General features: G+C 47.8%; 1 protein-coding gene across 2 annotated transcripts; it reads right to left on the bottom strand.

Annotated features, from left to right (window-relative positions):
- Positions 1 to 36,590: 36,590 nt before the first annotated feature.
- On the bottom strand, positions 36,591 to 39,952 carry LOC123426005. 2 transcript variants are annotated; one of them, XM_045109783.1, is made up of 5 exons: positions 38,798 to 39,952; positions 38,561 to 38,728; positions 37,803 to 37,928; positions 37,518 to 37,585; positions 36,591 to 37,149 (listed from the first exon to the last, which is right to left on the bottom strand). In XM_045109783.1, the coding sequence occupies exons 2-5, from the start codon at positions 38,619 to 38,621 to the stop codon at positions 37,015 to 37,017; spliced, it is 390 nt and encodes a 129-aa protein (XP_044965718.1). In that variant the 5' UTR covers positions 38,622 to 38,728; positions 38,798 to 39,952; the 3' UTR covers positions 36,591 to 37,014. The 2 variants fall into 2 exon arrangements, with proteins under 2 accessions (XP_044965718.1, XP_044965719.1); XM_045109784.1 differs by having other exon boundaries at positions 36,591 to 36,975; positions 38,798 to 39,949.
- Between the last annotated feature and the right edge of the window lie 32,137 nt (positions 39,953 to 72,089).

The following is a 72,089-nucleotide window of genomic DNA, read 5'->3' as shown; positions in this document are numbered from 1 at the left end:
GGAACAAAACACCAGGCTAGAAAGGCCGAGCCTTCCACCTTTTACCAAGTATATAAGTGTATTAAATCAAATAGCATTAATATGGTGATATAACAAGGAACCCATGCTTTCGCATGGAAGCATCTGCACCTGCAACTAGCAACGCTAACACAGGGTTAAGCAAGCAGTAAAATAGCCAATCGGTGGTTTGCTAGGTTGAACAGGTTGAAGGTTATCATGGCATTGTTGAGAGGCTGATATTTAACATGTGGTAGGCAACGAGACATAAAAGATAGAAGCGATAAAACTAGCATGGCAATGATAGTAATGGTATCTGGGGAAATGGTCATCTTGCCTGAGATCCCGCTTGGAAGAAGAATGCCTCCGTGAAGCAGACGAACCGACGTAGTCGAACGGGTCCTCACATCCGACACGCTTGCGGAACTCTATCGAGATGAAGCAAACCGGAAACAAGCATCAACACACGAATACACCACATGATGCACAACACATATGATGCATGGACAGGCTGAATGCAAACAAGTCACGGCAAGACAATTCACACAATCAAACACTACACATTAAGTGAAGTTCAATATGCAACGAGTTGCATATTGACGAAACTCCACGTTTAATTATTTATTTCTATCCCGATTAGGTACAAGACAATATTAAATGTGGTTAAACATGGCAAGAGGTGAAGCGTAATTAAACTACCTATCTAGGCATTTTAAATGAGGTCGGAAATGACATATAGCATTTCCGAGATGACCTCACATGTTAAATTACAATTCTGTCCAGATCTGAACTAACACATTTAATTGGTTGTTAAACAGCAAAACAAATAGGTTCACGTGATTCTACACGTCATTTCAAGCAATCTACACATAAAGAACATCTCCAACGGAGCTACGGTTCAAAAGTTACAAGCACCGCAAGATATGATGGCATGAATGCAATATGTGTGCAACGGCGGTCACACACACTTCAAAACATACAACCAGCAAGAGAAAATGAAACTACACGATATTCTAAGCAAGTTTCATGTAGGACACGACCAAAACGGAGCTACGGATCAAAAGCTACGAGTCAAACAAGAAAACACTACGATCTGCCAAAATCAGCCACATAGCATTTTCTACGCCCCACAACTACGAGCTACACAACTCCGATAAACTCAAGCAGGGCATGGCACGAAAGAGGGAAAGAATAACTACTACAAACAACTAACAACAACTATCATGGCCTCACGGATCACTAGGGAAAGAAGTCACAAAATGGCATCCCACACACTATTTCAGACTTAGTGAAAATTACACCTCATGAAAGTGCAGTTTTCGATCTGAAGCTATATTGACAGCAGCAAGACCAAAAGCTACACGACTCCAAATGGGATGGAAATTCACAGCATGCTAGAGAAACATAAGGGCTACAACTAACTCCATTGGACCAACCTCAAAAGAGCTACAGATCAAAAGCTAGAAGCAAAACAAAACAGCAACAAAATATAACAGATTTCAGACTTAGAAATATTTCAGCTCCTCAAAATCAGCACTATTTCTAGCAACTTTAGTGCAAGCAAACTACACCTAAACATGCATTTCTATTGCAACCAAAAATACCAGGGGCTAGACAAAACATCCAAGATCAACTCTCTAGTTGACAACTCCTTCAAACGAAGCACGGAATAAATCCTACGAATTAAACAAAAAGGCATCACGGCAAAATATCGCACGAACTAACTTACTCAAAAGCTAAAACTAATTGCACAGAAAAATCCCATGGAGTTTTCTACCCCGAAAACATATAAAATATGTGGGGTTGCCACACAAAAATATCGCGACACTTAAATGCGAGGAAATAACCTATACACGGGAAAATAAACTAGCGGAAACCCTACATGCAAAAATACCAACGTCTACTCTAAAATACATGGAAAGGTGGTTCCTAATACATGAACATTTCTACTACGGCATACGAGCAATACAGACACACACGAAAATAAGTACGGGCACTATCCCATTGGATCAGCACGCAAATCTATGCATTTGTCACGACAAACAACGCCAAACAAATACGCAAGTTGCACCAACGTAATCTACGCGCAAAACTACATGAAAACCATATACTACATGTTCCGATCCGACTAACGGTAAAAAGATACGTACGTTTTATTATACTTTTATTTTTCTGGAATTAAATAAATTCCAAAATAAACCTATATTCCTAACGGGCCAACAGGGCGTAACTTAACTATACAGTGCGTGGGAGAAATTAGAGGGCTCGGGGGCTGCTCACCTTAGCAGGCCTCGGCCTGGTCGGAGCGCTCTGGGCCGAGGAAGGCCTCGGGTGGAGCTGGGCCACGGAGGCCAGCTGGGCCGAAGCGGAAGGGCGCTGGGCGCTGCGCGGCGGAGCGAGCGGCTGGGCCGGGAGCGGCCAAGCGGCCCACAGGCGAGCGGGACAAGGTCAACGCGGGACGGCGCTGTGCCTCGTCCTCCCGCGAACCAGAGCAGGGGGCGGCGCCGGCTCCTGCAATGGAGGAAAGGGGAACCGGTGGGGGCGGCCGGATCTGGTGGATCCGGGCACGGGAGCCCCATTCCCGGCGGTGGAGGCGCGAGACGGCCACCAAGCTCCATGGTGACGGGACCTGTGGGAGAGAGAGGTACCGAGGGTTAGGGAGAGAAGGAGAGAGGAGAGAGGAGCGGGGGGAAATGCTCCGGCCTGGGTCCGGCGAAGAATCTCCGTCGGCTGCTGCTGCTGCCTGGCCGGTGGTGCTCCGGCAACGGGAAGGAGCTGCGGCCTTGCTTGGGAGGAAGGAGCTCGGGCACGAGGAGAGGCACGGGAGGAGCTCCATGGAAGGCTCAGGAGTATTTTCAGCCGTTGGATCGGAGATCCAACGGTCTAGATCGATGGAGAGGTTAGATCAGATCAGAGAGGTGGAAAAGGTGGAGAGGCTAGGGTCACGGTTGCATGGAAAACGAGGCAAGGGGGATTGGCTGTCCAAAATGAGAGGATGAGGAGATTAAATAGGAAAGGGGGCTAGGGTTATCCGAATCCGACTCCATTTTCGACCACGTGATCGCGATCGAACGGCCACAGACGCGTGAATGTCTAGGTGGCTGTGTAGAGTGGTTAGGCGGAGGTGAGAGGGAAAACGGCACCTGGCAACGCGATATAAAATACCGAAAAACGTCCGACGTTAGACCGAATACGGTGCCACTACGGTCGACCATTCGGGTACGAGAAGGACTCCGATCGCGACGAAATTCGACAGGCGGCCTAGCTATATTAAAATAACACCGCACGACAAATTCCAGCTCAAACGGAGAAAGTTTTATAGACGCTTTAAAAACAGGGTTACGACGGTGCCGCGGGCGCGTGCGTGTGCGGTCGGGCTCAGAACGGACAACGCCAAGAACCGGCAACTACTAACGAATGCAAGTTTTGAAAACTGGCGGCAACGGAGATGCCGCTGCAATGCAGATGATGCGAATGATGCGATGATGATGCGACAAAAGAAAATAGACACACGACGAAAACGGAATAAAGGGGGAATCTTCTGGAACGTCGGCATCGGGCTGTCACAGGCCGGCTCAGTGAGTTGCGACGAGTTATAAAACTTTTTATGAAACCTTGTGGCAACGCCACAAAGATAGTCATAAAATTCTTCGGCTCGATGAGTTGCGACAGGATAGGACGAGCTTGCAAAACTCTAGTGCTACCCCAAGAAGGCTTTTGCAATAGCCCAAGTTATTTAGACCGGCTGATCAGGCGCGAGGCAGGCTTCAGTGAAGCAGGTTCAGTGAACCAATGCTTTGCTATTTTCCATGTGTTGGCTCTTGCCAGTACCTTTCATGTTTTAACCATGGCAATTTCAGGGTCCAAAAGCGGATTGACTCACCAAGAGTACATGGGACCATAGGGCGATTTGTCCAACACACAGTCCAGTATAACCATTTGTAATGCGTTAATTTTTCGCTAGCCAAGAGGGTATTTAGGTTGAACTCAGTGAGTGAAAGCCCCCAAGTGACCTATGATTAGGGAAAAGCTAGTCATAGGATTGCAGAAGCGTATACGCTCTTAACGCAAAACGACTTGGGAGCTAGTAGCCCCCAACTAAGTCGGCTTAATCCTCAAAACCATATAAGGCGCCCATGTTTGAACGGTGCAACATGGCAACTTTGGTCCTCTTTGGCTTACCAGTATCCAGTTTTGAAATAAGTGCAGCATGGCGACTTATGCTCTTTGATACTGATAGCGTCCATGCTTGGACGGCTTATGAATCATCCGCCAATAAGGTCGGGCACCCATGTTTGGGCAGTCGCATCATGGCGACTTGTCTTCTTAGGCAATCTTTAAATCATTTCGTCAATGAGGCATCAACCCCCGAGACCGGCTTAATTTCACTGTAATGACCCGGGGTTCTTGAATTGTTCATCCCAGTTGAGTCTGCCGAGCCATGTCCATGTAGCCCCTGAGTCTTAAGTCAACTCAAGGAGGCGGCTTGAGATTCTCCATACTTCATTGTGTCATAAACCGGCATAAGATTTGACAGTTGATGATGGATTTTTGACCCGTGCTTAATTCTCGGGTGGTCCGGCTCTCGTGGTTCGTCCGGGACCACTTTCCTTTTTCTTTGATGCTTGCTTTGAATTGTCGGCTCAATGATGGTCAGCTCAAATTGTAACTTCACGAGGGATGTTTCCTTGACAAACTCTCATATTACTTTTGTTATGCTGAAGTAGATAATATTGACCAATGTGTCTATCCATTGAGCAACCCGGAGCGAATAGGAGCTGGTCCGTTTTTTGATTATGTCGTGTAAGATATGAACGCCATTTTCCCTTTGCTCCAATGTTGTTGGGGGAGATGGGCCGTAGAGGAGACTTGCATGCGTCTGTTGGGCGGCTCATATAGGAGAGCACTGCACCGATATGGAGAACAGACGGCGGCTTGCGTGTGTCTGTTGGGCGGCTCATCCAAGCGAGCACTGCACCGATATATTGATGTCGTCCGGACCGCGAGGGTGGTGTTTTCGTCCGTCTGTTGGGTGGCTCGTACAGGCGAGCACTGCACTAGTGAGTTAATATAAACCGGATCATGGGAGAGGCGTCTTGCGTCCGTCTATTGGGCGGCTCGTACAGGCGAGCACTACACCGGTGATTTGATGTGGATTGCAAGAGTTGTATGGACCCGAGAATCGGTTGCGTCATTGTAATCCGTCTTTGATCACGCGGACGTGAGAGTTGGTCGTGATGTTGTAAGTCGCCTTGGTCGCGCGGATGTAAGAGTTGGCCGCATCATTGTAAGCTGTCTTGACCGCGTCATTGTAAGCCGGTGCAGACTGTGAGTCGCCCGCGTCATTGTAGACCGACGCGGACGGTGAGTCGTCCATGACATTGTAGGCCGACACGGATAGTGAGTCGTCCGTGGCTTTGATTGACACGAGCTTCGTACTCGATGCCACTTTTGTAATGAGTAATTGTCCTGCGCAAAAAATACTATACGCGAGAGTAATTGTTCTCGGATGAATTAATATGTATGTGAAAAAAATAGATAGGATGAATATCACCTGAGATTTTTGTCGGGTGAACGCGGATGTGTAGCCTCACCGATATGATCAATGTACTTTGCTTTTTGTCTTAGGTTTTGATAGGAGTAGTGATGGCACACAAGTTGCTGTAGTGTTGTCTGCTAATCTTTCAGGACTCCGTCTCATGCTATTAGCTGACAAATAAGCCCAATCCTTGAGTGAGGAAGGAATCTGAATCTGCTCCTCTTGTCTTCTGTGCTTAGAAACGATGGCTCCTCTAAGCTTTGGTTGACTCCGTGATTGGAAAAGCATTGCTGCATTTGCATTGTTTTGGCCAGCATAACACTGCTTTGGTTGACGTTCGAGGTTGCGTCTGCCAAGGAAACGAGCGACTCCCTAGCAAATCGCCTGCACGAGTCACAAAAGAGGGTCGCTCGAGTATCGTGCCCATAAAAGTTTCTTCAGCTTGATCTAATTTGTCCTGCCGTGGAATTTTTACATCTCGATCGACAAACTCGGAAAGGCAGATTTTTGCTGGTCTCCAATCACAACAGCGGAAATAACAAAACGACTCGGATCTCCTCTTCACAGTGGCGGCTGTCTCAGTTTGCATCGGCAGCAAGGAGGACTCGGACTCGTGTAACTTCGGCCCACCAGGGCAATCATCCTAGTGTCAGTTTCTCTTTAATTGGAAACATTGATTCACTAGATGCAACTTGCGTGCTTGCTTCTATGTGAGCATCGATCAAGTAAACTTATGAACTGATTCTTCTCTGCTCCTCCTTTATCTTTCTGCTAGCGACCTAGTGATTCTGCAGGGCTATGGCGGAGGCAGGCGCGGCATGGCGAAGGCAGGCGCGGCATGGCGAAGGCAGGCGCGGCCAAGGCGGAGAGGCGGCCACAACATAGCGGCGGGCATGACCAAGGCGAAGAGGCGGCCACGGCGCAGCGGTGGGGTGGTCGGCAGGGCCGCGTGCACGGGTGAGCAGAGGCGAGGAAGGCGCATGCCCATTTGGACACGACGAGGCGACCCGAGGTCGTGGCGGTGTTAGAGGCGAGCCATGGCGGCTGCCACATGCGTAGCGGGGCGAACCGACTCAAGGCACGGCTCCAACGGCGAGGCGAGCCAGGGCGGCGGCCGCACGTGCGATGCAATGAGCCGACTCAACACGAGGCCGCAGCAATGGAGACCGAGCCTGGGTCACTTCCGCATCCGGGTCATGGCCACCTGCCTCCCACTTCTTTTTCTGAATTTTTGGTGCTTCTCCACGCGATCTTGGCAGATGATGTAGAATATCGCTTGCTGCCGTACGGCGTGGTGTTTGGCGTGTAGTAAATTCTTTGTCGGACTCATCTTCAGCAAAAATCTATCTATTCTCGGATTGAAAGATCGTGCAGCGGTCTACACGATAAAACCCTAACTGTTCTGCTTCAAGATCGTCCCATGCGAGCTCTTCATCATCCAATCAATTATAAGCTTCTCGATCCCTAAAAGAGATCCCTTCAAGAACACAATTTCACCGTGCGATCGGCCCCACGGTGGGCGCCAACTGTCGTGGTTTTGTCAAGGCAGATGTCCTCGTGAGAGAACTTAGGTGTGAGGCCATCACAACCATGTGGCGGCTTGAAGGGGTTGGTCGGAATCGAGCGACGCGAGTTTACCCAGGTTTGGCCCCCCTCCCATGGAGGTAAAAACCTACGTCGTGCTTGTGTTTCATCGATGAAGATGATGATCTCGATTACAAGGGTGCAGACTCGGCACCTCTAATCTCATGGGTGTCTAATCTGTCTATCTCATGATTTGTCTTGTCTAGACCTAAGTTGTGAATCCTGTCCCTCTTGGGGTGCCTTACCCCTCCTTATATAGGTGGAAGGGATAGGTTTACATGTAGAGTCCTACTAGGAGTAGGAATAGGACTAGTCTCTATTGAATCTTAATCCGGGTCTTGTTTCCTTTGTGAGGGAGTCTCTCCTCTTCTTGGGCCTTCTCTTGTGAACCGGACCTCCTGGCCTCTCTAAGAGCCGCCTTATGCCAGGGTGTACGCCGGGCCCTGGGCCTTCGTCATTTATCTAAGTCGCCTATGGGGACAAGTATGAGTCGCCCGCCAGGTCACTGCTGAGTCGTCAAGTCCTTGGCGGGTCATACTCCAAGCCGGGTTACACTGCGGGGTATATCCCCGACAGCAGTCGTGCCACCCTAGCCCCGCCGCCGCTCGCCCTGAGCTCTGCCATGGCCGCCGCATCACCCCAAGCTTCGCCATGGCGCCGCTCTCCACAAACTGCCGCACTGATCTCCTGGCCCCAGCGTCACCGGGACCCTCCACCACTGGGAATGGGGTCACCCCGTTTGGATCTGGCGACATCCGCCGCCCCTCGGCCTCCCTCGCCGCCATCAGCCGCTGCCTGCCGGAGTTCAGCAGCTCCGCCGCCGCCCAGCCTCCTCATCCAGGCGGGATCATGGGAGGCTCGGCCTCGCCCCGCTCGCGCGTTGAACCCGTGCTGGGCAACATGGGCCAGTCGCCCGTGGGCCACGAGTAGCCTTCAGCCAGGCCCAACTTGACCCCAACCGGTCCAGCCGCACCTCCCCACCAACCAGGCACGAACCGGCCCAAGTGGCCAGGGTGAGCACCCCCTGCGCCTGTGCATTTTTTTATTTGATGTGCTAAGTTCTGTCAGGCCTAGTAGTAGATCCGGTCCGAATAGTTTTTTTGGTCCTGCGAATTGGTTATTTTCAGAAAATTGCATGATTTCAAAACCCGTGTAACTTTTAAACCGTGTGTCGGATCGTGATGATTTAGATATGTATCTTGTGTAGATTTTTGCGTAGATCACGAATTTACAACTTGCATAAATGTTTGAAGTAGTTTGACGTGCCGAATGCCTAGTTTTGCGTGTTGTCCCAATAGGGAAGTGCCCCGTATTTATTTTTCGTGCGTGTCCGGATTTCTCGAACTCCGTAGATAAAATGTTCATGTTTTAGGAACCCCTTTGCCATGTATTTTAGAGTAGACGATTGCATTTTTGCATGTAGGGTTTAGTCGCTAGTTATTATTCCGCGTTTAGGACTTAATCCCGCATATACATGTGGCGTAGTTTTTATTTTGCAACCCCACATGTTATATATGTTTTCGGGGCAGAAAAATCCATAGGATTTAACCGTGTTATTAGTTTTAGCTTTAGAGAAAGTTAGATCGCGTGATATATTGCATGTTGCCCTCTTGCTTATTTTGTTGGTTTTAATCCGTGCTTCATTTGAAGGAGTTGTCAACTAGAGAGTTGCTCTTGGTTGTTTAGTCTAGCCCCTGGTATTTTTGGTTGCAATAGAAATCCATGTTTAGGTGTGATTTTCTTGTTCTCAAGTTGCTAGAAAATAGTGCTGATTTGGAGATGCTGAAATATTTCTAAGTCTGAAATCTGTTATATTTTGTTGTTGTCTTTGCATGAGTTTATCTTGTGATCTGTAGCTCTTTTGAGCTTGGTGCAATGGAGTTAGTTGTAGACTTTGGGATTCTCTATCATGCTGTCAATTTGCATGTCATTTGGAGTCCTGTAGCTTATGGTTTTGCTGCTATCAATATGCCTTCAGATCGAAAACTGTAGTTTCATAAACTGTTATTTTCACTAAGTTTGAAATTGTGTGTGAGAAGCCATTTTGTGACTTCTTTTCCTAGTGATCCATGCTTTCATGCTAGTTGTTGTTAGTTGTATGTTGTAGTGCTTCTTGCCCTCTATCGTGTCATGCCTTGGTTGAGCATATTTGTTTTGTGTAGCTCGTAGATGCGGGGCATAGAAAATGCTATGTGGCTGATTTTGATAGATTGTAGTGATTTCTTGTTTAGCTCGTAGTTGTTGAACCGTAGCTCCGCTTTGATCGTGTCCTATATGAAACTTTCTTAGAATCTCGTGTAGATTCATTTTATCTTGCTGGTTGTGTGTTTTGAAGTGTTGTGGATGCCATTGGCACACATATTGCATTCATGCCATCATATCTTGCAGTGTCCGTATCTTTTGAACCGTAGCTCCGTTGGAGATGTTCTCTATGTGTAAATTGCTTGTAACGACGCATAGAATCATGTGAACCTAATTGTTTTGCTGTTTGACAAATAATTAAATGTGTTAGTTAAGATATGGACAGAATTGTAAATTAACATGTGAGGTCGTTTCGGAGGTGCTATATGTCATTTCCGACCTCATTTAAAATGCCTAGATAGGTAGTTTAATTATGCTTCACCTCTTGCCATGTGTAACCATATTTAATATTGTCGTGTACCTAATCGGGATAGAACTAAATAACTCGTATGTGGAGTTTCGTCAATATGCAACTCGTTGCATATTGAACTTCCCTTAATGTGTAGTATTTGGTTGTTGTGAATTGACATGCCACGTCTTGCATGTGTTCAGCTGATCATGCATCATATGTGGATTGCATCTTGTGTTGTGCATCGTGTGGTGAATATCGTGTGTTGATTCTTGTTTTCGGTTTCCTTCGTCTCGATAGAGTTCCGCAAGCGTGTCGGATTGTGAGGACCCGTTCGACTACATCGGCTCGTCTGCTTCACGGAGTCATTCTTCTTCCAACCGGGATCTCAGGCAAGTTGACCATTTCCCCAGATACCATTACTATCATTGCCATGCTAGTATTACCGTTTCTTTCGATTATGTCTCGTTGCCTACCACATGTTAAATATCAGCCTCTCAACAATGCCATGAAAACCTTCAACTTGTTCACCACCTAGCAAACCACTGATTGGCTATGTTACCGCTTGCTTAACCATATGTTAGCGTTGCTAGTTGCGTGTGTACTTGCTTCCATGTGATAACATGGGTTCCTTGTTATATCACCATATTAATGCTATTTAATTTAATGCACCTATATACTTGGTAAAATGTGGAAGGCTCGATCTTTCTAGCCTGGTGTTTTGTTGCACCTTTGCCCCCTTAGTTTCGGCTACCGGTGTTATGTTCCATAATTGAGCGCTCCTAACATGATCGGGGTTGTTATGGGGACCCCCTTGATAATTCGTTTTAGATTAAAGCTGGTCTGGCAAGCCCAACTTTGGTACTACATTTGCCTAAACACCTAATAAAATTGCATAGGGACTTTCCGGACCTCGAGGATAATTAAGCAACCCCCGGGCCTGTGCTCCTCATGAGTGTTGGTCCAAAATGGGCACGCTGCTGGGCTCCACGGGGCAACTCGAGGTTTGGTACCTGTAGGCTTTCCCATCCGTCGTGTCCTGAGAACGAGATACGCGGCTCCTATTGGGATCGTCGACACGTCGGGTAGCCTTGCTGGATTAGTTTTACCTTTGACGAAATATCTTGTGCATCGGGATTCCGATGATGCTTTGGGTAATCTCAGAGTTGAGGTTTTCCACTAAGTATTCCGATGAGATTGCGAGCTTCGTGATCGAGGATTTCTATGAGGCTTGTGGTAATTTGTGATGGACTAGTTGGGGCACCCCTGCAGGGTTAAATCTTTTCGGAAAGCCATACCCGCGGTTATGTGGCAACGTGGAAACTTTGGTTAACACTGGTTCTAGATAACTTGAAGTTAACTTAATTAAAACTTGCCAACTCAGTGCGTAACCATGACTGTCTCTTTCGTGAGTTCCTTCTCAGATCGAGGACATGGTGGGGTTATGTCTGACGTAAGTAGGTGTTCAGGATCATTCATTTGATCATCAGTAGTTCACGTCCGTTATGCGTAGATCGTCCCCCTCTTTATTCTTGTACTCGTAAGTTTAGCCACCAAATATATGCTTAGCCGCTGCTGCAACCTCACCACTTAACCTTACCTCACCCATTAAGCTTTGCTAGTCTTGATACCTTTGGAAATGAGATTGATGAGTCCCATGTGGCTCACATATTACTACAACACCAGTTGCAGGTACAGGTAAAGGGTACTTGACGCGAGCGCGTTGATTGTTCATTTGCAGTTGCTTCTTCTTCTTCTTCTTCGATCTAGGACGGGTTCCAGGCCGGCACCCTGGGATAGCAAGTATGGACGTCGTTCTTATTTTCTCGTTTGTTTTCGTCCGTAGTCGGACCCTGCTCTTCTTCATAATGATTATGTATTGTACTGATGTGACTCTGATGTAGCTTGTGGCGAGTGTAAGCCAATTCTATATATCTCTTCTTTTCACTACATGTACTTGTAACGATATCCATTCTTGTGAAACGACGAGATGCGCTTCTATCCCTGACGAGGCCCTCGTGCCAAATTGAGGATATGGTCGCATCTTGGGCGTGACAAGCTGGTATTAGAGCAGTACCGACCTAGGAGCCCCCTATATTGATCGAACTTGGCCGAGTCAAGTCTAGTGAAAAATTGCTTTGAGTCTAGTTATATATCGGACAATAGGATTCTTTTTTCTCCTCTTCTATGCCCTGGTGAGGAATCTTGACGTAATAATTTATTCTACTCCTCTTCTCACTCAATTTTTTTAGGATCACACGGATATTTTTAGAATCTATATGATGCCGATGTGACGGAGTTCTGTCTTGGTGCCTCCTGTCTGACTTGATTTCTTCCGGGGAGTTGAGCTCCAGGGGATTCTTGATCACATCGTTATCATTCAGATTTCTTTCTATCTCAGAATGAAGGATGTTCGTAATTGCTTCAATACTAGTAGTGGCGAGATAACCCCGACGTCCCAAGTATTGGTGCAGATTGCTCGGGAGTACTGCCATACTTTGTATCGTCGTGATCACGAGGGTCTGTAGTAGATGAAGGTCCGAGATTCTGGTTGTGTGTTGACGGATGTGATACATTGGACGGGTTAGTATAGAAGTTGTGTGAAATATTACTCCTTGTATCCGTGGACGAGATTGCATGACCAGAAATTTCGGGAGTTCTTAGGTGGGAATTCAAGTAGTTGCTTATAGGACAATCTTCCAATAAATGCATGATGTTAGGTTGGGGTTCGACATCTAATGGATTCGTTTGTTCACGGTCGACTTACAACGGTTCTCGTTGTGTCTTAAAGAGTCCTTGTGGCTTGCTACGACTTGGGGACGCTTCGTATGTCGTGTGCACTGCGTTGCACGGGATGGCTACTGTAAGGATCGAGCCCGTGCGATCCTGTCCACGAAAATATCGAACGGAAATCTCTCTCATGAGTTTGTTCTGGCTTGTTTCGTAAGCCTCATCCTTTGTTTTGTTGCAGTATGGTAATTCAGGTTGCTTCGATGTCAAATGGTGATTTCAGATCTTTCCTAATTAGTGTTCTCATATTTTTTTTATGAGAGTGCTAATCCTTTTGTTTACTCAACTTGTCATATCAATTCTTGTCAACCGGAGTTGTTGTGTCAATTCTTTTCAACCGGTGTGTTTCTCTCCAAGTGAATTCAATACTCTCCAATATTTGCAGATCATTCTCTCAATTCTTACCGGAGTTTGTCTTATCTGTCCCAAGTTGTCTTTGTTTTTTCCCGCCCTCCCACCCTTTTCTTCAGTGATTCAATTTTCATCCAAGTGTCTTTTAAATTGTTGCTTCCGTGATCTTTTCTTTTCTCTCTTATCCGGTGGTTCATTGTGAAGATTCTCAAGGGATCCATGTCATATTTTCTCATTCTGTCGTCTTTACCGGTGAATTCAATTCAGTCGTCCGTGTCATCATATCCTTTTCTTCCTTTAAATTCTTTCCCATGTAAAAATTCTTATCAGCCTATCTTGTTATTCATTCATCTCTTTTCTATCCGATGTGTTGAAGATATCTCAAAGTTTCTTGTTTCAATTCTTTAATTATTTCGAGGGCCTCACCTCATCTAGTTTTCATTTATACCGGTGCAGTGTCTCTCCTTCTAAGCAATCTGTTCAACGGTGATTTCTTTGAGTGGGCCCATAACCCATAGGTTTTTCCCAGGATCTTATATGTCTCTTCTAATTTCCCCGGAGGTCTCTCATTCTCTTCAACTATGACATAAGAATGATTTCATCAGTCATATCCCTTCCCCAAGACCTATTAGATTTAATTCTCATATTTGGCTCAACCTTTCATTCTTCATTATTCTGGAGTATCTCGGTTATTCTTGGTGGTGTTCTCCTCATGATTTTCAGCTTGGAAGACCGAAGGAGTATTTATCTCATATCTTGGTGCCATCATATTAATTGTTCCAATCGTGAGTAATCCCTTTCTTGCTATTCGGTGCATTTCAATGTTGTGTTCATTTCTCGATCCTCCGAAGGCCATCATTTCAGAAGATTCTTCGTTCTCAGCTTTCAACTTTCATCCTCAATTCTTCTCAATTGTTGCCTCTTCGTTCGTCTCTCAATTATTCTGGTTTCTTGTTCAAGTTTTTCTCTCAGGTGGCTCATGATCTCTTCATTCTCATGTATCTCCATTAATTCGTGGTGCTTCCATTCAATTGTGAATTCTTACCAGTGCTTCCTTCAATTATGCTTCATGTGGTGCATATCTATCTATCTCTTCAAGATTATTTCAAGAAGAATAAGTGGGACGCTAAATCCGTTGCTTGTCTTCAATTAAACTTGATGAAGGATAAGCATAACATAATTCTTATTCTTGTTCATAGTAATCTGAATTCTTCTTTCGGAGTGGCTCATGGTATCAATTCTTTTCGCAAGTGCTTATCTTTCTTTTCCGAAGTTCCAAGTTCTATCAAGTATCTCTTTGTGAGGCTCCATCTAAATCTTCGCAAGGTCATAATCTTATTCTTTCTACCTTCTTATCTTTGCATCATTCATTTGTATACGGAGATCCTTCATGGTGGTTCATCAAGGTTTCCATCCATTCTCAAGGTGTTCTTCAAGATTCTTGTGGTAGTAGTTGTCATTCTCTTATTCATTCCTTGATCCCAATGATCTAGTTTTATTCTCTTGTTCCGGAGGCATTGTGATGTTGCTCTTTTGGGTCAATCATGTTGTTCTATCAAGATCATGGTGTTCCATTGTTCTATTTAGTAGTTTGTTATGAATATTGTGTAATTCTCCTGCCTTATCGAATTTTTGTCCCCTTTTCCTACCGAAGTGCTCCTGAAATTTTCCGTGAATTCTTGCTTGTTTCTCATATCTTTCCTCTTCTCTTTGCGACCTTCAAGGATCGTTGGTTTCACTCGTTTGTCTAAGAACCGACTAAGTTTTACCTCTTGCTTTCTCATCCTATTCCCCTTTCATTCTTGGATCTCGGGTCGCGATCCTCTTGTAGTGTAGGAGAGTTGTGACAGCCCGAGACCGACGCCCCAGAAGATTCCCCCCTTTTATTTTGTTTTCGTCGTGTGTTTATTTTTATTTGTCGCATCATCATCGCATCATGCGCATCATCCGCATTGCATCGACATCATGTTGCCGCCAGTTTTCAAACTTGCATCCGTTGTTATTTGCCGGTTCTCGTCGTTATCCCTTCTGAGCCCTACCACACACGCACGCGCCCGCGACAATGTTTAAATCTTGCTTTTAAAAGTGTGTACAAAACTTTCTCTGATTGGGTTGGAATTTGACGTGCGGTCTTATTTTAACATAGCTAGGCCGCATGTCGAATTTCGTCGAAATCGGAGTCCGTCTGGTACCCGAACGGTCGACCGTAGCGGCACCATAGTCGATCTATCGCCGCGCGTCTTTCGGTGTTTGAAATCTCGTTGTCGGGCCGCCCGTTTTCCCTCTCGTCTCCGGATAACTACTCTACACAGCCATTTAGTCCGTCCCGCGTTCGGAATTATTCGAATCCGACCGCGCGGTTGAAACCGGAGCGGAATTTCGCTAAACCTAGCCCCCTTTGTCTATAAATAGACCCCCATGCTTTGTTTTAGACACCCACCCCCCTTTGCCTCGAAAACCGTGCCCTCACCTAACCCTATAGCAGCCTCCCACCTCCCCCTCTCCTCCCAGCCGCCGTGGGCCCGCGGAGCCCATCGTAGGCCCGCCCGGGCCCGAGCCACCGCCGCCCCGTTCTGTCCCAAGCCAATCCCGAGCCGCCCCGCTCCTCCCGTCGTGACCCCGAGCAGCGCCTCCGACCGGCAGCCGCAGCCGTCGTGCCACCCTAGCCCCGCCGCCGCTCGCCCCTCGCACCATCGCCGTACCCTGAGCTCTGCCATGGTCGCCGCATCACCCCGAGCTTCGCCATGGCGCCGCTCTCCACGAACTGCCGCACTGATCTCCTGGCCCCTGCGTCACCGGGACCCTTCACCACCGGGAATGGGGTCACCCCGTTCGGATCCGACGACATCCGCCGCCCCACTGCCTCCCTCGCCGTCATCAGCCGCTGCGTGCCGGAGTTCAGCAGCTCCGCCGCCGCCCAGCCTCCTCATTCAGGCGGGATCATGGGAGGCTCGGCCTCGCCCTGCTCGCGCGTTGACCCCGTGCTGGGCAATGTGGGTTAGTCGCCCGTGGGCCACGAGTAGCGTTCGGCCATGCCTAGCTCGACCCCAACCGGCCCAGCTGCACCTCCCCACCCACCAGGCACGAACCGACCCAAGTGGCCAGGGTGAGCACCCCCTGCGCCTGTGCATTTTTTTATTTGATGTGCTAAGTTGTGTGAGGCCTAGTAGTAGATCCGGTCCGAATAGTTTTTTTGGTCCTGCGAATTGGTTATCTTTGGAAAATTGCATGATTTCAAAACCCGCGTAACATTTAAACCGTGTGTCGGATCGTGATGATTTAGATATGTATCTTGTGTAGATTTTTGCGTAGATCACAAATTTACAACTTGCATAAATGTTTGAAGTAGTTTGACGTGCCAAATGCCTAGTTTTGCGTGTTGTCCCAATAGGGAAGTGCCCCGTATTTATTTTTCGTGCGTGTCCGGATTTCTCGAACTCCGTAGATAAAATGTTCATGTTTTAGGAACCCCTTTGCCATGTATTTTAGAGTAGACGGTTGCATTTGTTCATGTAGGGTTTAGTCGCTAGTTATTATTCCGCGTTTAGGACTTAATCCCGCATATACATGTGCCGTTGTTTTTATTTTGCAACCCCACATGTTATATATGTTTTCGGGGTAGAAAAATCCATAGGATTTAACCGTGTATTTATTTTTAGCTTTAGAGCAAGTTAGATCGCGTGATATATTGCATGTTGCCCTCTAGTTTATTTTGTGGGTTTTAATCCATGCTTCATTTGAAGGAGTTGTCAACTAAAGAGTTGCTCTTGGATGTTTAGTCTAGCCCCTCGTATTTTTGGTTGCAATAGAAATCCATGTTTAGGTGTGGTTTGCTTGTTCTCAAGTTGCTAGAAAATAGTGCTGATTTGGAGATGCTGAAATATTTCAAGTCTAAAATCTGTTATATTTTGTTACTGTCTTTGCACGAGTTTATCTTGTGATCTGTAGCTCTTTTGAGGTTGGTGCAATGGATTTAGTTGTAGACTTTGGATTCTCTAGCATGCTGTCGATTTTCATGCCATTTGGAGTCCTGTAGCTTACGGTTTTGCTGCTGTCAATATGCCTTCAGATCAAAAACTGCAGTTTCATAAACTGTTATTTTCACTAAGTCTGAAACTGTGTGTGAGAAGCCATTTTGTGACTTCTTTTCCTAGTGATCCATGCTTCCATGCTAGTTGTTGTTAGTTGTATGTTGTAGTGCTTCTTGTCCTCTATCGTGTCATGCCTTGGTTGAGCATAGTGGTTTTGTGTAGCTCGTAGATGTGGGGCGTAGAAAATGCTATGTGGCTGATTTTGGCAGATTGTAGTGATTTCTTGTTTAGCTCGTAGTTGTTGAACCGTAGCTCCGTTTTGATCGTGTTCTATATGAAAATTTCTTAGAATCTCGTGTAGATTCATTTTATTTTGCTGGTTATGTGTTTTGAAGTGTTGTGGATGCCATTTGCACACATATTGCATTCATCCCATCATATCTTGCGGTGTCCGTATCTTTTGAACCGTAGCTTCGTTGGAGATGTTCTCTACGTGTAAATTGCTTGTAACGACGCTTAAAATCATGTGAACCTATTTGTTTTGCTGTTTAACAACTAATTAAAAGTGTTAGTCCAGATCTGGACAGAATTGTAAATTAACATGTGAGGTCGTTTCGGAGGTGCTATATGTCATTTCCGACCTCATTTAAAATGCCTAGATAGGTAGTTTAATTACGCTTCACCCCTTGTCATGTGTAACCACATTTAATATTGCCGTGTACCTAATCGGTATAGAACTAAATAACTCGTATGTGGAGTTTCGTCAATACGCAACTCGTTGCATATTGAACTGCACTTAATGTGTAGTATTTGGTTGTTGTGAATTGACATGCCACGTCTTGCATGTGTTCAGCTGATCATGCATCATATGTGGATTGCATCTTGTGTTGTGCATCGTGTGGTGAATATCGTGTGTTGATTCTTGTTTTCGGTTTCCTTCGTCTCGATAGAGTTCCGCAAGCGTGTCGGATTGTGAGGACCCGTTCGACTACATCGGCTTGTCTGCTTCACGGAGTCATTCTTCTTCCAACCGGGATCTCAGGCAAGATGACCATTTCCCCAGATACCATTACTATCATTGCCATGCTAGTATTACCGTTTCTATCGATTATGTCTCGTTGCCTACCACATGTTAAATATCAGTCTCTCAACAATGCCATGAAAACCTTCAACATGTTCACCACCTAGCAAACCACTGATTGGCTATGTTACCGCTTGCTTAACCATGTGTTAGCGTTGCTAGTTGCAGGTGCAGTTGCTTCCATGTGATAACATGGGTTCCTTGTTATATCACCATATTAATGCTATTTAATTTAATGCACCTATATACTTGATAAAAGGTGGAAGGCTCGGCCTTTCTAGCCTGGTGTTTTGTTGCACCTTTGCCCCCTTAGTTTCGGCTACCGGTGTTATGTTCCATAATTGAGCGCTCCTAACACGGTCGGGGTTGTTATGGGGACCCCCTTGATAATTCGTTTTAGATTAAAGCTGGTCTGGCAAGGCCCAACTTTGGTACTACATTTGCCTAAACACCTAACAAAATTGCATAGGGACTTTCCGGACCCCGAGGACAATTAATCAACCCCCGGGCTAGTGCTCCTCATGAGTGTTGGTCCAAAATGGGGCCACCACGGGGCAACTCCAGGTTTGGTACCTTTAGGCTTTCCCATCAGTCGTGTCCTAAGAACGAGATACGCGGCTCCTATCGGGATCGTCGACACGTCGGGCGGCCTTGCTGGATTAGTTTTACCTTTGACGAAATATCTTGTGCATCGGGATTCCGATGATGCTTTGGGTAATCTCGGAGTTGAGGTTTTCCACTAAGGAGTCCGACGAGATTGTGAGCTTCGTGATCGAGGATTTCTATGCGGCTTGTGGTAATTTGTGATGGACTAGTTAGAGCACCCCTGCAGGGTTAAATCTTTTCAGAAAGCCATGCCCGCGGTTATGTGGCAACGTGGAAACTTTGGTTAACACTGGTTTTAGATAATTTGAAGTTAACTTAATTAAAACTTGCCAACTGAGTGCGTAACTGTGACTGTCTCTTTCGTGAGTTCCTTCTCCGATCGAGGACACGGTGGGGTTATGTCTGACGTAAGTAGGTGTTCAGGATCATTCATTTGATCATCAGTAGTTCACGTCCATTATGCGTAGATCATCCCCCTCTTTATTCTTGTACTCGTAAGTTTAGCCACCAAATATATGCTTAGCCGTTGCTGCAACGTCACCACTTAACCTTACCTCACCCATTAAGCTTTGCTAGTCTTGATACCTTTGGAAATGAGATTGATGAGTCCCATGTGGCTCACAGATTACTACAACACTAGTTGCAGGTACAGGTAAAGGGTACTTGACGCGAGCGCGTTGATTGTTCATTTGGAGTTGTTTCTTCTTCTTCTTCGATCTAGGACGGGTTCCAGGCCGGCAGCCTGGGATAGCAAGGATGTACGTCGTTCTTCTTTTCTCGTTTGTTTACGTCCGTAGTCGGACCCTGCTCTTCTTCATGATGATTATGTATTGTACTGATGTGACTCTGATGTAGCTTGTGGCGAGTGTAAGCCAATTCTATATATCTCTTCTTTTCAGTACATGTACTTGTAACGATATCCATTCTTGCGAAACGAGGAGATGCGCTTCTATCCCTGACGACGCCCTCGTGCCAAATTGAGGATAGGATCGTATCTTGGACGTGACATAAATACTAACAGAATGTGCATATGATAAATAAGTGCAAAAATAAGCTTGAACTCTGTAAATAAGTATGAAGACTAATAGAATGTGTGCATATGATAACTTGATCAAAAATATAATTCAGATATGGGAGCTTGTGTGCCATTGGGAGCAGCAAGAGTCATATGGATCATCGACAAAATACTCTTGCGAGGACGGACGTCTAGCTTCTTTACAATAGGAGTTGAACGTGACAAAGTAACGAAATGATCTTAGGCTTGGCAAAAAAAGAGGATATTAATATGCAAAAAAAGAAAAAGAAAAGAGGAGACTAACTATGGGAAAGATATTTGACCTACCTTGTTGCCTTAACTCTCTCCTCTAACGTCACCTCCTCACGCTCATAGCCAGGCAACGCTGGTGAATCACACTGCTCGATCCTCCTTAGTGATCTGGGTCATCACACTCAGGCTCGCCCAGTGATGATGGTATCGTCGCCACATTCCACGGCACCAAAACCTCGTTCCCCTCTGCCGATGCCGACGGAGCCAGAGATGTGATCCACCGTCGAGGCTGAGCTGCTGCAAAACGAAAGGACATGATCACTGGAGCCTTGTGACATGCATCTACTTCTTTCATGCCTTGGTGCGCCACACTCCCCTGCCTTTTCTCTCCCTCGCAGCTGCCACATGCCCTATTGTTCTTGTTTCTCCATCATCGAAACTGAGGTGTGACCGTGTGAGTGCAGCATACCTTGCCCAAATGTCATAGGATGCAAACATGCATGCATCTATATTAGCTTTTGAGAAAAGCCTCCAATAAGTCCGTATAGAAATAAGCAGAACCTATTAAAATGAGAATTTATCAAAAGCAAACTCAACTTGATGTAGCTTTTTACATAAGCCAGAACTACATGCAGTTGTTTACAAAAGCCGATTTGTATCCTGCAAATAAGTAATCTGAAAGCATATGTAGTGTAGAGAAATAAATATAAATAATGTATCGATGGTGCACAAACTGACGATTATCTTCTTCTGAACAGCAAGCACTTCTACCTATTTATTATTCATAAGAACGTTAGATTTATTTTTTTATTCAATGAATAGAGGTATATTAGGACAAATTGATTGTCATGCGTGGACTCGAGGAGCATACGAAAATAAGCCTAAATTCAAGCGCAAAGAGGTGCTTGCCGAATCAAATTTTAGGGTCATAGCTAATTATATTCTGAATATTTTGCGTTCTAATATCAATGTATATTTTTTTACCACAAATTGCATATACCAATAATTTTGTAGCATTGGCTGGCAGTGAATGACATGGTTATCACCCTGCGCATCACAACGGTCAAGACTCAAGAGTCATGTTCTCAAGAATTGTTTACTAAAGCTTAATATAGAGGTACTTATTCTAGGTATGGGAGAGTCATGTTCTTCAGCAAGGCTAGATTTTTACTTTCGAACACTTTCCATTCATCATGATCTATCGTCCAAATGTTGTTCATGTTTGCCTCCCTGAATGTCTGTTGGAATGTATTTAGCATAAACGTATGGATAGCTTTAGTGATTCTTGCACAACAACATTTGATCTGGATGTGGTGTATCTGATCCACAATCTGTTCGACAACATCTTCAGAAAGATGTAGGCCTGATTCATTCAAGATTGACATACCCAAACTATCAAACTGTAAAGGCAGTGTTCGCGCTATTCTTAGCGAATATAATAGGTTTTGTGTTGTTTTTCAATGAACCAAAGAGTACTGACAGAGCTGAAGGATAAGCACCTAAATGGAGAAATGGCAGTGTATGCTGGTATGCTCAAAACATCGTGAATTAGTCCATTAAGTTGTCAGGATTATATGCAGAATAATTCAATAAATAGAAGATACATACTGTTAGATAAGTCTTGTAACACTTGTGTACCACAACAATAGGATCTAGGGGTTACCCACGTTGGCCACTTCAGCCACTTGTATAGAACGTGGGACTCCCTCCTATATATACCTCACACTTGTAATCTATTGTGCATTGAAGGAAGTTTTACATTCCAACTTGGTATCAGTTTACCAGGTACCACCTATAGCTGACCCCGACGTCGTCTCTTCCTCCTCCTCCTCCGCTGCACCAATCTTCGACTCTACGCCGGCCCCGGCCACCTCCCTGGCGACTAACGCCGCCCACACCGTCGCCTCCTCCCCTACGGTACCTCCTCCCCCGTTCCTCTTCCAGGGCTCCTCCCCTGCCTCCGGATCCCACTTTGCTCCTCTCTTCACCACACCGCCGCCGCCGCCACCGGCGGCCACAACCCAACCACGCCACCCCATCTTCTCCGACCATATCACCAATCACATAAAGTTCCACCTCAACCCCGCCGATCACAACTACCACAAGTGGAAATCATTCTTCCTCATGGTCTTGATCCGCTATGGAGTTCTTTATCTCATCGAACATCCTCCTCCACCAAACGCTGACGCTGCCTATCTGGAGCTCGACGCCCACGTTGCCCTGTGCCTCTATGCCACCCTCGCGGATCCCATGATCGACCATGTTGTCGGCGCCACCACCACCTACTCCATATGGAAGAACATCAAAGACTTCTTCCTCGCCAATCGTGTTGCTCGGTTCATGGTTCTCAACCATCAGTACCGCAACCTCAAGCAAGGCGATCTATCTGTCTCCGAGTATGCGCGCCGAATGAAGCTCCTCACCGACGATCTCGCCGACATCGACCACGCCGTCAGCGAAACCGACCTCACCACCCAGTTTCTTCATGGTCTCGACAAACGTCTCGACACAATTCGAGGCGTCCTCGGTGATCAAGAGCTACCCTTCGACACCGTCCTCTCCCGGGTGGTGCTTCCAGAGGAGTCGCAGGCGCAACGCGCCGCTGAGGAGAGTGCCTCCGCCTTGGCCTTCCCTGGTGGTGACCGCGCCCCCAACTCCGGCTCCGAGTCTAGCGCTCGTGGATCCAACGAGCGTGCACCAACCACTGGCCAGCCGGATCGTTCCTCCTCCGATCGCCCACAATGACATCCCCACCCTCCTCATCCGCCCGTCGGCCGTGGCCGCGGCGATGGTGATCGTGGTCGCGGTCGTGGTCGTGACCGTGGACGTGGCCGCCACGACTCCTCCGGGCGCTCCCAGCCTTCAACGCCGGCGTTCACTCTATCCACCGGATATTTCGCTCCGTACGGCATGGCCCTGCCCTCGCCGCGCCCTGGCTGGATCCCCCCTAATGTCGTCGGGGTTTTGGGACCCCACCCCGGTGCCCATGCTCACGCCTACGCCATGTACCACCCTCCGACGCCACCAACGCCCTATCAGCCCACACCACCATCGTGGGAGCACCTCGCCATGCTCAACGCCGCCTTCAGCAACTCCGGCATCACCACGCCTCACGCCCCCGAGTGGTACATGGACAGCGGCGCTTCCTCTCACGTGACCGGCAACCCAGGTACCTTGACCTCGTCTAGTCGTTCATTACAGCATGTTCCTTCTAGCATTCTCGTTGGCAATGGACAACATCTACCCATCACTGCCAACGGATCCACCCTCCTCCATCCCCACAACTTTCGCCTCACAGACATACTGGTCTCTCCCACCGTAGTCACCAGCCTCATCTCCGTTCGCAAATTTACCAAACATAACTCATGCTCTGTTGAATTTTTTCCCTGTGGTTTTCTTGTGAAGGATCTTCGCACGCGTCAGGTCCTCATGATCTTCGCTAGCTCCGGCGAGCTCTACCTCTTCCTCGGCAACAAACCCGCTCCAGCGTCAGCCCTCCTCACCACCACCTCGGATTTGTGGCATCGACGCCTTGGCCATCCCGGCCCAGCCACCGTCTCCGCCATCTCCAACGATTTTCTTAGTACTTGTAATAAGGCTCCTCATTCCCCATGTACTGCTTGTCAACTAGGGCGGCAACCACGGCTCCCTTTTCCTTCCTCTCATAGCAAAACATTTGCACCTTTTGATTTAATTCATTGTGATTTATGGACATCACCCAAGTTTCTCCGGCTTTCAATATTATCTTGTCATCCTTGACGATCACACCCACTACTCATGGACGTTCCCTTTACGCAACATATCCGATACATCCACTGTCCTCCAACGATTTTTCACATTTGTTCATACCCAATTCCATGTGATCATCAAAAGTATGCAATGTGACAATGGCGGCGAATTCATCAACACCTCTCTCCGTTCCTTCTTTTCCAACAATGGCATCGCTTACCGTTTCTCATGCCCATACACATCACCTCAAAACGGCAAAGCGGAACGGCTTCTTCGCACGACAAATGACATTGTCCGCACACTTCTTCTCCAAGCCAACCTTCCACCTCCTTTCTGAGTCGAAGCCCTACACACCGCCACCTATCTCCTGAACCGCCGCCCATCTCGAGCCATTACACCATACACACCATACTATCTCCTCCACGGTGTCCAACCAGACTACTCCAACCTTCGAGTCTTTGGGTATTTATGCTTTCCCAATCTCCATGCCACCATGGACCACAAGCTATCACCTCGCTCCTCCCCCTGTGTTTTCCTCAGTTACCCCCTCGAGCACAAAGGGTACAGGTGCTACGATGTCACCTCGCGCCGTGTCATCGTGTCCCGACATGTTGTCTTTGACGAAACACAATTCCCATACCGATCCCACACACCAGGACACACAACCATCACGACCACAGCTAATCCCCATGCAGATCCCGTCCACCCAACGGTTTCCATTGATCCACCCCCACCTACCTCGTACGGGCCCCACCAATCATCACCAGATCCGCCTCGTGCTCCACCCCCTCCCGCGTCAGACGCTGCCGCGCGCCCCTCCCCACCCACCTCGCACTATTCTCCCGCCCGATCCACCTCGGCCTCCTCGCCCGCCACGCCCGACACACCACATACCTCGCCTGCCACGCCCGATTCTCCTGGCCCGACCGAATCCTCTGGCTCCTCCTCCACTTCCTCGCCAGATTCGCCCGCCAACAAACCTGCCGGTCCCGCCGAATCCTACTCCACTTCCGTGCCGACCACTCCACCCGCGCCACGTCTCCCACCCAATGCCGTTCTCGTGCAGCCACCCCAGAACGTACACCGCATGTCTACCAGGGCCAAAACCGGCTTTCTCATGCCAAAAAGATTGTTCGTTGCCACCACCACCTCTCCACACATCTCACCCATACCACCCACGTACCGATCAGTTCTCAAAGATCCCCATTGGCAACAGGCTATGTTAGAAGAATATCATCCTCTAATGGATAACTCTACTTGGTCTTTGGTGCCTAAGCCTGCAGGTGTTAACATCGTCACGGGCAAGTGGATCTTTCGTCATAAGTTCCACCCTGATGGCTCTCTGGCTTGCTACAAAGCTAGATGGGTCGTCCGCGGCTTCACTCAACAAGAGGGTGTCGACTATGGAGAAACGTTTAGTCCGGTTGTGAAACCGGCTACTATTCGTGCGGTGCTCAGCATTGCCACTTCTCACTCCTGGCCTATCCACCAGCTCGACGTCAAGAATGCATTTTTGCATGGTGATCTACATGAGACGGTCTATTGCTGTACAAATCAGGGCACTTCCCACTACGGTATTCAGCTGTACAAATCTTCCTCGCGGGATCTCATTGCCTATACCGACGTCGTTTGGGTTGGTTGCCCCAACACACGTAAATCCACTTCCGGATTCTGTGTGTTTCTCGGCTTGAACATTATCTCCTGGTCTTCCAAACGACAATCCACCATCTCTCGCTCGAGTGCCGAAGCTGAATACAGAGGCGTGGCAAACTGTGTGGCAGAATCTTGTTGGTTGCGCCAGCTCCTTCATGAGTTGCATCTCCCTCCCACTCGAGCCACCATTGTGTATTGTGACAATATTAGTGCATCATACCTAGCCAACAACCCGGTGCAACATCAGCGCACAAAACACATTGAGATCGACCTGCATTTTGTTCGCGATCGGGTGGCTCTCGGCGAGGTTCGCGTTCTTCATGTACCATCAAGCTCACAGTTCGCCGACGTCTTCACCAAGGGGCTGCCATCTACCATGTTCAACGACTTTCGGTCCAGCCTTAACATCCTTCCAAATGGTGTTCCGGCTGAGGGGGGGTGTTAGATAAGTCTTGTAACACTTGTGTACCACAACAATAGGATCTAGGGGTTACCCACGTTGGCCACTTCAGCCACTTGTATAGAACGTGGGACTCCCTCCTAGATATACCTCACACTTGTAATCTATTATGCATTGAAGGAAGTTTTACATTCCAACTCATACCTCTTCATATTTGACGGTGCTACTAGTGCCTCACAGATCCCCTAGTTTCGATGCAACTGCAAGAAGGAAATCATCAAATATGAAATACGGAAACCATATATAGACACAGGTCATCCCAAATCATGTATTACAGCCTATTGCCACTTGAATATCTACACATAATGAAACACATGCAGTCACACACTGAAAAAATAGAGGTAGGAATCAAAGAAAGAAGGTGAGGGAGAAATAAGATGAACTGAATGCGTCTTTCTAATCTGCAACGGTGCATATCGGAGAGGCATGATCGGTGGAAGCGAACAACATTCTTCCCCATGGCATTCACAAGACGCGGAAGACATCTAGTGTCGACCGAGACCCTTCCTCTCTGTTAGAATAAATCCGAGGTACGCGGTCGATCCACCGAGGAACAAGCAATCACAGCACGATGACGACACCAAGATTTGTTAACGAGGTTCAGCGAACTCGCCTACTCCCAGGGCAATGACTACGGGCGCTCCTCCCGAGATACCGCAACACCGGCCACCCGGGCACCGGCACAAGCCGCCGGCTCCCCCTTCCGATCCTGTCGCTATCTAGTCGTCATAGGTTACAACGTGGGGTGCCTCCTCATATATAAGAGGCCAAGGGTACGACGTGTCCGACTACGACACTACATGTATCCTACCCACACTACAACACCAAGTCCATATGTAACCCAACTCGTACATCAACATTCCACACAACTCTAACAAACTCCACCTTGGCGAATATTCTCCACCACTTTAAATTTGTTCGTGCATCAAACTTCCATGTACTCCGGACTTGTGTTGTCTTCTTCGTAGCTTACCGAGAGCTACCCGACGAGTCTGCCCCAGACCCGCCGTCTCTGTGGGAACCTGTTGCTACTCCTGCAACTCTAGTCTCCGTGACTTCACCTGCAATAGTGCTTTCTTGTAACTTGTAAAGATGTGAAGCCGTCCTCGCTCCAATCATCACGGTCACCTCATCTTCCATGATTTCCATGGTCTTCTTATCCCGATCACAACGGAATACCATACCACCATCATGAAGAACTCCAAGCGAAATTAGATTCCTCCTTAGCCCCCGCACATGCCTGACTCCCCGAAGCATCCGCTCAACTCCGTCAAACATCTTGATTTTAATGTCACCTACTCCAGCAACACGATAACCAGTGTCATCGCCCATATAGGCTAAACCAAAATCAGCAGACTTGTACGAAGAGAACCACTCCTTGTTGGATGTCGTATGAAAAGAGCACGCTGAATCCAACATCCACGCTTCACTTTTGGTTGACCGCCTGTCTGATACTACTAGGGCATCACTACTATTGTCTGAGTCATTACCATGAATTGCCATATTAGCACTTGACCCACCATTGAGTTATGGACATTCCTTTTTAATATGTCCCCTCTGCTTACACTTGTGACACTGTATTTTCTTTTTCTTTTTCTTATTCTTCCCTGCCTCATATCCCTTCCGCCAATCTTCACCCTTGACTAGCAAACCTTCATCATGAGAGACTTCCACCGCATTCTTCTTTCTCATATGATAAGATAGCAAGGCCGCAGTAATATCCTCATTCTTGACGTCAAAGTAGTGATCAAATGGTCATAGGACGATGGCAATGAACAAAGAAGCAGAATTGCCCTATCCTCGTCGTCAATCGTCGCACCCAAGCGTGCTAGATCCGTCACGACTTGATTAAAGGCGTTCATATACTCCACAAGATCGGACCCCTCCTGCATCTTCATCCCATACAACTTTTGCTTCAGATACACCTTGGTTGTCGCAGTCTTGGACTTCTCCCAGATCTTCTTCGGCGAATTCTCATCCATCACATGATAAATAACCTGGTCCGACAGACACATCCGTATAGTTCCGACTGTCCTCAACTGTAACTCCTCCCAGTCCTCAGCCTTCATCTTAGCTGGCTTGGCTTCCTGCAACAAAGCCTTCAAGCATCCCTGTTGTAACAACAAATCTTTCACCTTTGTCTGTCATAACCCAAAGCTTCCAGTCCCGTCGAACTTCTTCACCTCAAACCTGGTGCCCACTGATGCCATGGTTCTTTGTACGGTTGACCTGCGGAAAAATTAACTGAGCTCTCTCACGTGTTTCCCAAGTACACAGGCTTGTACTACTAGCAAATCCAACCAAACAACTTTCTGGTCCACGTGATGGCAGCCTCCTTGACACTATTGCACTGCTAGCTGTTCTTTTCTTTGCCCTTGCTAGTCCTGATGGATGCGTAAACTTTTTCTTGCCGATTCATCTCGGGCTATTGCGTCTTGTACCTGCCTACTTTTATACTAGTACTAGTACGCGGCCACGGCTCCAGCAGTTTGACTCGGTCCCGTTTTGTCTTTCCAAACAAATTATGTTTCGGATCTGCACAGCCAAGCAGCTAATCAACTCGAACTGGACTCGGTCCCTTTTTTTTTTCTTTCAAAAACAAATCTGGAGCGATGGTGTCCTGGCTGTACACGAGTACACCAGTTGTGCGACTTTGCCTGCAGCCCGTGCGGCTTCTCCTCTTGAGCGGCAGCTACCAGCTGCATCTCGCCAAGTCACCGATCACACGGCCTGCTGGTGCAACTCACCATCGCCTAGACATCCAACCAAGTGACTGCTTGTTCATCTCTAGATCGACGCACAACGACCTCCTCGTAACGTTGCTCATGATACCATTTGTTAAAACAAATCCGAGGTACGCGGTCGATCCATCGAGAAACAAGCAATCACAGCACGATGACGACACCGAGATTTGTTAACGAGGTTCAGCGAACTCGCCTACTCCCCGGGGCAACAATGACTACGGACGCTCCTCCCCGAGATACCGCAACACCGGCCACCTGAACGCCGGCACAAGCCGCCGGCTCCCCCTTGCGATCCTGTCACTATCTAGTCGTCATAGGTTACAACGTGGGGTGCCTCCTCATATATAAGAAGCCAAGGATACGACGTGTCCGACTACGACACTACATGTATCCTACCCACACTACAACACCAAGTCCATATGTAACCCAACTCGTACATCAATATTTGACACAACTCTGACACTCTGTGCCCAATGGCTGCACTTTGTCAACCGGCATTGGCGTCCTCTCGAGGAGGCACACGGCGTTGAACAACAGGAAGATCACATCGGCAACAACATCAGTCTGGCTCCTCGTCTTCTTGTGCCCCTTGGGTCATCGACGGGCGGCCGCCGATTTGGCATGGACTGGCGAGCACGGGAAGTGGAGTCTTGCACCGGTGGCAGATTTCATAGGCAAACCAAGAAGATGGAGCAATGGAGGCAAAATTTGTTGGGAAAGGGAATGGAAGTGGAAGGGGAACAGGCGCCGAATAATCTGGCGACTGCATTTCTATTGTGTTCTTGTAGGTGAGTACAGGCGCCGAATAATCTGGCGACTGCATTTCTGTTGTGTTCTTGTAGGTGAGTAGCCAACGAAGGTGGAAGAACATGCTATCGAAGGAGAGAGGGCCGTTCTGTTCCCTGGTCAAGCGCTAACGGGGGATGATGTGGTGACGTGGCAGGTTGGCTGAAGTGAATAGGCCGCATGTTTAGAAAAATAGAATATTGGGGATGAACTATTTAGTTATTAGTATTATACTGTAGATTATAGATGCATGTCTTGATCACTGACAAAATCGCAACAGGAAAAGAAAGCATGGGCTGAATTACAGTCAGGTGCAGCGGCACAGGAGGATTCGACCCAAGTGCAAAGGCTGTGAGCGTAGATGGAAAAGAAACAGTCAAAAATTATTGGGATCGCTGGGAGTCGAATCGAAATCCCACGTGTGGGTGCACGCATGGCTGACCAGCTCAGCCAGCTATATGTTGGTACTAGATCGGGGCGCGGGTCAATCATGATTGTGTGCACAAAAGAAGTACAAAACAGAGAAAACAACTGAAAAAAGGCATTAGGATTTGATCCGACAATCTCCTGATGGAAAAGGGTGGAGCCAGCCACTACGGTTACTCGTGTGTTCATGCAGAAACATAGTGACTACTTTATCTAAACTCGACATGCCGGAACGAATATAAGAGAAAGAAATGAAGTCTCAAGTTGAACATGAGCTGTTCAGAGTCTAGTAGAACCCTCAAACCTTTAAATTCTAGAAAATAACCGCTTTTTTACAGTTTTGATCGAAAAAACGACGTAAACTAGAACCCTTAAATCCTTAAACCCGTAAAAAAATTTAGAGGTCGAACCTGTAAACGCCCTCGCAGCCTGTAGAAGTGAGGGTCGGGGGGAGAAACTGTCCCCGACCTGCACTCCACTTCCGGACGAGCGCGGAAGGGAAGTTTCAGCTCCCTCCCTGGATCCGCCGCCGCCCCGCCCGCCCCTCCGCCTCCCCGCCCCCCCCCGCCCCGGCCGCCCTCCGTCGCCGCTTCCCCGCCGCCCCGTCTGCCCCGCCCCCGTCCGCATCGCCGCCACTACCGCAGCGCCTCCCCGCCGCAGCGCCGCCCCGCCCCCGCCGCCGCCCCGCCGACGCCCCACCGCAGCGCCGCCCCATCCCCGCCGGCCCTCCGCATCCCCGCAGCGTCGCCCCAGCCCCCGTCCCCGCAGCGCCTCCGCCTCGGCCTCCCCTCCGCTGCCGCCGGCCGGCCCTCCCAGCGCCGCCCCGTCCCGGCAGTCCCGGCCGCCCCTCCCAGCCCGCCCCGTCCCGGCAGTCCCGGACGATTTTTAGGTACCCATTTTTGCTTTGTTGCTTCATTTTTACATTTTTTTGCTTCATTGGACATTACTCACAATTGTTGCCACTCACATTGTAGATGGACTCGTTATCCGATGCGTCGGATTGGTCGTCATCCGACGATTCGGACCTTGACGAGTTGTTGCACGACGACGACGTTGAGATGATGAGCCTCCTCGTCGACGTCCAAGCGTTTGAAGACCGCTTGAAGCTTATGGATCAGAGGAGAGGGTCGACGATGGGGCGACTCACCATCTACCGGAACCGTGTTCTCGGACACGAGCATTTGATGCAAGACTACTTCGCGGAGGTACCTACATACCCTCCTCGTCTCTTTCGCAGAAGGTACCGAATGCGTCGTAGTTTGTTTGTGAAGATTGTCAACGATTGTGAGGCTGCCTCCTATTACTTTAAACGTCGTAGATCCGCCGCCGGTATCATGGGGTTTAGTGCATATCAAAAGATATCGGCGGCAATGCGGGTAGTCGCTTATGGCATACCCGCGGATTATACCGACGAGTCTCTTCGCATTGGGAAAGATACAACCACGGAGTCAGTCCGTAGGTTTGCCAAGTTGGTCATCCGGTTGTATGGTGAGAAGTATCTTCGAGCACCAAACGAGAAAGATACAAAGAGATTAATGGAAATGAATGAAAAAAGGGGATGCCGGGAATGCTTGGTAGTCTTGATTGCATGCATTGGAGGTGGAAAAATTGCCCAAAGGCATGGCACGGAATGTACTGCGGTAAAAGCCGTGATGCTACCATTGTGCTTGAGGCCGTAGCATCGGAGGACACATGGATTTGGCATGCATTCTTTGGGTTGCCGGGCACACTCAATGGTATCAATGTCCTCAATAGATCTCCATTGTTCAAAAGATTAATTTCTGGGAATGCTCCAGCTTGCAACTACAAAATCATGAACAATGAGTATTCAATGGGATACTATCTCACCGATGGCATCTATCCCGAATGGGCAACTCTTGTGAAGTCCATCAAGGAGAAAAATGGGGTGCCCTTAACAAGAAAAGAGGCTCATTTCACCAAGGCACAAGAGGCAGCGCGCAAAGATATTGAGAGAGCTTTTGGTGTTTTACAAGCAAGGTTTGCCATAGTTCGGGGTCCAGCTCGGTTTTGGGACAAAAAAACCTTGGTGAACATCATAAAATGTTGTGTGATTCTACACAACATGATCCTAGAGGATGAGAGAGGGTTAAACCTCCCTTGCTTCTATGATAATGTTGGTACCCGTGTGCAACCGGAAAGAAACCCTTCTCGCATACACGCCTTTCTTCAAGCACATCGTGAGATTGAGGATGCAACCATTCATGGTCGTCTCCGGGATGATCTAGTAGAGCACCACTGGCAGTTGGATGGGCGGCGTAGTGGCCCATGATGTATCTTTGTTTTACTTTTCTATGTCCTATTTGATTCGAACAATTGTTGTAATTTGCTGAAACATTGTTTTATGTTGTTATTTGCTCAAACATTGTTGTAATGATTATTGTTTTATTCGGTGTTGTAATAATAACTAGAATGATTATTGTTTTATGTTAAATGTGATTGAATTTGTGATATGTCATATGATGAAATGTGTGATATATGAATGACAGTTTTAAGGTTTGGGGTTGGGGCAAAGACTAGAACCCTCAAACCGAACCCTTATAACAGAATATTCCGTTATAAGGGTTGGGTTTGAGGGTTCTAGTCTTTGCCCCTGTTTTTCAACCCTTAAAAGTGTCAAAAATGTGCAATTCTCGACCCTTAAAACTGGTTTTTGTTTTAAGGGTTTGAGGGTTCTACTAGACTTGCTCTCACATCGAGAAAATAGGTGCCGGCGGCCACGGCAAGAAGACACAGAGGAGGGACGGGGTGAGCTTGAGGAGACATGGATCTAGGCGAGGGGGCCTCGTTCCTGTAGCTGGGTGTTGGCGCGGGAATGGAACCGCGCCGCCGCGGTGATTATCGGAGACAACACTGTCGCTCGAACTGGTGGTGACGAACATGAGTGTTTCTAATAAAGAATATATATTGATATCGATGACGAACATGAGTGTTTCTAATAAAGAATATATATTGATATCGAGGTGATACCAATTACATCCAGCCTCTGTAACAACGCAATGCCCTAATGGCATGCCGGATGCACACAATCAAAAAACTAAAAAAAATTATAAAAGAAAAGTCCCACTACAGAGTTTCAGTACTTGCAACAACAGCACAACCACCACCAAGACAACACCTGATGTTCAAGTACTCCAAAAACGACACCTACAAAAAGGAAACAGCGCACAAACACCGTCGTCGCCCGATTGTAAATCTTGGATTTTCACCTGGAGATAATGCCCGCTCTCAAAGAAATGTCTTCAATAAGACCATTGCCACGCACGACCAATGTTGCCGGCGCTCGAACGCCTTTCTTCGCACGAAAGGTGTTTTTCTATTTCTCCTTAGCTCAAACTCAAACTCAGTGCTGATTACATAAGTCGGGCGGCTTTATACACACGCGCGCCCGCACGCGCCACACCACGCCCACCCCCACTCGCCATGATCCGCGCCCACTCGGCCCACGCACCCGCCGCACATGTACGCGGACGACGCGGCCAACTAACGGCACCTCGCGAGTAGGTCATGCCCTACCGACGCGCCCCTGCACCAACACATGCACACACACACACACGCATGTACACCTACACCCGACGCGCACACACGCGCACGGGTTCTGCCCCGGCTCGACGCGCCCAGCATGCACGCACACGCTCGCGTCAAGTCCCTGTTGCGGCTTATTTCCAGGCCCGGCCCTGAGGGGGGGCGCGGGGCCCCCAACTCTCAAGGGGGCCCCGTCTGGTAGTAGCTGCGAGCATGACTGACCGGCCACGCGTGCATATGACTCATTGACATCGTTAGACAACGCGGATCACTAATTGGCTATTTTAACGAAAGGATCGCTTATTCCCTAATTCACTTGATCAAATCAACAGCGAGCGATAACTCGAGGTTGAGGCTTTATCTCCCCAATTAACCTTCCATGCGCGCCGCCTCGATGACCTTATTTTCTTTTTTCCATGGTTCTTTTCTCTGGCTACTGAAGGAATAAGAGAACAACACAGCTTAGGCAGCAGCCGATGCTACATCGCTGCATCCCACAAGGGAACGAGAGCAGGTATAGGTCTCACCTATGCCTTGTGCAAATTTTTTTCTTGGAATAGTATCCTGTGCGATTTTGCCAAGTCGAAGTGATGATTTTGCCAAATCAAATTGATGGTTTTGTTAGGTTTATGTTAGTTTTAATTACTAATTGCTTCTTAAATTTCGGCATCGTCACATCATCTAAAAAGATTGCATCCGGATAGTCACTAAGACAGAAAGAAAACATGTACATGGTTTGGTAGAATCACATAGATAATGTATCGATAGATTTTTTTAGGAGGAACTAATTTTTTTGGATGAGGTTCATATTGATACGACCACCATCAGTTTTGCATCTTGGATAGAAGAAAGTTTTAAGATGACATTTATAAATTAATTGACATGAATTTTGTATTTGGATTCACTTATTACTACCTTCGTTCGGGTGTATATATAGGACATGCACATGGTCCTAGATACATAATTTAAATAGCTAAATATATTTTATATGTAATAAAAATATGTTTAAAAACTACATTCACGTATGAATGTAATGATATAATTTTGATAACACATATTACATATTAAACAAGTCAAATTGATGATCTAGAACAACACACATGTCCTATACACTGCACGGTGGGAATACTAACATTAATTTAGATTTAGGACCCCTAAATTTTAGTTTCCCCCGGCCTCCGAAATCCCAGGACCGGCCCTGCTTATTTCCTTCATTGGGGGCGTCGGGCCAAGCTCCGACAGCCGCGAGCTTGGATGCCATGGCTGGGCTCCTGTTGACACAAGAAGGAGAGACAAAGAGATGGTGAGAGGGAGAGATGAGAGAGGGAAACGGGAGGAGGGAGAGAGATGGAGATGCTGAGGAAGAGGGCGTCCTGGGTCCTTTTCTGTCGAGCTCGTCGGCGCGGTGGAGTCCAACGGGGAGGTACAGGTCCGGCAGGTGGTACTGGTCCTCGGGTGACATCGGCTTGGACGTGGGGCTCGTGCAGGTGAAGCAGAGGAGGCTGGCGAGCAGAAGCGCTAGGCATCAGGGGACTGGTTCCATCGAGGGGAGCCGATTCCCGGCGTCGAGAGGCTGCAAGCAGAGCTCAAAATGGAGCTGCTCTAGCTCCATGGTTGCGACTGCTCTTGTCCAAAGACAGAACGCGAGATGATTGAGGGGGAAGAATGTTGGGCATAAGCCACTACGACGCGTAGGGCGAGCGTGTGTGCGCAGGCGGGACGCGTCGGGCGCGGTGGCAGGTGTGCGTACCTGCGTGGTAGCAGCGAGCACGGGGGTGTCTGTGCGGTCGCGTAGCGTGTGCGTGAAGTGCATGTAGGTGGTTGGCGAGTCGTGCGGGAGGGTTCACTTACGTTCTCTTGGAGCTCGCCGCGGGCCACGCATGTTAGAGTGCGTCGTGGGCGCGAGCGGAGCGAGCCGGACTTGGGTGCACGCGAGTGGGAGCAGGGGTGCGTGCCCTGCTGCTGGCTCAGCTATAAAGCTAGCACAGCCATCGTTGTAACCAACATGGGTTTTGAGTCCGAGCTCAAGAAAAAGCCGTACGTGCGGCTGGCATTACTGCACCGGAAAAACTCCATCGTGTCCATCTCCTCCTCCCTCCTCTCCGACCGTGTGTGCGGCGTCGGCAGCACCGTGGCGGTTCCGTTTTTGCAACATCATTTGGCATCAGAGCCTCGAGGGAGGGCGATCGCCGACGGGTGATGGCGCTGGTTCTGGTTGATTGCGGCGGTGCATCGACTGCGATGCAAATCCCACCGCTCACGTCGACGGGATACACCTCCTGGGCGATCAAGGTGGAGGCGATCCTCGACACCCAGGGGTTTTGGGGCGTGGTGGCGCCGACGGCTGGAGCGCTGGTGGACGTCGGGAGATGCAAGACGGCGAGGGCCATGCTTGTGAAGGCACTGGGAGAAGACCTGCTGATGCAAGTGGAGCCGAAACTCATCACGAGGGAGGTATGGGACTCCCTCAAGGTGCGTTTTGTCGGCGCCGATCGGGTCAAGGCCGCGTGGCTGCTGACGCTGTGCAGCGAGTTCGACCGCATGCGTACGGACGACAGCGACGATCTGGACGCGTACGCTGGCAAGGTCTACGGGATAACGACAAGGTATGGAGGGCCTACACGTTCCCCTCCAGAAGCCTTGACGCTCTGCGTCGGCACGGCCCAATCCTGCACATATCTCAACCGCCACAGGATTACCAGGAGGTGAGAGGCTAGAAGGTCAGTGAAGGTCCTGAGTCGCGATGCTAAGGCACCCCCCTTGACGCGCAAGCGACTCCCTCGGGGGCCCTAGTACTCACCATTAGGAGCCTTTGTGCTCTGCGTCGGTAGGGCCCAACCACTATACCACGATAGAGCTTACGTGACACACCAATGTGTCGGCATAGGATACTTTTGCCGACACATAAGTTATAGCTAACATCATTGATGACAGAAGACTAAAGAGTCAGAGGACTTGCTGTGAGCAAAGGTATTGCCGACAGTTGTTTACTTCCCGACACTTTTTTAGTCACCATACACCCTATCTACGCCGACAGATGGTACGTCCACATACACTCTATCTATAACGACACTTTATTAGACAACATACACCCTACTTATGCCAACAGATAGCATGTCCACATACACCCTACATATGCCGACACTTTATTAGCCACGTACACTATATCTATGCCGACAGATTAACCTATCCACATACACCCTACCTAGACCGACAGATGTTACCTTTACCGACAGATAAATTGTTGGTAAAGTGATGTGGAGCCAAAACAATATATATCCAGGCTCTAAGCAGATCCAATTATTATCCTCACATACACAAGCAGTTTCAAGATAAACACATACTGTACAACAATGAAAATATGTTCACAAACATGCATATACATTGAACCCAAGTTGAGAAACACATCAAACTGGACAAAGCATAATTTTGACCATCTTAATAATCACCCAGAACACATGAGTAACAAAAAATACCATTTGTTAATTGTTGTCAAAAAGAACAATGGGTGAGCATAGTACACTGTCTAACTAAATGGTTAGAGGAAAAGTTGGTGGATTAGCTTGTTGTTTGTCAGCACTCTAGATGATTTTTTTCTTGGCTGTCAAGTTTGGATAGATTGCTTACGACCATCATGCTTTATCAGCGTTCTCTTCATCACATAATGTTTTGCGTCTCCAGCTCTTGGCCCCTTGTTGTTGTTGGCCCCCATGATTAGAGAGTTCGCTTCGAACCTTCATGCTTTGTGTCATTCTTTTCTAAAACCAAAGATAGTGGTTTCTTTTCCTTGTAGACATTCTTGAAATAAGAAACAGATGACCATAGGATCATTGATCTTTAGATAATAACACGGGGAAAGGCGCTATTGACATTTTGCTGCAGATCTTGCTCATATGGTCGGTAGAAAGATGACAATTGACAGGTATACGAAGCCGGACTATGTATGCTGGCAGGAATCGCTTGAGGCCTATCCTTGAATCGGTAGGGGTAAAGAATAAGAGGCGTACTTAATTTATCAGTGCCCAATAGAATTCATAATGCACATGGATCAAATTATGTGTGGGAGCAAAGTATGCTACATAAAGACTATGGTGTGGATGAACTGATATGTGTATTTTAACTCCTAAGCAATGTATGTGCGCTTCAGATCATGTTGTGTCATTTTCATATTTTTAATTATAAACTGCAGCATGTGGAATTCAGTTTTATCAACAAGATACACAATTTTATCTAGTAATTCTATAAGTTCAGGTAGAAATCTGGTGCTATTGTCAAGGCTCAAAATGATCTATGTATATTTCTAAGAGAAACAATAAACTTATTGTAGTATGTTGTAGTACCTGCACATCCTGGTACATTAGTTGCTTTCTTGTCATCCTTGATCGTTTCAGTATGTATGTAGAAGTGTCTGGGTAGACGAATATCAATATAAGATAATTAGAAGTGTCTGGGTAGACGAATATCAGTATAAGATAATTTCAAAAGAAGATGACCAACGCGACGCGATATAATCAGATCTCTTGCGAACCAGCCTACAACAGAAAAATAAATAATGGGACATAATGATTTTTGTCAAGACCTATTAATTTCATGCTGTTTAGAAGAATAAGATTCTTCAGAGGTACCTATAGTGTCAAGGCTAGGAGCTATACGAGTAACACCACTGTTGGATATAACAACATGCGAAAGCCGGAACGCCAGTAGGCGACAATAGCCACCTGGTACCCTTACTCCTCCAATGGAATCAATACCTGCCACACCACATTATCAGTGTAGCACTTATCAATGTAAGCTAGAGATCAGTTGACTGATTTTTAGCAAAGCCGAATAACATTATGAGAAGCATAGACGGTTCGACAGAAAAAACAAAGTCAAGAAAGGTACAGTATGAATAGTGGTGGATTTCAAGATCGAGAAGCTTTTAGAAGTCCAAGTCTCAGTAAAAAACTGTACCGGGATAACCTAGCAGTATTGGGGTAGACACCGTCAATGCCGAAGACATTGTTGCTACTTGTTTGTATGGGGTTTAAATGTTCTCTGTTCATACATTGTAGGTGGTAAATATATGTGCTCTCTCCAATAACATGCAGCGATGCAGCTAGAGGCAACCAATAACTAAATATTGAAATAAAAACTATGGAAATTGTTGTCCATATGATATATTTTGGAAAGAAAGACAACACATTACTACATTATCCTATAGCTTTCAACTCTAGACAATTCTGAACACAAGATGATTAATCTAAATTTTCTTGGTTCCCAAGAAGTATTTATATTACCTAAATATTTGATGGAAAAAAGGTTAGCCGGGAGGCAAAATGAAGATTTAATTATTAATTCTTTAAGGAAATATTTGTTGGGACAAAGGTAGAAGAGTATGTACCAATTCTCGGGAAAATGGGGAAGATAGCAGAGAATCGCTGATATTGCCATCCGGTGACCATCTAGTGGGAGTTCACTTATATGTGCATGTGCCCATGCTTAAATAATGCAGAGTGATAAGTGTGGATGGACTTAGCTTGTTGATGGAATTAGATATTGTATAGAGGGCCTGTAAAAAAATCATCAATTGATATACAAAAAAGATGCAATGGGAGAGTTAAAGAAGAGAAGTCAATACCATAAATTGATTTGTTTGTCTCTTCAGGTTGAGTTTCAAGATGATTACTGGCCTCTTTGAGATTTTTTCCACACGTGAACAATCTCTATCTTGTCCTACCTGAAAAATGAGGATCAGAAGGTATGAACATGAGTAGGGATGGAGCAACGTAGCATATGTTCTGACTGAGTGTCCTTGAGGCCATGGGGAGTGAATCCGATCTGGTCGAGGTTGTAGGTCTTCTTGCAAAGCCTGACGCAGTTGACGTCAGCTTGGTGGTGGAGACTAACTGTGAGGCATGCAACATGTCGCAGGGCCGAAGTAGATCTGTGTGTTTTCTAACAAACAATTAACAAACAGATGGTATGCATGAACAAATCACCAAAATATTTTTGTGGATCTATAATGAGAAAAAAAGACGCATCGATCCACCAGCTTGCTTGCTTCTGGCTTGCATGTGCATAGGCCTAGACCAATAATCGATCCACCTCCTTGCTTGGTTGGTTGCTGCTAGCTTGCACGCATGGGTTGTTCTCGTTCCTTCTTGTTGTAGTACCCTAATTTTCAGAGTTCAGCAATGCCATATGGTTTAAAGTTCAAGAATGTACAAGCAAGCATCACACAGTAGTGCAAAAAGGATATCTCAGGAGGAGCCGATGGCGATTCTAAGAGGGGGGGGGGGGGGGGGGGGGGTGTTGATTTTTCTACTATGATAGTAGTTGTTGTATTGCATGCTGGCTTCGTCCCTCGATGCTTGCCTATTGGAAAAGACGAGTCTTGTGCGGAGATCTGCAGCAACGGACGGCTGATTTTGGGAGGGGCGCAGCGGGATGGAGAGCTCGTGGATGCATCTGTACTGGCAACAACGGGGACGGGGAGCACGGATGGAGAGCTCGTGGCAGGGACGGGGATGGGGTGGGGGTGGATCCCTGAGCACGAGGAGGGCGGCTGGATCTCGGGCGGAGCTCGAGGATGGCGGATGGATCTCAGGCGGAGCGCGAGGACGGCGGCTGGACGCCGGGCTGAGTACGAGGACGGTGGCTGGATCTTGGGTGGAGCGCGAGGACAGGGGCGACGACAGCAGGACCGTGGGTGGAGCACGAATACAACGGCGACGACTGCAGGGCCGTGGAGCGTGAGGACGAGGGGATTGGGATGGGGTTCGAGGGGGAATGAGATCCAGTGACTTGCTGTACACAGGTCACCGGTGAACAGTACGGTGACTGACCCCCTTCTCTAGACCGTCGGATCAAGGTTCAACGCACGGATCCGAACCCCAGCTACAGTAGCATCGTCTGCATTAGGATGTCTACAGTGTTTTGGCTACAGTAACAGACACACTTTTTAACTCCTGTTTTTAATCTGGGCTGCACATCCTTCGTCGAACGGTTGGCTGGCCGCCAGTTACGGCGTGACTGGTTCATCGAACAGAGGCCCAGTCACTGGATCCGTGTCCGAGGGAGGGTGAGGTTATGGACTTGGTCTGATTTGGAAGCCGAAACTTTGCCTCTCTCGCGCATAAATGACGCGCCAACTTTCGAAGGTTTAGGATTCTCAAATAATATAATAATTCAAAGCTTCAGTCGCTTGACACGTGTCTACCTACGTCGACACTTAATCCAAGTTCATACATCCTAGGTACGCCGACACATTTTAGATTGTTAAATACGTACGTGCATCGACAGAAAATCTATCAAGGCACACACCTATGCCGACACATAGCACGCCACTAAGCATTTGTTGACACACATATTGTTGCTTTGTGGTTCCTCACAATTAGTGTGTCAACGGTGTAGTACCTTTGCCCACACTTGATATGAAGACAAAAGTTAAAAGTTGGCGGACAGTTACTTTGTGAAGATTAGTGGACATTTGCCCACAGAAGTGTGTCACCTAAGCTCTACCATGATGTAGTGAACCATGCACGTATCTCAGCCGTCACTGGATTATCAGGAGGTGAGAGGCTACAGGGCCAATGAAGGTCCTGAGTCGCGATGCTCATGCACCCCCCTTGACGTCCACGCAACTCCCGCTCCGTGAGGAAGGCCTTGAACTCTACATCAGCAGGGCCCAACCCTACATGTATCTCAACCGCCACTAGATTACAAGGAGGTGAGAGGCTACAAGGCCAGTGAAGGTCTGGAGCTCTCATACGGGGGAATTGGTCACAGCTCCGTGCGCCTGCCTGCTTATGCTTGGGTGTCGTGCGGGAACTAGACACCAAGGACCTCAGTAGGTGACGTGCACGGGGGTGTACCCACGAGACAGAGCTCGATCGCTTGGATTTTTCAACACTGCATGGACGAACCCGAGCACATGCAACGTGTCCTAGCCCCCGCTAGTGTGAGGTACAAGGGGAAGCTGGCGAGGGTGGAGCTCCGACGGTCCTCCCCAGTGCCATGCATGGGGCTTCCACTTGGGCATGGGCATAGTTGCGGTTCGGTAGTAATTCCGCCAGCGCGGAGCATCGGGACTTCCACTTGGGCGTGGGCGGGAGCCCCCTCCCGAGGCCACGATGCAACCCGTCGTGGGCTTCCACTTTGGGAGGCTCCGGGGCATGTATAACCTCAAACTAATTATTACATGAGAGTGTTATGGACGGCGATTACTGAGGTGTCGGATACCCCAGGCACAAGGCTCAGAAGCTCCTAGTCTCAGCCTTCAGGTGGGTTGCGCCTCATTCTTTGCACATCAGCACGCTCGCGGAATCTGTGACATGGGAGGGGCGACACGCGCCGGGTGTTCGTCGCGAGGCTACTCCATGAAGATGTTTGGCACCGAGGATCCCAAGAGGTGCCGTATATGGGGATAAGCCCTTTAGTCACAGCTCAATCATTCGGATTTAGCGACATTGTAGGGACTGACCCGAGCACACACTATAACGACTAAGATGCGGTCCTTTCCGATCTGGGGAACGAGGCCCCGAATTGGAAAGGAGCGCATCTAAGCGTCTCGCAAACAAGGTATCATAGCACATACATAATAACAACAGATTGACAATCAGGGATTCAATTGCCATCTCATAAATATCAGAGCACATCACGCATACAATCAAAGTAGTTCCGCTACAGACTACAAAACAAGGGAAATGACTATGCTACCCTGCCTGCTGGCCCACGATCATGACCACGCCTCAATCTTCTGGATAGTTCACATACAGGTGGTTGTTCTCCTCATCGTACTGCCACGCCAGCTGCGCGTCGTCGGGATCACCTCTCTCTGGGGTACCTGAACCTATTGATGTTGTGAAGGAATCTGTGAGCCACGGGGACTCAACAATCTATGACCTCGGTGCCAGAACTAGTCAAGTTATTAGGTTGGATAGGTGGAGTATTTAGGTTGCAGCATCCTAAGCTTGATATAGTGGCTAACTTACGTAGAACTTGTATGAAGGTGGTATATACTAGCGTTCGATTGTACTTGATCACTAAGTGATCCTGAACACATACCTACGTCAATCATAACCCCACCGTGTTCCCGATCGAAGAGAGATCTTCGAGGAGACAGTCACGGTTACGCACACGGTTGGCAAATTTATTAGGTTATGTTTAAGTTATCTAATACCGGATGTTAACAAAATATACCAAGTTACCACATAACCGCGGGCACGGCTTTTCGAAAGATTAAACCCTGTAGGGGTGCTCCAACTAGTCCATCACAAACGTACAGAGGCCGCAAAGTAACCCTCTATCACGAATCTCGTGATCTCGTCGGATTCCTTAGAGGAAAACCGCAACTCTGGGGAGAACCAAAGCTTCACCGGGATTCCTATACGCAAGATATATTGCTAAGGTAAGACAAGACTAGCAGGACCTCCCGGTGTGTCCACGACCCTGATAAGAGCCGCGTATCTCAGTCTCAGGACAACACCGTCTATGCAAAGTGGATAAGGACCAAACCTCAAGTTTCCTTGGGGTGGTCTTGCCGACTGCTAGGTGTGTGGACCAACACTCATGAGGAGCACTGGCCCGGGTTGTTGATTAAATTCCTCGGGGTAGCTATTCCCTATGCAAATTATTATTAAGTGAATAGCAAATTAAAACCAATGTTGGGTCCTGCAGGACAAGTCTTAACACTACGCGATTTATCGAGGGGGTCCCCATAACAACCCCGAATGTGTTAGGAGCGATCAATATGGAATCAAACATCGGTAGCCGGTAACTATGGCGGCAATAACGGAACAAAGCACCCGACAAAAGGCTAGGCCTTCCGTTATTTACCAAGTATATAGGTGCATTAACTAAATAACAGAATTAAGATAATGATATCAAGCTCATGTTATCACATGAGACAAAGCACCTGCATCTAGCAATGCTAACATTAGTAGTTGAGCAAAGCCTACTTAGCCATTCAAGTTTGCTAGGAAGGGGTAAGTGTTTGGTTTCATGGCATATCAAGAGGCAAATATTTCAGTGGTAGGCAGCGAGCATATGACAAAGGAAACGTAATCTAGCATAACAAGTCTAGAAATGGAATCAAGGTCATATCCATCTTGCCTGTGATATCCTCAGCTTGGAATGGTTCTTGTTAGTCCTGCACGTACTCTCCCGAATCCACGTATTCGTTCTCCGATCCCGGTGCTACCCAACATAAGAATAATATCCAATGAACAACAACACCTCAAGATGCAACAAGATCATGATGCATGAGATGAATATGAGCATGCATCACTATTTCTATCACTAGCACAAGCATAAAGAGTAAATACATGTTCCTGGACAGAACTGCATCCTAACCTATTTTGACATGCATGAGAATGACATGATCAGATGCGTCTCGTGAAAACGATGCAAACGCATATAAAGAACATTACAATCGGAGCTACGGATCAACGAGAACGAACGAAACAAGATAAGAAGCCCCACGTGTCAAATTCATCACCACACACTCAAATGGCACCACTCTGGTATTTCCAGGTTTCCAAGACATAAAACAATCCAACATGGATGGGGTGGAGCAAAGAATAACACCACATCATCAACTAAGCACTCACAAACATCAAAATGACAAAACTACACAATCTGCCATAAACTGCATCATAGCACTTTGTGAGCTACATGCAAAGCATCTACATCCACCCAAATATGACAAATAATATATGTGGCTGTAGCTATCCAAGAGTAATACAAGCACAAGCAAGAATCACACACAAAGGAATTAAACACAGAAAGTTACAAGGCTGCAAACTTGCCCAAAAATATCAGATTTCACGGACTTGGTGAAAATTCGAGATTTTCACTATCTGTCTTTGCTCTGAAGCATTTTGACAGCAGCCAAAACAATATCTACAGGACTCCAAATGGAATGAAATTTTACAAGGAGCTAGACAAACATATCAGCTTCAACTTTTCGGTTGAAAGCTAAGGCTAGATCACAACACATTGACCTCCACAACCTCATCAACAGGAGAAGAAAATATAAACAGATTGTGAGACTTAGTGAAAATCTCATATTTTCACTAATCTGGAATTTCAGCCACATGCCTACTTTTGATGGGCACAACTTGCACATATGGATACCAAAACATGAAATGAAACCAACATGTGGTAGAGGTGGTCACCCTCTACTACCACAACGAAGAAACAAACAGAAAGGCACACCACAACTCATGGAACCAAGCTCTAAACATAGAAGAAAATGAAATATGTCATCTCCAGAAAATGTTCCAATGGCAAAACTAAGTTCACCAATGGATTCCTTGGGAGATTCTACCCCAAAATCATATATAATATCTATGCACTTACTTGGAGCAAGTGACCACAAACAAGGAAGGAAAATCTACTAGAAACATACACGTGAATAGTGCATCATCTCATGTGCATTTCACCACATCTCAATCCTACATAGGCATATTCACATGATCACAACATCAAGGGGGTTACATGAGGGGTAGACCCCATGTCTATGTGCATGGCACATCTCAACTCCAACACAAGCAACAAGCACAACAAATGATATAACTCCTATACTAACAAGAGAGTATGCACACCCTCACATATGGGCATGTGATGGTGCACACTCACACATGCACCACAAGGGACACCCCTTAGTGCCTTGACACCCTCAAGATACACACCACACATGACTCCACACAAGCATGCATACAACTCCACCTACATCACATACTAACATGGCATGCACCACTAGTGCAACACACACACACACACACACACAAATATGTGGTGAGGGGGAAACCACGCACACACATACACAAACTCCACTAAATCTGAAAAGATGCACAACATAAGAACTACTAGTGCAGCCACATAATCAAGCTAAGCTTGCAATCCTACTAGCATAAAACAACCTACACAAACTCTACTAAAGCATCTACATACACACACAATGCATCAACACCATGTATGCACACATATACACACATACACCACACTCACATATGTTGCCATCATCACTACATGTACTGACAGGAAAATAAAATAAAATGCACACCTCTCTTGCACTATTATCTAGGCTCAAGGTGTAGTAAGTAATCAGCAAAGGAAAAACAAAAGAAAGAAAAAAAAGGGCAGGCCTGGGATTCGAACCCAAGTGCCTCTGGTTACAGAACTGAGCCCAAATCACCTCGCTACTGTCACTGCATTCGACAGAGAGAGGGGATCTAACAGGGTAAGGTAACCCCTGTGGCTACAGTGTACCGAAAAAACAAACAAAAGGTGCCGAGGGAGGGGATTCGAAGCCACGCCTTCTCAACAGGCACACCGCACACGCTACCACTACGCTACCGTTCGACATCTGACAGAGAAGGGGTATAATCTCTGAAGAGGAACCCCTTCTGCATCTCTGCTGCCCGACGATCAGCCGGAACAGGGGAGGTGGTCGCCGGCGTTGTGCTACAAATCAAGCTGCGGGACCTAGATGGAAGGTTGCTGGGGCAACCAGGGTTCCATTTCTAGCGCTACTACGACCTGAGGGGCCCTACGACGACGGATCCACGGCGAGCGGCGGCTCCGGCGACAGAGGCGACACACGCATCGATTCTACTGCTACGGCGCCCGATCTGGGACAGGGAGGAAGGAGGAGGAGCACTACCTCACGTACGAGTCGAGGAGGAAGACACCCGTAGACGAAGTAGTGGAAGAAGGGCGCAGAGAGGATGAGCTCGTCGGAGAAGATGTGCCTCCGGGAAGAAGAGGAAGCAGGGGCGCAGACGATGATCCAGCAACGGGAACGGACTCCTGGAGAGGCCTGCGAGATTCGGGACCCTTCGATGAGGAGGAAGCAGGCCCACAGCGACGGCGACGACCTCCTTCACGGCTCGGCCATGGCGGAGTCGATCTGCTTACCTCGCGGCAACGACACAGAGAGGAGGGAGATGGAATTGGAAGTGGCGGCGGCGGAGGAGGGAACCCTAGTAAGGCACGGACGCCAAGGGGGGTTAAATAGGGCGAAGAGGGGGAGAGGGACGCGGCGCGCCCATGTGCGCGACGCTCTCGGGTGGAAAGCAAAGGGGATCGACTGGGAGGATGACAAACGGGACCCAGTGTCGAGCTGGAAAGCGAGGAGGACGACGACGGACGCGCCTGGGCTCGCGCGCGAGAGAGAGAGAGTTGGGCCGACTCGGTAGGAGGGAGCCCACTAGTGCGCCAGATAGAAAGAAAGACCACTCTGCCTATTTCCTATTTAAATAAAACCCAGAGAAAAGAAAAGGCCCACAGGGCAATCTGTTGAAGATAAAATCAAAACAAAAATGCCCCTGGTCCTGAAAATAAATATCCTATTTAAATAAAATGCAACAGGAATTTTTGGAGCAACTTAAATAAATAGAAAACATCAATTTAGTTTTTGTTTTGGATTTATTTGCACCCTTATTTCTGTTAGGAATAAGCAACTTGTATTCCCATGAGGTCATAGGCCAGTATATATACATGTACACGTGGTGGACTATATGCAGGAAACCCCTTATATATTTGGATAAATACAAAAGGGTACATGACTTATATTATAACTCTAACACCCTCCCTCAAACTCATGGTGGATGAACAACACTGAGTTTGGAGAGATAAAAGCCATGTTGTGCTCTAGTCTGGGCCTTCGTCAGGAAATCCGTCAACTGTAACTCGGAAGGCACATACTGAAGAGCAATAACCTGATCCTGCACAGCAGCGCGCACATAGAAAGCATCAACACCAATATGCTTGGTGAGCTCATGCTTCACAGGGTCGCGTGAAATGCTAATAGCACCTGTACTGTCAGATAAGAGTAGAGTCGGTGTAGTGACACAAACACCAAAATCCTGAAGTAACCACCGTAACCAAGTCACCTCTGCCGTCAAAAGAGCCATCGCTCGCAACTCAGCCTCTGCACTCAAACGGGAAACTGCAATCTGTTTCTTCGTCTTCCAGGCAATGAGAGAACGACCAAGAAAAACACAGTAAGCAGAAAGTGAACGGCGATCTGAAGGATCACTAGCCCACGTAGCATCTGAATAGGCCTGAAGCTGTAAAGAACTGGAGCGAGGAAATAATAGACGGTGAGAGATCGTGCCCCGAAGATATCGGAGAACACGAAGGAGATGACTATAGTGAACCGATGTGGGAGCAGAGACGAACTGACTCAGAATATGAACCGGATAAGAGATATCCGGACGAGTGACAGCCAGGTAAACAAGACTGCCAACAAGATGACGATAACGCGTCGGGTCAGGCAGGGGATCACCATCAGTAGCGCATAGGTGAACATTGAGCTCCATAGGAGTCTCAACAATGCGCTCATCAGTAAGAGTAGCACGAGCAAGAAGATCCTGGATATAGTTTTCCTGGGATATAAAGAATACATCAGAGGTAGAAGAAACTTCAATCCCAAGAAAGTAGCGAAGAGGTCCAAGATCAGACATAAGGAACGGCTCACTAAGACGGGCCTTGACAAAGGCAATATACTCGGGGTCATCCCCAGTGATGACCATATCATCAACATAGAGAAGAAGAAGAGTCCGACCACGAGGAGAAAGGTGAATAAATAATGCTGGATCATGAACACTCGCTGAAAAACCAGCGGCAGTCACCACAGAGGCAAAACGCTCAAACCAGGCACGGGGGGCTTGCTTAAGGCCATAGAGAGAGCGACGAAGACGACATACCATGCCATCAGGAACAGAATACCCAGGTGGTGGCTGCATGTACACCTCCTCACGCAGCTCACCATTAAGAAAAGCATTCCACATATACTGTAACACCCCCTCTCACGTTTGACGGGGAAGACAAGTCAACACGTGCAACCGGAAGAGAGCGACAGCGCGCGAAACTCACGTATGACTCAAGAGGCCTCTACGTGGGCACAAAGGGGGGCTACTAGCAATTTTTAATAAATTGCGAAAGCCAGGACTTGAACTCAAGACCTTAGCTCTGATACCATGTTAGGAATAAGCAACTTGTATTCCCATGAGGCCATAGGCCAGTATATATACATGTACAGGTGGTGGACTATATGCAGGAAACCCCTTATATATTGGGATAAATACAAAAGGGTACATGACTTATATTATGACTCTAACAATTTCAACTTAACAAAACATCAAATATATCACTCCATCATCCCCACAATATTCCCTAAACATTAGACATTTTTAAAACAGGAATGGAATAGTTGGAATAAGGAGCTAGAGATGAATTGAGAGAAATGGGTTTTGAAAAGCTAGTGCCACCACAATACTATTCCTACTAGCCACATCACAACTCCACATGAAATCACAATGACTACCACACATATCACAAGAACACAATGCAATCACAAGGACAAGACATGGCATGAAACAAAATGGTATGCATGCATGCAAGGAAGAAAATAAGTGACACATGAAATCATACAAGCATAGGACACTCTCATATCAATGACAAGGTGGACCCACATGAGATAGGTTCCAAACAGGGAAGGTTTTACACTTGGGGCATTACAAACTCTCCCACACTACAAAAAAAGATCTCGCCCCGAGATCTATGCCTGAAAGAACTCCGGAAATTCAGAACAGAGGTGATCCTCGCGTTCCCAAGTAGCCTCTTTATCGGAATGGTGTGACCACTGCACTTTGAGAAATTTGATGGTCTTGTTGCGGGTCTTGCGCTCAGTCGCCTCGAGAACCGCAACTGGATGCTCACGATAAGAAAGGTCAGGCTGAAGGTCGATGTCTTGAAGATGAACAGTGCGCTCGGGGGTCTTGAAACACCTCCTGAGCTGAGAAACATGGAACACATCATGGACATTTGCAAAGTTTGCCGGAAGCTCGAGCTGGTACGCAAGGTCGCCTCTCTTGCCAACCACTCTGAACGGACCAACAAAACGAGGCGCAAGCTTGCCTTTGATGCCAAAGCGCTGCATACCCTTCATAGGCGACACCTTGAGATAAACGAAGTCATCAAACTCATAAGACATGTCACGGTGCTTGCTATCATAATAGCTCTTCTGACGGGACTGAGCTGCTCTGAGGTTGTCGCGAATGACCCGACACATCTCCTAAGCTTCTTTTATCAAATCATTCCCAAGGATCTGACGCTCGCCGGTCTCGGACCAGTTGAGCGGGGTACGACACTTCCTGCCATAGATAATTTCAAACGGAGCCTTGCCAGAACTAGCTTGCTAACTGTTGTTATACAAGAACTCCGCAAAAGGCACACAATCCTCCCACTTCATGCCAAAATAGATAACACAGGCTCTCAGCATATCCTCAAGAACTTGATTCACTCTCTCCACTTGACCACTAGTCTAAGGATGGAACGATGTGCTGAAGCGGATCTTCGTGCCCATAGCAGAATGAAAAGAGTCCTAGAACTTGGAAGTGAAGATACTTCAGCGATCCGAAGAGATCATCATAGGCATACCGTGCAAGGACACAATCCTGGAGGTGTACAACTCTGCCAGCTAAGCTGCTGAAATGGATTCCTTGACTGGAAGAAAATGAGCCACTTTACTCAACTTGTCGATGACGACGAAGATGGCATCATTACCCTTCTTGGACTTCGGAAACCCGGTGACGAAATCCATCTCAATGTGATCGAACATCCACTCGGGAATGGGCAATGGATGCAAAAGACCTGCTGGACGTTGATGCTCTGCTTTCACCCTTCGACATACATCACATTCATTTATGAACTGAGCAATCTCACGCTTCATACGAGTCCACCAGAAGGTCTGTTTCAAGTCGTGGTACATCTTGGAGCTTCCAGGATGAATAGAGAGCAGAGAGTTATGAGCTTCCTCCATGATTACCTTCCTGAGATCACCTTTCGGGACGACAAGGCGATCCTTGAAGAAGAACGTGTCTCTGGCATCAATAGTGAAGCACTTATACTTGGGAAGACTCTTTCCCACGCCAATCTTGATCTTCTTCACCATAGCGTCAAGAAGTTGTGCCGCTCAGACCTGATCTTCCAAGGTAGGAGAGATCTGAAGGTTTGCAAGAAATCCATGAGGTACTAGCTGAAGGTTGAGCTTCCTGAAAGACTCACAAAGACCAGGCTGGAGAGGTTGTAGAGTCAGACTGTTGCAGTATGCCTTCCTGCTCAAAGCATCCGCCACGACATTAGCTTTGCCTGGCGTATACTCAACACTCGGATTAAAATCCTGGAGCATTTCCACCCAACGTGTTTGCTGAAGGTTCAGGTTAGGCTGAGTGAAGATGTACTTGAGACTCTTGTGATCGATGAAAACTTCAACCTTACGTTCCAACAAGAGGTGTCTCCAAGTCATCACAGCGTGTACCACAGCTGCTAGCTCAAGATCATGCACATGATAGTTCTTCTCTGCTGGCTTCAACTACCTGGAGGTATAAGCAACCACCTTCTTATCTTGCATCAGGACTGCACCAAGACCCTAGAGAGAAGCGTCGCAGAAGACCTGGTAAGACTTGGAATCATCCGGAGGAACCAAGACTGGAGTGGAGGTAAGCTTCTCTTTGAGTGTGTCGAAGGCCAACTAACACTCTAGAGACCAAGCATACTTAACACCCTTCTGAAGAAGACTTGAGAGCAGCTTGGCGATCTTGGAGAAGTTCTCAACGAACCTTCTGCAATAGCTAGCAAGCCCGAGAAAGCTTCGAAGCTGCTTCACATTCTATGGAGGCTCCCATTCAACAATGGCCTGAACCTTGGACGGATCAACTTTAATGCCCTCGGCAGAGATAATGTGCCCAATATAGACCACTTCTTTCAGCCAGAACTCACACTTGGAAAACTTGACATACAACTTGTACTCTCTCAGCTTATCAAGCACCAATCTGAGATGTTCTTCATGTTCTTCCTCAGTTTCAGAAAAGACCAGAATGTCGTCGAGATAGAGCAAGACAAAGTCATTCTTGAACGGAGAGAATATATAGTTCATCAATCGACAGAATGTCGGAGGAGCATTTTCCAGACCAAAAGACATGATCGTATACTCATACGAGCCAAAACTAGTCCTGAAGGTAGTCTTCGGAATATCTTCCTCGCGAATGCGAATTTGATGATAGCCCATCCTGAGATCAAGCTTGGAGAAGACCTTAGCACCTTTCAACTGTTCGAACAACTCAGTTATGTTCGGAAGTGGATATTTGTTCCTGATTGTCTTCTTGTTCAATGGACGGTAATCGACACACAGCCGGTCCGTGTCGTCCTTCTTCTTGACAAACAGAAATCCACAGCCCCACGTAGACGAGCTCGGTCTGATCAAACCCAAACGCTCCTGCTCATCGAGTTGCCTCTTAAGTTCCTTCAATTCTTCTGGACCCAGCTTGTACGGCCGTTTGCACACGGGCTCTGTGCCTGGCTCTAGCTCAATCACAAACTCAACTTCTCTGTGCGGAGGCATGCGTGGCAGCTCTTCAGGAAACAAATCTTCATATTCACAGACCACTGGGACTTGCGAAATAGGATTGATCTCACCCTTTTCATTCAAAGAGAACAGACGGATTGTATCGTCGCGCACCGCGAATATAATCACGTCCTCCGAAGAGTGGGTAAGCTTCACTTCTTTGGCTTCACAATCAATTGACGCCTTGTTCATGGTCAGCCGGTCCATACCAAGAATCAAGTCAATGTCGGAATTGCCCAAGACAATAGGAGATGTGAGAAAAGCATAAGCACCCATCTTGACAGAAACATCCGGAACCATCATGTGGGAATTCATGATCTTTCCAGGAGACATAACTGAAAGAGGCTTAGGAAAATCACGAGTAGGGAACCCATACTTAAATGAGAATGGCCTTGAGATAAATGAATGTGATGCACCAGAATCAAATAACACTTTAGCAGGAATATCATTGACGAGGAGGTTACCCATGATCACATCTGACGAGTTTTCTACCTCAGCTGCATTCACCATGTTGACTCGAGCTGATCTGGGGTTGAACTTGACAAGAGCGTTGCTTGGAGGTTTGCCTGGAGGAGGAGGCGGCAGTCGGAGCTGAGAAGTACACTTGTTGGCATAGTGACCCTTCTGCCCACACTTGTGACAAGTCACCTCTGCTGGCTGCCGGTACTGATTCTGAGGAGGCCCTTGCTTCTGGTGCTGGAATCTCTGCTGGAAGACAGGGTTGGGTGGGTGGGAAGAACCACGACCACCAGAGTGCTTGAGCTGCTGCGAGTGCCGAGGAGGAGGAGGAGACACCCAAAACTTCTGTTGCTTCTGAACCACCTGAGTCGAGAAAGAGCTGGAATCCCTGAAGCGCTTCTTAGAATTCTCCACCCTGAGCAATGTTGCCTCTGCCCTGAGAGCTAGGTTGTAGAACTTGTCGAACTCCTCAGGATCATGCAAAGCAAGAGCTAACCGCAAATCTTCTTTCAAGCTACCTCTGAACTGATAAATCTTGCTCTTCTGATCCGGGATATCCTGCAGCTCGTAACGGGCTAGCTCGTGGAACTCAACATTGTACTTGTACACGGAATTGCCACCCTGCTTCAAACGCCTGAACTTCTCACGCATCTCCTCCACAAAGCTGGAAGGAATGTAGTGGGAACTGAAGTCACGACAGAACTCATCCCAAGAAATCACCCTAGCGCCTCTAGAGTCCTTCAGCTGTTGCCACCAGATAGAAGCCTGCCCCTTCAACTGGAATGTTGCAAATTTGACGAAATCCTCAGGACGCACATTGCTACACTCTAAATGCTTGTTCATATCACGGATCCAGTCCTCTGCATCAAATGGCTGGTCACAGGAAGTGAAAGTCTTTGGCTGGTTTGACGGGAACTGACTCAGACTCGCAAAGTGATTGCCACCATGCTGGAAATTGCCTTGCTGCTGATTAGCTCCCTCTTGCAACAACTGCAACAACATCTAGGTGTTTGCGTTAGTAGAACCATCACCGCTTGCCAGGCCTCTGCAGGAGGAGGCGGCGCCGGCGGATTCTCCGGAGGAGGAGGTGGTGGCGGCATATCCTCACGCCCTGGGTTCTGACGAGTTGGTGGAGCCATCCTGAAGACGGACAACACATTAGCCCACAAAATAATTGAAGATATTGCTAAATCAAAAGACACGAATATCTGAACAGGAATAAGCAATTACACTCGAGCAAAATAGTAAGAATGCTTCCTCAAAGTGACGGTCGACAAAATTCTGATTAAGACCACTGCAAACAAGTATGAGCTAGAACTGCTCGGAACAAACATATGATCGAGATTTCTTCCGATATCTTCGTGGATAAGATCGCACGAGCTCGAATTTACAGTAGCCATCATGTGCAAGGCAGTGCACACGATATACGAAGTATCCCCGAGTCGTAGCGAGCTACAAGGACTCTTTAAGACACAACGAGAACCGTTGTAAGACGACCATCAACAAACGCACCCACTGAACATCGAATCCCAACCTCAATCATGCATCTGTAGGAAGATAGTCCTATAAGATACTACTTGATATCCCACCTATGAATTCCCGAAATAACTGGTTATGCAATCTGGTACACGGATACAAGGAGTAATATCACACAACTACTATACTAACCCGTCACCTGTATCACATCCGTCAACACACAACCAGCATCTCGGACCTTCATCTACAATAGACCCTCGTGATCACAACAATACCAAGTATGAAAGTACTCCCGAACAATCTGCACGAGTACTGGGGACATCGGGGTTATCTCGCCACTACCAGTATTGAAGCAATAACGAACATCCTTCGTTCTTAGATACTCAAAAATCTGAATTATGGCGATGTGCGCAAGAATCCCGTGGAGCTCAACTCCCCGGAAGAAATCAAGGCAGACAGGAGGCACCAAGACAGGACTCCGTCACATCGAAATCATATATATTTCACAAATACCCGCGTGATCCTAAATTTTTTTTTGCGCGAGAAGAGGAGTCGAATTAAAGATTTCCTAAGACTGGAACCTCACGAGAGCATGGAAGAGGAGAAGAAAAGAATCCTACTCTCCGATATAACTAAGACTCAAAACATTTTACTAGACTTGACTCGACTAAGTATGATCACACAAAGAATCCTATGGTCGTAAGGCTCTGATTACCAACTTGTAACGACTAAGATGCAGTCCTTTCCGATCTGGGGATCGAGGCCCCGAATTGGAAAGGAGCGCATCTAAGCGTCTTGCAAACAAGGTATCATAGCACATACATAATAACAACAGATTGAAAATCAGGGATTCAATTGCCATCTCATAAATATCAGAGTACATCACGCATACAATCAAAGTAGTTCCGCTACGGACTACAAAACAAGGGAAATGACTATGCTACCCTGCGTGCTGGCCCACGATCACGACCACGCCTCAATCTTCTGGATAGTTCACGTACAGGCGGTCGTTCTCCTCATCGTACTGCCACGCCAGCTGCGTCTGTCGGGACCACCTGTCTCTGGGGTACCTGAACCTATTGGTGTTGTGAAGGAATCTGTGAGCCACGGGGACTCATCAATCTATGACCTCGGTGCCAGAACTAGTGAAGCTATTAGGTTGGATAGGTGGAGTATTTAGGTTGCAGCATCCTAAGCTTGATATGGTGGCTAACTTACGTAGAACTTGTATAAAGGTGGTCTATACTAGCGTTCGATTGTACTTGATCACTAAGTGATCCTGAACACCTACCTACATCAATCATAACCCCACCGTGTTCCCGATCGAAGAGAGATCTTCGAGGGGACAGTCACGGTTACGCACACGGTTGGCAAATTTATTATGTTTTGTTTAAGTCATCTAAAACCAGATGTTAACAAAATATTCCAAGTTACCACATAACCGCGGGCACGGTTTTCCGGAAGATTAAACCTTGCAGGGGTGCTCCAACTAGTCCCTCACAAACGTACACAGGCCGCAAAGTAATCCTCTATCACAAATCTCATGATCTCGTCGGATTCCTTAGAGGAAAACCTCAACTCTGGGGAGAACCAAAGCTTCACCGGGATTCCTATACGCAAGATATAACGCTAAGGTAAGACAAGACTAGCAGGACCTCCCGGTGTGTCGACGGCCCTGATAAGAGCCGCGTATCTCAGTCTCAGGACAACACCGTCTATGCAAAGTGGACAAGGACCAAACCTCAAGTTTCCTTGGGGTGGTCTTGTCGACTGCTAGGTGGGTGGACCAACACTCATGAGGAGGACTGGCCCGGGTTGTTGATTAAATTCCTCGGGGTAGCTATACCCTATGCAGATTATTATTAAGTGATTAGCAAATTAAAACCAATGTTGGGTCCTGCCGGACAAGTCTTAACACTACGCGATTTATCGAGGGGGTCCCCATAACAACCCCGAACGTGTTAGGAGCGATCAATATGTAACCAAACACCGGTAGCCAGTAACTATGGCGGCAATAACGGAACAAAGCACCCGGCAAAAGGCTAGGCCTTCCGTTATTTACCAAGTATATAGGTGCATTAACTAAATAACATAATTAATATAATGATATCAAGCTCATGTTATCACATGAGACAAAGCACCTGCATCTAGCAATGCTAACATTAGTAGCTGAGCAAAGCCTACTTAGCCATTCAAGTTTGCTAGGAAGGGGTAAGTGTTTGCTTTCATGGCATATCAAGAGGCAAATATTTCAGTGGTAGGCAGCGAGCATATGACAAAGGAAACGTAATCTAGCATAAAAAGTCTAGAAATGGAATCAAGGTCATATCATCTTGCTTGTGATATCCTCAGCTTGGAATGGTTCTTGTTCGTCCTGCACGTACTCTCCCGAATCCACATATTCGGTCTCCGATCTCGGTGCTACCCAACATAATAATAACATCCAATGAACAACAGCACCTCAAGATGCAACAAGCTCATGATGCATGAGATGAATATGAGCATGCATCACTATTTCTATCACTAGCAGAAGCATAAAGAGTAAATACATGTTCCTGGACAGAACTGCATCCTAACCTATTTTTTCATGCATGAGAATGACATGATCAGATGCGTCTTGTGAAAACGATACAAAAGCATACAAAGAACATTACAATCGGAGCTACGGATCAACGGGAACCAACGAAACAAGGTAAGAAGCCCTACGTGTCAAATTCATCACCACACACTCAAATGGCACCACTCTGGTATTTCCAGGTTGCCAAGACATAAAACAATCCAACATGGATGAGGTGGAGCAAAGAAGAACACCACATCATCAACTAAGCACTCACAAACATCAAAATGACAAAACTACACAATCTGCCATAAACTGCATCATAGCACTTTGTGAGCTACGTGCAAAGCATCTACAACCACCCAAACATGACCAATAATATATGTGGATGTAGCTGTCCAAGAGTACTACAAGCACAATCAAGAATCACACACAAAGGAATTAAACACAGAAAGTTACAAGGCTGCAAACTTGCCCAAAAATATCATATTTCACGGACTTTGTGAAAATTCCAGATTCTCATTATCTGTCTTTGCTATGAAGCATTTTGACAGCAGCCAAAAAAATAGCTACAGGGCTCCAAATGGAATTAAATTTTAGAGGGAGCTAGACAAACATATCAGCTTCAACTTTCCAGTTGAATGCTAAGGCTAGATCACAACACATTGACGTGCACAACCTCATCAACAGGAGAAGAAAATATAAACAGATTCTCAGACTTAGTGAAAATTTCAGATTTTCACTAATCTGGAATTTCAGCCACATGCCTTCTTTGGATGGGCACAACTTGCACATATGGATACCAAAACATGAAATGAAACCAACATGTGGTAGAGGGGGTCACCCTCTACTACCACAACCAAGAAACAAACACAAAGGCACACCACAACTCATGGAACCAAGCTCTAAACATAGAAGAAAATGAAATATGTCATCTCCAGAAAATGTTCCAATGGCAAAACTAAGTTCACCAATGGATTCCTTGAGAGATTATACCCCAAAATCATATATAATATCTATGCACTTACTTGGAGCAAGTGACCACAAACAAGGAAGGAAAATCTACTAGAAACATACACGTGAATAGTGCATCATCTCATGTGCATTTCACCACATCTCAATCCTACATAGGCATATTCACATGATCACAACATCAAGGGGGTTACATGAGGGGTAGACCCCATGTCTATGTGCATGGCACATCTCAACTCCAACACAAGCAACAAGCACAACAAATCATATAACTCCTATACTAACAAGAGAGTATGCACACCCTCACATATGGGCATGTGATGGTGCACACTCACACATGCACCACAAGGGACACCCCTTAGTGCCTTGACACCCTCAAGATACACACCACACATGACTCCAGACAAGCATGCATACAACTCCACCTACATCACATACTAACATGGCATGCACCACTAGTGCAACACACACACACACAAATATGTGGTGAGGGGGAACCACCCACACACATACACAAACTCCACTAAATCTGAAAAGATGCACAACACAAGAACTACTAGTGCAGCCACATAATCAAGCTAAGCTTGCAATCCTACTAGCATAAAACAACCTACACAAACTCTACTAAAGCATCTACATACACACACAATGCATCAACACCATGTATGCACACAAATACACACATACACCACACTCACATATGTTGCCATCATCACTACATGTACTGACAGGAAAATAAAATAAAATGCACACCTCTCTTGCACTATTAACTAGGCACAAGGTGTTGTAAGTAATCAACAAAGGAAAAACAAAAGAAAGAAAGGAAAAAAAAAATGAAAGGGTAGGCCTGGGATTCAAACCCAAGTGCCTCTGGTTATAGAACTGAGCCCAAACCACCTCGCTACCGTCACTGCGTTCGACAGAGAGATGGGATCTAACAGGGTAAGGTAACCCCTGTGGCTACAGTGTACCGAAACAAAACAAACAAAAGGTGTCGAGGGAGGGGATTCGAACCCACACCCTCTCAACAGGCACACCGTACATGCTACCACTACGCCACCATTCGACATCTGATAGAGCAGGGGTATAATCTCTGAAGAGGAACCCCTTCTACATCTCTGCTGCCTGACGATCAGTCGGAACAGGGGATGTGCTCACCGGCGTTGTGCTACAAATCAAGTTGCGAGACCTAGATGGAAGGTTGCTGGGGCAACCAGGGTTCCATTTCTAGCGCTACTACGACCTGAGGGGCCCTACAATGACGGATCCACGGCGAGCGGCAGCTCCGGCAACAGAGGCGACGCACGCATCGATTCTACTGCTACGGTGCCCGATCTGGGACAGGGAGGAAGGAGGAGGAGCACTACCTCACGTACGGGTCGAGGAGGAAGACACTCGTAGAGGAAGTAGTGGAAGAAGCGCGCTGAGAGGAGGAGCTCGTCGGAGAAGATGCGCCTCCGGGAAGAAGAGGAAGCAGGGGTGGAGACGACGATCCAGCGGCGGGAACGGACTCCTCGAGAGGCCTGCGAGCTTCGGGACCCTTCGACGAGGAGGAAGCAGGCCCACAGCAACGGCGACGACCTCCTTCACGACTCGGCCATGGCGGAGCCGATCTTCTTACCTCGCGGCGACGACAGAGAGAGGAGGGAGATGGAATTGGAAGTGGCGGCGGCGGAGGAGGGAACCCTAGCAAGGCACGGACACCAAGGGGGGTTAAATAGGGCGAAGAAGGGGAGAGGGACGCGACGCGGCCATGTGCACGACGATCTCCTGTGGAAAGCAGAGGGGATCGACTGGGAGGATGACAAGCGGGACCCAGTGTCGAGCTGGAAAGCGAGGAGGCGACGACGGACGCGCGTGGGCTCTCGCGATAGAGAGAGAGTTGGGCCGACTAGGTAGGAGGGAGACCACTAGTGCGCCAGATAGAAAGAAAGAAAGACCACTCTGCCTATTTCCTATTTAAATAAAACCCAGGGAAAAGAAAAGGCCCACATGGCAATCTGTTGAAGATAAAATCAAAACAAAAATGCCCCTGGTCTTGAAAATAAACATCCCATTTAAATAAAATGCAACAGGAGTTTTTGGAGCAACTTAAATAAATACAATACAACAATTTAGTTTTTGTTTTGGATTTATTTGCACCCTTATTTCAACTTAACAAAACATCAAATATATCACTCCATCATCCCCACAATATTCCCTAAACATTAGACATTTTTAAAACAGGAATGGAATTGTTGGAATAAGGAGCTAGAGATGAATTGAGAGAAAGGGGTTTTGAAAAGCTAGTGCCACTACAATACTATTCCTACTAGCCACATCACAATTCCACATGAAATCACAATGACTACCACACATCTCACAAGAAGACAATGCAATCATAAGGACAAGACATGCCATGAAACAAAATTGTATGCATGCATGCAAGGAATAAAATAAGTGACACATGAAATCATACAAGCATAGGACACTCTCATATCAATGACAAGGTGGACCCACATGAGATAGGTTCCAAATAGGGAAGGTTTTACACTTGGGGCATTACACACACACAGTGCCAGGTTCCTTCATGTAATGATCAAGCGAAAACCATCCGCCGCATAGCGCCCGAGGCGACGAAGCGCCAAACCAGCAATGATGCATTTCAAGCAAACAAAATAAGTTTTGAAGGGAAATAACCCGGTTTACCACATATCCAAAAAGCGAGAACTTCGCGAGGGAAGGCCCTCACGCCCGAGGATAGTGTAGCTTGAAGGGTGCCCTCGGTCTCGAGTGAGACGGGGCTTCACCAGGCGACCGCGTTGTTGTCGGAGCTCCGGGTCGAGGGATGAAGCGCGTTGTGAAGGTCGATAGTCTCAGGGGTCGACTGCCCCCCGAAGCCCTGGGAGCTCGTGAGGCCCTGGTGCCACGCGAGGCGCCAGTGCGAGTCGCGCCAACATTTGGAAGGTAGCCATGGTGTTCTCCAGGCCAAAAGGTACGCGAACGCGGCCAGCATGGTTGACTTGGCCTAGCCCCGTGTACGCAGGCCAGAAGGAGCTCCGGGAAGCGACCCCATTGAGGCCTGTGACGTCAACGCACATGCGCGCCATCACGGCCCCTTTGGGAGTGACGAGTCTCCTGATGAAGCGCTCCATGCGGCACCCCCACGCATGGCGCGTGCCCCCCGAATCTTGTCGATCTCCTGGGCGATGAACTCCTGCGCCCCGACGCCAGACGCCATACTCCTTGTTCATGAGGGCACGTGTGCATGCACTCCTCCAGGTGGTGCTCGAGTACCTCTCTCGGTGTAGTGTCCAGGTCAGATGCCTTCCACGTGGAATCCCCCGAGCCTACCGGAAAGGGGAAGCATCCACAACACGCGCGGGGCTTGCGACCTTGGCCTCGACCACCAGGCCCTTCGCTTTGGTGGAGCCAGAGGCGGGTAGCGACTGCTTCTTCCTCGGAGGTGAGGTCTCGTGAGGCACATCACCTCCAACATCGTCTGAGCGCTCTGCTGCAATGGCCCTGTAAGCGCGCTTGAGGGTGCAGGCCGCTTCCCTCTCGTCGCAGGAGACGGTAATGATGCTAGTACAACCCAAAATCTTTAGGACATTGTAGCTGTGGTGGGTCGCCGCCATGAACTTGGACATCACCGGGTAGCCCAAGATGGAGTTGTACGGGAGGCTGATGTGCGTTATGTCGAAGTCGATGTGCTCGGTGTGATAGTTGTCGCGCGTGCCGAATGTGACTGGAAGGCACACCTACCCCAACAGGGTGGTGGAGCTGTTGGTCACCCCCAAGAATGGCCTGGTCGGCATCAGCTGATCGTAAGGCACCTGGAGCGTGTCGAAGGTTCCGACATAGAACATACTGAGGCCTGCACCTCCATCGATGAGGGTCTTGGTGACTGCCACGTTGCTGATGGTGGGAGCGCACATCATGGGCAGCTTGCCCGCGACGGCCACAGAGTTGAGTCAGTCCATGGTGTCGAAGGTGATGGCGTACTAGGACCACTTGAGGGGCTTCGCAGCCACCGACCTCGAGAGGATGGCATTCACCTCGTGAGAGAGCAGTATGAACAAGAGGTTTGATGAGGGGGTATGGGTGCCGCCGAGAATGCAGGCCACCGCGCGAGGGTCCTGATAGGCCCCGACCTCCTCGTCGCGTTGGTTGTCATTGTTCCTCGTGAGTGGTGGCGGAGGTAGTGGAGGATGCAATCCGTTGTCTCGAGGGTGCACCTCGCACGGCTAGTCACACAAGTTGTTATCACGAGGCTTCTCGTACCATCCCCGGTGAGGGTTGCCGTTGTGGCTGTCCCATTCGCCACCGCTACAGCCACCGCCATGACCAGCACCGCGGTCGTTGTGCTCCGGGCGCCGGCCAACCCAGTCGTCTCGGAGGACCGCGAGCTCCAGGCAATCTTCGGTGTTGTGGGTGTGCACGTCGTGGTAGATGCAGAACGGGCGGTGTTCCTTCTCTCGCACACTTTGATCGCGGCCACGCTTCTTCTCGGGTTCAACCACAAGCACGGCGGGTCCCTTGCACTTGACCTCCTTGACCTTGGCCTTGGCGTCCTCCGGGTTGTCGCGGGCGAACATGCGGCTTTCTTCAGCCTTGGCGCACTTGTCGGCCATGTTGGATGTCACACCCCAAAAATTTAATAACATTTTTATAAAATAAAATATTGTGGTTAAAGTTTCAAAACAGGTTAGCGTATTCTGCCCCGAGACATTTCTTTTCTAAATTCTTTTAAAAACAGATTTGACCAGAAACTTTGACTGGACACAACTTTTTAAATAAAAATCCAAATCAATGGATTCCTTTTCCCACCTGTCTAAAATTTCATATAGTTTATTTTAAGAATTATTTCAAATATTTTCAAACACTTTTTATGTGCTGTTTTGGAATGGTGTGTTGACTTGAATTATTTTCAAAATAGGAATTGATGAATGACACAATTCTTCCAAGATTTTTGGGTGCACACCACCCTCCCAACTCCTAAGGCAAGCATCTTGAACTCTGATTTTCATAAAGTGGTGTGATGTTTGCTGTGGTGCATTTTATTGAGTGATTTTTAGATTTTGATAATAAAAATCTCGCATGAAATAATACCTTGCATAAGAGCATGTGATGGATATTATTGTTGCTAAGTTTGTGGAAGGCAAGTGGTGAGTGTTTACTGCCTCATATTTCGTATGCTCCGTTGGTCTGGACAACCTCGGAGTAAGGTGTGTCTGGTGGAAATGAGACCATAGGCCGACACCTCGCGGGACGAGAGTGGTTAGTGAAAGCATGTCGGGGCGTGATGGTAGTAACCCTAAGATAATACCTTCAGCAAGATTGTGTGGTACTAATCCTTACTGGAAAATATTATACCTCCTAAGTCGACCGTAGATCGAGTCTTGTATGTGTGTCACCTTACCCTCGTGCTTCTACAGGTCTTCCCGAAAGGGGATACGGTCTAGTAGGTCATAAATCTATAACCACGTACACACCAAGTAGAGAGGTCGGGATGAAGGTATCCATGGCCCTGGACTAAATCCAGTCATCCGGTCAGGGGGCATGGGTGTTTCCGATATGGGACCGAGAGGGAACAACCGTTCCCTTGTAGCGCGCGGTATAAATTTGATCCCATGCTAGTCGAGGTCGGAGCCTCCCCGTCTTATGGTTTTTCCCTGGCAGCATAGTCTGGGTGAAGACGGACTTCGCGGGGGTAAAAATGGGTGTGTACCGGTTCTGAGTGTTTACTTCTGAGATACCTTACGCGGGATTAGTCCGAGTGACTATTGAAACCCGCGAGATGTGGGTAAAGAGTAGACCCTGAGCAGAGTCAAAACTATTTGAGTAGCCGTGTCCACGGTCAAGGACGACTGGTTGACTAGTCAAGTGTTGGTCTGAGTGTCGGTCTTCGGAGGAAGTTAAAGAAATCGTAAGACTAATCAGTCAGTGTGGTGGATGACCATATTATTATTATTATTACTGTGGACTAACCCCTATGATTATGATTGATGGATATCTCTGGGATGGTTCTACCTCCTGTATATTCCATATTTATTATTTCTTATAAGCCCTTTCTATGGTGTCGCTCAGACGCCCGAGTGAGGCATGCTTATTATTATTTCTTATAAGCCCTTTCTATGGTGTCGCTCAGACGCCCGACCGAGGCATGCTTATTATTATTTCTTATAAGCCCTTTCTGTGGTGTCACTTAGACGCCTGACTGTGGCATGCTCGTATTATTTATTATATGTTCTTTCTGTGGTGTCGCTTAGATGCCCGACTGTGACAACTGTTATTGCTTGCATGTGAGCCCTTTAGGTGGTGTCGCGCCGATGACCGATTGCGGCACACATGTTATTAGTTATTCATTACAACCTTCCTTGCTTGTTTATACAACATTGGTGGAAAATTATGTATCTGCATGAATGCATCCATGAATTAAATTCTAATGCATGGTAGAATTTTTAGTGGAATATGCATGCATCTTATGTGATTTAACTTATTTGTTTTCTTGATGTTTGCGAGTACATTCAAAGTACTCACTAGCTTGTCCGTGGCTATTGTCTTGGCCAGATTGCATTCAGAGAGGAGCACGATGCCATCAACCCTGGAACCTAGGAGTCCAAGATAGCAGCCTTGTGAGATAGGAATTTATCCAGGTCAGCTGTTCTTATGGGAATGGAGTCCCATGGACACTTGAGATTCCTCGAGTCGCTTCCGTTGTTAAACTTAGACTTTTGTCCAAACCAGTAGACCTTTATGGTCTTGTAACCCAGATTTTGTATTTTGATTGGATATTCTATATCAAGTGAGTGTCTACCAGCTAGCAGTAGTCTTGGGGCTGGTGAACACAAAGACCTATTTTTTGGAAATTATTTTCTGAAAAACCGGTCCCTACATTGGACAACTCCATGGTTGTGCTAAGGGTGTCGTTTACGGCGAGCTTTTCACACATATTGAGGTCCTTTATGCCATTGGTGAACACCATGATGTCTGCCTCGTCCGTGGTGCACATGATCTTGTTGCACACATGGAGCACGTCGTTGACAGAGAATCGACGGTTGTGCGTGCCCTTGAAGTTGGTGACGAACAACTCGCAAAGGTCGCTCCACGAAGAGATCGATTCCTCAGGCAAGTTCAAGAATGAGGACAGCGTGCCGTCCTTGACCGCCATTGGAAGCCAGTTCGCCATGACCTTGTAATCGTCGCCCACCACTTCGATGCTCAGGGTGTAGAGTTGGAGGAACTCTACAGGGTCGAGGGAGCCATCATAGCGTTGGGGCAGGTCGGGCTTGAACTTAGCTCGCCAAACCACCGTGTGCAGTTCGCGAGTGAAGGCCCGACAACCCAAAGTGCTTGAGTGGCCTCCGTGCGCGAGGGCGGCCCAATTCTGGCGCCCGACCGTCGCAACATCCTGGATGACTTGGTCGAGGAGCTCACGCTGATGCTCGAGGACCGTGCACGCATCAAGTGGAGCCTCTCGCTCGAGGATCTCGCAACTCTCTCCTTCTTCTTGGGCGCACGATGGTGGTTGTCGACGTCAAAATCGGAAGATCTCGGGTAGGGGGTCCCGAACTGTGGACCTTAGATCGATGGGTTGCAGGAAAGAGGGGGAGACAGTATTTACCCAGGTTCAGGCCCTCTTGAGGAGGTAAAACCCTATGTCCTGCTGGATTATATTGATGGGGAACGATGGTTACGAAGTTGATATACCTCGAGATCGTATGAGCTAAACCCAAGATGAGATAACCTGCCTCTATGCATAAGAACCTCTGGTTTATATAGACACTAGCGCTCCTAGGGTTACATGTTTACCGACCTTAATCGGGGATAGGCGGGCCGAACTGGTCCTCCTGACTTGGAGTGCACACCTAGTCTTTGGAGCTTTCCTTCTTGATTACATAGTTGTCAGATAATCTGGTGTTCAATGATGCAACCCATATGATCGGCCCATAAGGGATAACCCAACTGCCCGAGAACCCCCTTATTACGGAACTCCCTTAGTAGCCCTCGTACCGGCCTTCAACACCAACATGTATGGTCTTCGGCAGCCGGACACATAGAATAATCGGCTTGCATGACGAGTTCCTCCAATATTTTGCTATTATCGGTTTATTCGCTCCAATGACATCGCGTTCTAAAAGCTCGTGTCATTAAATCTAAAGGCTTTAAAGGCCGAGATGTGAATAGTCATTATCTGACAATTCTTTTGACGAAAAGTCGTGGTAACAAATAATGAGAAAAGCTCGAACCGCGCCTCGAGGCCACTTTCCCCGGGCACATTATAGCAACAAAAGAGATTGTGTGTCACATTTAAGGGGATTCGAACTAATGACTCGGGACAACCTACGCACGTTCAATGGTGCGGTCGTGTCGGGAAGTGGTGGAGTTGGTGGTGCAGTAAGCAGAAACCCTTGGCTTCACGACCTCCAATAAAAGGGGAAAAAAGATCCAAAACCCACCACATGCATTCCAAACTCTGCTCCTTCTCCTTCCAAGCTCGAGCACCTAGATCCATTCCATCTCCCACCCTTTCCAGCGGCCCTTCGCTCCAAGCCCAGCAATGGCCGACACGGGCTCTGACGGCAAGTGGGAGATCTCTTGTGTCTCCGAAGGAGATATCCAGGAGTTGAAGTGCTCTGGCTACATTGCGGCTGGCACCGCCCACCGAGCACCGGAAAAAGCCAGGTGGTACCCACGACAAGGCCCGGTGAGCGGGTGGTGTTTGCCCCCCACTTCCTCCAGGGACTGGGATTCACGCTTCACCCCTTCGTCAGGGGTTAGATGTTTTATTATGGGTTATACATCCATGATCTTCCCCCGAATTCCATTATGCACGTCTCCATCTTCATCACCATTTGCGAGGCCTTCCTGCGGATTCATCCACACTTCGATCTTTGGCTCAAGGTCTTCAATGTCAAGCCAAAGTCGGCCAGCAGCCAGCATGTTGACTATGGCTGGGCTATGATAAGCCAGATCTACCGCGTGCCATGGCTGGAGGGCACACTGGTCGACACCATCAAGGGTTGACAGAAGGAATGGTTCTGCATCACAGAGCCACGAGAAGCAAACTGGGCGATGCTTGACGAGTTCAGATCCGGACCCTCGGTTAGGCTAACCTCGTGGATCAAGAAGGGTGTGGACTGGGGCTCGGCTTCAGATGTGAAGCTGCTGCAAAAACGCATCAAGGAGATGGTGGTGTCAAATATCCAGCTGATCAACGTAGTCGAGGTCACGCTACATGGCCACATCCTTCCCTGCCGGCATCGGGATACCCCTATGTGGTCTCACAAGCCCGGCGACCCTTGGACAGTGCTCGAGTTCTACGGCACCACCCATGAGAACTCATGGCGGATAGTGCTCAAACTGCAGCAGGACGAAGACACCGACTTGGATGCTGATACTCCCCCCTTGGAGGTACATCCGAGCTTTTATACCGACTCAAAGCCCTCGTTTTATTGAAGGTCTTATGATCCCTCCTTCTTTGCAGGATTAGCTAGAACTGGCCGAGAAGATAGACGGTCCAGCTCCCCTGCCCGAGGAACCCCACACTCCTCTAGTGAACCTGATGCTGGTAGAGGTGTCGTACGTGGCGCCACACAATAATAAGAAGGAGACCGCGGGGGCCTCCGTTCGAGGGGTCCGCCGGATACCAAGTCCAGGGTCACCCATGCCTCTTCCCCCCACGAGGGAGAGGATGCAGATGATGAGGAAGAGAAGGATTCTCTTCAAGCGAGGAAGAGGGAGGTGCCGGAGGGGGGCGAGGAGGGACTAGCTCCTCGGGCTCCTAAGAAACCTTGCAAGAGCAAGGTTGCCCTTCTCGGTGCTGGCCCAGACTCCGATGACGAGATCGGAGCCTTTAGGGTGATCCCTCGCTAAACCCTTAGGGTGAAACCCTCGGCCCGAAGGTACGGAATCCAATCCTTAAATTAACGGAGCTACACCGGATTTTTATTCATAATGAGAAACGAGCTATTTCCTGTTACAGACCTGTCTGAGATCTTCCGACACATCAATTGTCGGAGGAGGGCTCGCTGCCCACTGAGCTGGCGGAGAGTGGGAACACGTCCCACAATACCCCTCCTCGGGCCTTGGATGAGCCGGCCGAGGTGATATCCCATCCATCCCTGCCAACCACTGCCGATGTGGTGATGGCAGAGGTGGATACATCGAACGCCGACGACGACGAGGTCCTGGCTGAAGTTGGTACACCGGTCTCCGTAGACCGGGAGCTCTCGGCTGATGTAGATACACCGGCTGCCAAAGAGCATGAGATCTAGACTGAGGTTCATACCTTGGTCATTGGGACACAAGGGGTCAATTCCTTATCCACAAGTGAAGAGGGGAACCAGATTCGTGCCAAGGTTTGCCTAGAGAAAGCTTCCGGGGGCCCTGATACTTCAGTGTATTTGGTGCCACCCCGAGCACCGACCGCAGCTAAGGAGGCCATGACTGGGTGCCCGGCCATGATGCACGACGCCTTGACCGACTGTGCTATTGCCGAAGAACATCGCACCCTTATGGTGCGGTCTTAAAGAGTATTCAGTCCGTTAATAGCGGACTAAACAAAGCCTTCAATGGCTTGCTGGCGGGTTTTAAGGTAATCCATGCAATGTTTTAAATTTTATGTACAAGGTTATATATGCCTTTATGCGTATAACAGCCCCCGAGCTAGTGGTAAGTTTGACAAGCTTATCCGTCGCTCAGAATAACTCCTAGGGAGGAAGAGTAGTCCCGAGATTTTCCAATGATAATGGAGTTATGAAGTAATTCCGACCAAATTTCTTGTATGCCGATAACTCGTAGTCGTCGAAACTCATAATTCTTCCATGCAGGCTTCATGCTCCACTGTTGATGCCAAAATGCGCAGGAGATAGCCGAGCTGAACCAGAAATTGAGGTTTCCGATGAGGAGCTCAATCGCGTGAATGTTCGGCTTGATGAAAAGCAGGGTAAGTTGCAAGTGGTGGTGTGAAAAGTGTTACTGCCTTTTAATATAGAAGGCTTGTCCTCGTTTTTTATATCTGACCCTTTATGTCGATTTGGTCAGTGGCATAGGATGAAGAGTTCAAAAAATACAAGGCCGAACTGGAGGAGTCCAAGAAGGAGGTCAATGCTCACAAAGTGGCGGCCGAAGGAGTAGCTATCGAATTAAGCTCCCTCAAGTTTGATAGCAGCAAGCATGAGGGCAGGGTGGGAGAGGTTCCACAGGAGCTGCAAGAAGCCAGCTCTAAGTGTGAGGCTTTGGAGTAAAGATCTCGGAATCAGATGACCGAGCTCTCCAAGCTATCCGCCGAGCTCAAATCAGAGCGGGTGGAACGGAGGTTCTTTAAAGAAGAGGTGTGCCAGACCAAGCTGATGGAAAATGGTAAACCATACTTATTGCAATGTGCCTTTGGTGGAAACATGTATGCATTTGTTACGCGGATGTGGTGTTCCTCATGCGCCTTCACGGAACTCCGAAGGAGTGTGGCGGAGGCAACCAAGCACTACTCTGCCCATGACCGGGATGTTGAGCGGAGGCTTTTCTGGGCTCAGTTTCAAACTCCCGAGCCAACCCCGGTCTGAGTTATCAAATGAAACAACTCATGGAGCTTCATAGGATGGCGGAGCCGGCCATGAAGGATCTCTGTATCCAGTTATGGCCTACTGAGCTTGTGTCGATCAGCTACTTTGGCTTAGTGCAGAAGTTGGTTGATGCCATGCCCCGGATTGAGGTCCTGAAGCATTCCATCTGCATAGAAGGATCTCTGATGGCCTTTGTGAGGACTCTAGTGCATTATCCGGGGATGAATCCCCTGACAATGGCCACCGCACCTCCACTAGCCGGGAAGGAGCACATACGCCCCGAGCTGTATTTTCCCTCCGTGACGGAGGGTGCTCGGGTTATAGAACCCCAATGCTTGAAAGATGTACTCTTTGAGTAATTGTACTATCACGTGCCTCCGAACAACTTATATTTATAATGTTTAGTATTTGTGTTTGTGTATGATTTTGACTCCTATTGTTTGGTTGTTTCAATCTGAAAGTTACCAGTCGTCGGCTTCAGCCCCCAGGTAGAGACTACTCGGGGTGTTTCACCATCTATACTATTACCCTTAGCCGATGAGTCGGTGCCCGAAGGTGGTAGTGTGCGACGGAAACGAGGCAATTAGACATGCGGCTTTATCGCTTTCACTTAGCTTTAGGAGTTTAAATTTGGGGGCTGATCGGAAGCCCCCATGTTTTTGGTGGTAGCCGGGTAAGTCAAATTTTGAAATAGCTACCATAGGATCCGCAAAGGCGTAAACCCTCCATGTAATGCAGAATAGCCTCCAACGGCTTGTGTTTTTGAGCTCGGGTTGCAGACTAGTTCTCGCTTATTATAACAGACAGTTTTTGGCTTTCTCCATTGAGGTATTCCTAGGCAGGCTAGCCGACAATACAATCGTAGTGGTTCTCCCTTTACCCCTTAGCTGAACCAGCGGAATGTAAGGAGGTAAGCACAGGAGTGTTGGAAATATGCCCTAGAGGCAATAATAAAATGGTTATTATCATATTTCCTTGTTCATGATAATCGTCTATTGTTCATGCTATAATTGTATTAACAGGAAACAGTAATACATGTGTGAATAAATAGATCACAATGTGTCCCTAGCAAGCCTCTAGTTGGCTAGCTCGTTAGTCAATAGATGATCATGGTTTCCTGATCATGGGCATTAGATGTCATTGATAACGGGATCACATCATTGGGAGAATGATGTGATGGACGAGACCCAATCCTAAGCCTAGCACTAGATCGTATTGTTCGTATGCTAATGCTTTTCTAATGTCAAGTATCTTTTCCTCCGACCGTGAGATTGTGCAACTCCCGGATACCGTAGGAGTGCTTTGGGTGTATCAAACGTCACAACGTAACTGGGTGACTATAAAGGTCCACTACGGGTACCTCCGAAAGTGTCTGTTGGGTTGGCACGAATCGAGATCGGGATTTGTCACTCCGTGTGACGGAGAGGTATCTCTGGGCCCACTCGGTAGAACATCATCATGAGCTCAATGTGACTAAGGAGTTAGTCACACGATGACGTGCTACGGAACGAGTAAAGAGACTTACCGGTAACGAGATTGAACAAGGTATAGGTATACCGACGATCGAATCTCGGGCAAGTTCTATACCGACAGACAAAGGGAATCGTATACGGGATTGATTGAATCCTTGACATCATGGTTCATCCGATGAGATCATCGTGGAGCAAGTGGGAGCCACCATGGGTATCCAGACCCCGCTGATGGTTATTGGCCAGAGAGGTGTCTCGGTCATGTCTGCCGGTCTCCCGAACCCGTAGGGTCTACACACTTAAGGTTTGATGACGCTAGGGTTATAGGGAATTGTTATACGAGGTTACCGAAAGTTGTTCGGAGTCCCGGATGAGATCCCGGACGTCACGAGGAGCTCCGGAATGGTACGGAGGTAAAGATTGATATATAGGACGGATGGTTTCGGATACCGGAAGTGTTTCGGGCATCACCGGTAACGTACCGGGACCACCGGAGGTGGCCCCGGGGGACCACCGAAGGGGGGCAACGACCCCGGGAGATAAGGTGGGCCAAGTGGGGGTGGGAACCAGCCCCTAGGTGGGCTGGTGCGTCTCCCCACTCAGCCCATAGCGCAAGGGAGAGAAAAGGGGGGGCAAACCCTAGGCCAGGTGGGCCTAAGGCCCACCAGATGGTGCGCCACCCTCTCCTCCCCCTTCTGGCCGCCGCACCTCCCATCTGGGGGGCTGCCGCACCCCCTAGGGTGGGAACCCTAGGGGTGGCACCCCCTCCCCCTTCCCCCTATATATATCGGGCACTTTTGGCCATTGAGACACACGGTTTTTCCCTCTCTTTCGGCGCAGCCCTGCTCTTCTTCCTCCTCCTCTCCGCCGGTGCTTGGCGAAGCCCTGCCGGGAGACCTCGTCTCTCCATCGACACCACGCCGTCGTGTTGCTGGAGTTCTTCCCCAACCTCTCCCTCCTCCTTGCTGGATCAAGGTGCGGGAGACGTCACCAGGCTGCACGTGTGTTGAACGCGGAGGTGCCGTTGTTCGGCACTAGATCGGAATCGCTACGAGTACGACTCCATCAACCGCGTTCTAGCAACGCTTCCGCTTAGCGATCTTCAAAGGTATGAAGATGCTCTTACCCCTCTTGTTTCTGGTCTCTCCATAGGAAGATCTGAATATGCGTAGGAAAATTTTGAATTTATGCTACTTTACCCAACAAGGAGCAGGGCAACCCAAATGTGGACCCAAGACAAAATTTGGAACTAACGCATATAAAACAAAACCCGAGAGACCGGACACTTAAGAAGTAGTGACGGCATAGTAATCGGGGTGGTGTTACCATCCATGCCCCTGGTCTATGATCGATATCACTTTAGTGTGTGTAAAAAGTAATTTTGACCTGTCAGCACTGATAAGTATGAAATATGTGTGTACAGAAGTACTTGGAATAATGTGCACGATGAATTTTTATAACTCGTGGCACCAAGGCAGCTATTACAGGTAAACTATCGATACAAGTTTTTAAAGCAACCTTTCCCAGCGACCTTCGGTGGGCGACTTGACGTCCGCCCTGTTTTGGATGTATTATATCTATTATCATTGCTAGGGGTGGATGTACTATCCTTTACAGGAAGTTGCTGTCAGCATGCTGACCTTGAGTAGAGGGTCTTGAGAAGATGCTGATGAAACGGAGGTGCTTGAAGCTTGGGGTTCTTCATGATACCGTGTCTTTTGTGTGTAGATGTGTTTTGGACCATGGCTCGGTTGAACCGATCAATAATCCCCGGCGGGTGGCTCCCACGGCTGTCCATGTAATTTTAAGGATGAAATTGTGTCTACGAGGGACATACGTTGAAGGTGCTTGGGCAATGCTGTGGGAGGCGTATCCTATTTACTTTGAGCCGAAGACGTCTCCAGCAGATCTAATTGAGCTCGGGCTCGCTTGCCTTCCTTCCATGCCTTTATTGGAGGCCTGTGGCTTGAAGTTTCGCTCTCATGTTGGCACTCAGCTGCCAATGCGGCTGTGTGCTCCTCGGTCTAGTGAGAACA

The sequence above is a fragment of the Hordeum vulgare genome, chromosome 2H (genome assembly GCF_904849725.1).
Source record: "Hordeum vulgare subsp. vulgare chromosome 2H, MorexV3_pseudomolecules_assembly, whole genome shotgun sequence".
NCBI lineage: Eukaryota > Viridiplantae > Streptophyta > Magnoliopsida > Poales > Poaceae > Hordeum > Hordeum vulgare.
Note: the sequence above shows the minus strand (reverse complement) of the source record. Positions and strands in the feature narration are given on the sequence as shown.

Excerpts from the sequence above, each read along its gene's own strand:
- LOC123426005 (XM_045109783.1), bottom strand. The coding sequence starts at position 38,621 with ATGGTCACCGGATGGCAATATCAGCGATTCTCTGCTATCTTCCCCATT. Across the intron at positions 37,929-38,560 it reads CCCCATTTTCCCGAGAATTG|GTATTGATTCCATTGGAGGA; the intron begins GTACATACTCTT and ends GTGGTGTGGCAG. Across the intron at positions 37,586-37,802 it reads TCCTAGCCTTGACACTATAG|ACACTTCTACATACATACTG; the intron begins GTACCTCTGAAG and ends TCGTCTACCCAG.